This window comes from Physella acuta, unplaced genomic scaffold, assembly GCF_028476545.2.
Source record: "Physella acuta isolate Inbredline_101_S28 unplaced genomic scaffold, ASM2847654v3 ptg000322l, whole genome shotgun sequence".
Classification (NCBI taxonomy): domain Eukaryota; kingdom Metazoa; phylum Mollusca; class Gastropoda; family Physidae; genus Physella; species Physella acuta.
The window spans coordinates 141639-213727 of NW_026731841.1; the positions used below are offsets into that span (position 1 = coordinate 141639).

Sequence of the window (72089 nt, forward strand, 5' to 3'; positions counted from 1 at the left end):
ATAAATGTGTGAGTAAAACGATATCCTTTAAAAAAATTGCCCATTTGGTCGTGAAAGAGATATTCTACTCACAAAGTTAGGAGCCTGGACCTGAGGCAGGCCAAACCGTAACATGACGTCACCAGCAGCAGATGTTGCTGTGACGTGTATAGACGTTGGTCGTGGTGTGGGGAACTAGACCAGGCCCTAACGGTCGCTGGAATCAGCCCCCACCTCCACCCACAATTTAATAAATCCGACGTTGAATACACCCAGAGAAAAATTAATTTGAATAAATGACGTTCAGTTTGTACTTAATTGTAATAATTTTTCACGCATGATTGATCGCACCAAATAGGCTTGAAATTAAAATCGGATTACATGGCTAGACATACACAAATTATACTTGATCCCCCCCCCCTCCCGCCCGCGACCGTGCCCTACATTATCAACCACTCCCAAATCTGTTAATTCCAGCCTCTCTACCCCCCCCCCCGCACAAAAATCATCCAACAGTCCGTTTGGTGTTAAATTAGTCATAATTTGACATTTTAGCATCACGCTGTAACTGTTGTCGCCAATTGATACCCCCCCCCCCCCCACCCCACCCCAGCACACCACCAGAAAGAAATTCGAGCAAACATGTGTGTGTGTGAGTGTTGACAGACGATTGTCTGTGTGTCGTGAGTGTTTAGCAGACGATTGTGTAGTGAGTTAGCAGACGATTGATCAAGTTACTGACCTGTATGGAATGTTGGATGGGCTTTCATCCATGAATGGGTTTGATTTAGATCATCATTTGATCTTGACCTACGTGCATGTTGACATTTTATTTGACCTTGACCAACAGACAACACCCGTCGACCATCAAGGTTGGTTAGTGACGTCTCTTGCCCCATCCGCAAGGTCAAGATTATACAAAAAAACTTTGAGGACCGCATTTAAAAGTATTACTCAGCTTCACTTGAACGAAGTGTGAACTGTGAATTCGGACAACGTGAACTTTGAACTCAGACAACGTGAACTGTGAACTCAGACAACGTGAACTGTCAACTCAGACGCGAACTATGAACTCAGACGTGAACTATGCACTCAGACAACGTGAACTATGAACTCAGACAACGTGAACTGTGAACTGTGAACTCAGAACTGTGAACTCGAACAACGTGAACTTTGAACTCGTGAACTGTGAACTCAAGACAACGTGAGATTTGAACTCGTGAACTCAGACAAGGTGAACTGTCAACTCAGAACTGTGAACTCAAGACAACGTGAACTGCGAACTCGTGAACTGTGAAATCAGACAACGTGAACTGTGAACTCGTGAACTTTGAACTTAGACGACGTGAACTTTGAATCAACAGACTTGAGAAGCAGGTACAACTACAGTTAGAACATGCTACACTTAACTGCAACATTTAATTACCCAACCATAATTAACGACCAAACATAAACCAGCGCTGTCGTATGACGTCATGCCAAATTTTTGTCGCAACCGGATCTTGAGGTTTACTTTGGTTAAATGTACGTGTTTTTTTAATTAACCTGAATGTTTATTAACGTGTTTTTAATTAACCTGCGTGTTATTTCTATACATACTCTTGTGTTTTTAAATTGTCCACATGCATATTCTCTAAGCTGTGTCTGGCAAATGGGAGATTTTTGTTAGATGACAGCCCAGTCCCATGATTAGAAAAACAAACAGCTTGCTGTACCCGTAGGCTGTACATTGTCCATTTACTGCTCTAATCAAGAATGGACTGTTTTCGAAGTTTTTAAATGACAAATAAATCCCACTCACACACATTTAGATAAAGTCACGCCTCCCCCACCCCTTAAACCTGTTTGCTATATGTCTCAACACAGACTACTGTGTTTTATTGAATACCAGGATTATCAGATCACTAGAGCCATCATGAGGCATTATATATAAGAGCCATCATAAATAGGGCCATCACAAATATGAGACAACATAAATATGAGACAACATAAATATACAGAACTTGCAGTCATCTTGACTCTCGCCGTCTGACTTTCGCCGTCTGACTTTCGCCGGATGACTTAAGCGGGTGTAGACCTTGATGAGACGTTTCTGCACTGCACCATTCAATCAGTGCACTTCCATGATCGACCCCCCCCCCCCTCCCCCCACCTGACATGACAATCAGATTGTGGATGTGGTGCCGCACCTACACGCTACGGTGTGAAAAGTGGCCGGATGTACCAGGGGACTACGTCGCTGTAATACGTCGCCACGTCTAGTGTAGAGGTCCGTACCACAGGAGGGGGGAGGGGAAGAAATGGGACTTATCTATTAAGGATGGGTCGCCTTACGATTTTTAAAAAGATTTTTCCCCAAGTCAGCATTAGAATTTACTGGTAGGTCATGCAAACAACAGTGTATGAATGAAATTATTAAAGGTGGTGGGTGGGGGGGGGGGGGGTATGTGAGGTCGTAGTTTCTCCGTTTGGTGTGGGCCCCCGATACCTTTTGATGCTATGTAAATCTTGGCGATTTAGTGGAGCGGTACATTTTTTAAAATGGGGAGGGTGTATGGATGGCCGTTTTTAACGTGCTAATTATTTCATAATCTGTAATGATTAATATGGGGGAAAAACGTAAATTCAAGAAAAATTAGTTTAAAATATTGCAGTTATGGTGTCCTCGCATTTCTTATAGGTGTGTCTATGTGGGTCTATGTGGGTCTTTGTGTGTCTATATGTGTCCTAATCAATAGTTTAATATTGTTTACTGCTCATTTCTACTGGACGTGATACAGAAGTACACATTTTTTATGCATACAGGTAGTTTCAGTAACTGTCACACATACAGGTAGTTTCAGTAACTGTCACACATACAGATAGTTTCAGTAACTGTCACACATACAGGTAGTTTCAGTAACTGTCACACATACAGGTAGTTTCAGTAACTGTCACACATACAGGTAGTTTCAGTAACTGTCACACATACAGGTATATGTAACCGTCACACATACAGGTAGTTCTAGCGACTGTCACACATACAGGTAGTTTCAGTAACTGTCACACATACAGGTAGTTTCAGTAACTGTCACACATACAGGTAGTTTCAGTAACAGTCACACATACAGGTAGTTTCTGTGACTGTCACACATACAGGTAGTTCCAGTACCTGTCACACATACAGGTAGTTCTAGCGACTGTCACACATACAGGTAGTTCTAGCGACTGTCACACATACAGGTAGTTTCAGTAACTGTCACACATACAGGTGTAGTAACCGTCACACATACAGGTATAGTAACTGTCACACATACAGGTAGTTTCAGTAACTGTCACACATACATGTAGTTTCAGTAACTGTCACACATACAGGTAGTTTCAGTAACTGTCACACATAGTTTCAGTAACTGTCACACATACAGGTTAGTAAGTAACCGTCACACATACAGGTATAGTAACTGTCACACATACAGGTAGTTTCAGTAACTGTCACACATACAGGTAGTTTCAGTAACTGTCACACATACAGGTAGTTTCAGTAACAATCACACATACAGGTAGTTTCTGCGACTGTCACACATACAGGTAGTTCCAGTAACTGTCACACATACAGGTAGTTTCAGTAACAAAGGCAGGTGACACCCTTGCAGGTAAATCCAGTGAAGAAGATGACAGCGTAGCATTTAACCAAGTTACTGAAGGTCATTCTGTAAGTACCTGATACTGGTAACCTACATAGGGAAAATCTGATGAAAGAGTTGATAAAAGAGTTGATGAAAGAGTTGATGAAAGAGTTGATGAAAGTATTTGTGGGTGATGGAATAGACGAGGACGGTAATTTTAATTTGTGAGGATGGTGGTAAAATGTTTTTAATTATCCCTTTAACTTTAATAACATTATGCGCTAATTACAAACACAATGTCTTGTCATGTAAACAACTAGTCAGTTTTTTGTTATGTAAAAAACAACTAGACAATCCCCAGTAAAAGAACAACTAGATAATTCGCTGTCAAATTTTCTCCTAGCCAGCCCTCAACAATATGTTGTCCTGTCTTAAAAATCATGTTCCCCATTAATTTCACAAGGAAGTAGAAGTTACATAACACAGGATCTAAACAACTCTACCTTATCACATAATAAGACTACTTTGTTCAAGTTGAAAGCCTGTAGTCTGATATTATCCGGCCGGACAATCCGACCGATAACATATGTTGTCGACTGATTTAAAATTGATATCCTGTTAAGTAGCTTGATGCATGTTTTGTACAAGAATAGCCGATCAATTAACAGAAACTAACGTCCGAATGCGCAAAAATGTAATTTAGAATAAAGAGCATGTATATTAAACAGAGAGGGGCTAAAAAATGTAGTGGGGAGAGAAATACACTTGGTTGTGCAATGCCCTACATGCTATTTCTGCAGACTGACTAACAGTGACACAGCAACGTCCCCGACCTTTTGCCACGCATCCATTTACCGGCTTATTAACATAATTTATGTCACGGGACTACTTTTTCTGTCTGCGAGGCCATTGATCGCGGTGTAAAAATAGCCTCGATAAGAGAATTACACGTGTCGTAAGCCAGCGTGTATGACATGGCCATTGTTCGACACGCTACCATCACCATCACAAGTTTGGGCTCACAAACAACTTCAACGGTAAAAATAAGTATCTTGTTCAGTTTAACTGTACAATTTAAACGGTTTTAAGTCGTGTACTTTCATGGGAATACGTCTGCTTGAAATTTAGGTCAAACTGCCGGTATGCAACAGGCTAACACGCCTTCTTGTAGGCCGCTACACAGGAGCGGGTCGGCTTAATCGTTAGCAGACGAGAGAGGAGTCGAGACGCCCGGACAGGCAGACAGTGGCACAATACAAAAGGGTGGGGGTGGGGAAGGGCGCAGCACAAGAATGTACATAATACGGTAAGTCGGGGATCTACTAATATATAAATTCTGATGTAACGTTTGACTTGGGGCACCCTCCGACACTGTCTGTCCTGCGATGCGCCAGTTGTAAGAGCAAGTGTACCGCCTCTCAGCCACTCGTTGGTCCCATCGTCTGCTCCAATGTCATGTTTAAGGGCTTTGATCAAACAGCTGTTTTGTGTGTTGAGTGTTTGGTGTGACTGTTGGTAGAAAAATATCGCAAGTAACATCGTACATCTAGGTGTAAGAACACTTTGAAAACCTCTATGAATTGTCTAGTGGAGCCAATTTTTTTTTCCTTGAAGTTCTGACGATGAGTTCACGTCTAGAATGTTCTTCACCTTGATTGTAGGGAAATTTTTGGCATAGTGATCTATGTGGAAACTTTTGGCGTAAAACTCACGATACGATTACGTCACTAGCTGAGCTAGCTAGTGATATAAGAATGCTATGACGCTGTGTGATGTGTGAATGCTAGGATACTGTGATGTGTGAATGCAATGACGTTGTGTGGTGTGTGAATCCTACGACGCTGAATGGTGTGTGAATGCTTGGACACTGATGTGTGAATGCTATGACGCTGTGATGGTCAGTGCTACCGTGGAGAGGGAGAGAGTCCCTTCAGCCCATGAGACAAGGGACGGAGGATCTAAACCTACCTCTGTCCCCGCTCTGTGAAAAGATAAAAAGATCCAGCATAATTTGACCTCTAAAGCTGTTTACTTTCTAAAACCATTTAAAAAAATCACTTAGCATTTTTTATGTTCACGAACAAGACACTTATTCACGTCTGATGACATGAATTTCACGGTGAACATTTTTACGTCTCAGAGGTCACGGTGAAACAAAAACTTGCCGCGCACAACTGTTAGTCACGTGACCTTACTTAGTGTCCACCCCCCCCCCCCAATCGTGACGTGGTACGTAGGACATATTGAGGTGGTACACGCATTTCCCTCGTCTGCCGTTTCATTCATTCCCTGCGTCTGTCACGCCTCTCACCTTATGCTAGAAGCAGACGATCAAAGACCTACTACATACGACCTGGTAGGTTTACCTTCAGGGACCAGATATCAAACTTACTTCAGTGACTTAGTGCAGGTACCAGTGACTTACTGCGGGTACCTGTGACTTACTGCGGGTACCTGTGACTTACTGCAGGTACTAATGACTTACTTCAGGTACCTGTGGCTTACTGCGGGTACCAGCGAGTTACTACAGGGACGCGAACTCTGGGCTAACACCCGAGCCTTTTGTCTATGTTAGCCCGGAGGAAAGTAAATATGAGAATGTCGGAGTGTATAAGATATACGAGAATGTGGGCAAACACTGTGGTCACGTGGTTCTCATTCAGGTTCGGCCAACTCACGACAACGAGTTCCGGTTTCGGGTTACGGACTGAAAAGTAAAATGTATTGTTTTGTTTGTTGGTAGATCAAACTTTGTTGGCGAGTTGGTTGTTGGCGAGTTGGTAGATCAAAGTTTGTTGGCGAGTCGGTAGATCAAACTTTGTTGGCGAGTCAGTAGATCAAACTTTGTTGGCGAGTCGGTAGATCAAACTTTGTTGGCGAGTCGGTAGATCAAACTTTGTTGGCGAGTCGGTAGATCAAACTTTGTTGGCGAGTCGGTAGATCAAACTTTGTTGGCGAGTCGGTAGATCAAACTTTGTTGGCGAGTCGGTAGATCAAACTTTGTTGGCGAGTCGGTAGATCAAACTTTGTTGGCGAGTCGGTAGATCAAACTTTGTTGGCGAGTCGGTAGATCAAACTTTGTTGGCGAGTCGGTAGATCAAACTTTGTTGGCGAGTCGGTAGATCAAACTTTGTTGGCGAGTCGGTAGATCAAACTTTGTTGGCGAGTCGGTAGATCAAACTTTGTTGGCGAGTCGGTTATCAAACTTTGTTGGCGAGTTGGTTGTTGGCGAGTTGGTACATCAAACTTTGTTGGCGAGTCGGTAGATCAAACTTTGTTGGCGAGTCGGTTGTTGGGCAGGCTGAACTGGGCTGAGGGCGATATAACAAGAAGGGAGGGGTGGTCGTGGTGTGTCCTTGCCTTGCTGTCCCAGCTATATGCTGACCATCAGAGGGACTTGTGTACCAGCTGTCATGTCCTAGCCAGCTGTCATGTTCTAGCTAGCTGTCATGTACTAGCTAGCTGTCATGATCTAGCTAGCTGTCATGTTCTAGCTAGCTGTCATGTCCTAGCTAGCTGTCCTGTTCTAGCCAGCTGTCATGTTCTAGCTAGCTGTCATGTCCTAGCTAGCTGTCAATGTTTAAATGTCCACAATAGATGTAAAACAAAGATATGTGTGTACCGTTGTTTAAAATGTCCACAATAGATGTAAAACAAAGATATGTGTATTGTAGATTAAAAACGTCCTTGTTCTCCTGACCGAGAACACGGAAGATGTTCCTCCTCTTGAGATTTCCATCAAAACTTGAGAGGGTCAACATCGTCATGGTACAGCAAGACTGGTTGGGTTGCCCTGGGTCTCATCCGATGGTTGGTACAACCAGGTTGGTACAACCAGACTGGTTGGGTTGTCTCATTTGATGGTTGGTACAGCAATACAGGTTGGGTTGTGTGTCCTCTGTACGCTAAAACAGGTTGGGCTGTCCTGCAGATCCATGTCTTATCATACAGTTGTCACTGCTGGTGTTTTATCTCTCATCAACAACATCTTCACGTAAGTGACAAGACAAAAGGACAGACAAATAGTTCAGGAAATGATTTATGTATTTTACTTCTCGGTCCTATAACAATTTGTCATACCCCAAATTTACCTGTATCAACATATCTCAAACAACATCCTGCAGTAACCGACAACACACCAGCAACATCCTGCAGTAACCCAACAACACACCAGCAACATCCTGCAGTAACCCGACAACACACCAGCAACATCCTGTTACGGCCATCTTGAGGCCAGTCAACAAATTTCCTATCATCTAAGATCGAACAAAGACAGCTTTACGGCTCCCGAGGCTTGCCGAGAGCCGTGTGGGAGCCGTCGATACATCAATACCTACAGCTGCCACCAGTTGTGGGGCATCACGTGACAGCTGCCACGTCAATATGTGTCACGTGGTCCCCCAACAGAGATACGCCCGTGTGAGAAGTGTAACAGCAGGCCCGCATCGAGTGACTTCTGATCACCAAACGACACCTACCTTCACTCGACCCGCTAACTTAGCCTGAATAGCTCAACTCATTAAACCACCCATCCAGGTTAGCCAGAGCTCAACTCATTAAACGACCCATCCAGGTTAGCCAGAGCTCAACTCATTAAACCACCCATCCAGGTTAGCCAGAGCTCAACTCATTAAACCACCCATCCAGGTTAGCCAGAGCTCAACTCATTAAACCACCCATCCAAGTTAGCCAGAGCTAAACTCATTAAACCACCCATCCAGGTTAGCCAGAGCTCAACTCATTAAACCACCCATCCAGGTTAGCCAGAGCTCAACTCATTAAACCACCCATCCAAGTTAGCCAGAGCATTAAACCACCCATCCAGGTTAGCCAGAGCTCAACTCATTAAACCACCCATCCAGGCTAGCCAGAGCATTAAACCACCCATCCAGGCTAGCCAGAGCTCAACTCATTAAACCACCCATCCAGGTTAGCCAGAGCTCAACTCATTAAACCACCCATCCAAGTTAGCCAGAGCATTAAACCACCCATCCAGGTTAGCCAGAGCTCAACTCATTAAACCACCCATCCAGGTTAGCCAGAGCATTAAACCACCCATCCAGGCTAGCCAGAGCTCAACTCATTAAACCACCCATCCAGGCTAGCCAGAGCTCAACTCATTAAACCAACCATCCAGGTTAGCCAGAGCTCAACTCATTAAACCACCCATCCAAGTTAGCCAGAGCTCAACTCATTAAACCACCCATCCAAGTTAGCCAGAGCTCAACTCATTAAACCACCCATCCAGGTTAGCCAGAGCATTAAACCACCCATCCAGGTTAGCCAGAGCATTAAACCACCCATCCAGGTTAGCCAGAGCATTAAACCACCCATCCAGGTTAGCCAGAGCTCAACCCATTAAACCACCCATCCAGGCTAGCCAGAGCTCAACTCATTAAACCACCCATCCAAGTTAGCCAGAGCATTAAACCACCCATCCAGGTTAGCCAGAGCTCAACTCATTAAACCACCCATCCAGGTTAGCCAGATCTCAACCCATTAAACCACCCATCCAGGTTAGCCAGAGCTCAACTCATTAAACCACCCATCCAGGTTAGCCAGAGCATTAAACCACCCATCCAGGTTAGCCAGAGCTCAACTCATTAAACCACCCATCCAGGTTAGCCATAGCTCAACTCATTAAACCACCCATCCAGGTTAGCCAGAGCATTAAACCACCCATCCAGGTTAGCCAGAGCTCAACTCATTAAACCACCCATCCAGGCTAGCCAGAACTCAACCCATTAAACCACCCATCCAGGTTAGCCAGAGCTCAACTCATTAAACCACCCATCCAAGTTAGCCAGAGCTCAACTCATTAAACCACCCATCCAGGTTAGCCAGAGCTCAACTCATTAAACCACCCATCCAGGTTAGCCAGAGCTAAACTCATTAAACCACCCATCCAGGCTAGCCAGAGCTCAACTCATTAAACCACCCATCCAGGTTAGCCAGAGCTCAACTCATTAAACCACCCATCCAAGTTAGCCAGAGCTCAACTCATTAAACCACCCATCCAGGTTAGCCAGAGCTCAACTCATTAAACCACCCATCCAGGTTAGCCAGAGCTCAACTCATTAAACCACCCATCCAGGTTAGCCAGAGCTCAACCCATTAAACCACCCATCCAAGGCTTCCAGCTCTACACCTACATGGACTCAGGTCGAGAAATTTTTGTCGAGAGAGGCGGAGATTGTGTTATGGTTGAAATATGTGTTCATACAAACAGCCGCCATTTTATTACGTAGTTCAAAGGTCACGGGGAATGCCGCAATCAGATGAAAAAATAAACTGCGTGGATTCCCCTGTGACGTCAGACTACCAGAAACCTGGCCAGTCTTTGTCCACACGTACATCAGCCATTCCTTGTTTCCACTCACACGACAAAGAACCCCTGGTAGCAAACACCCCCCACCCCCGTAGTGTCACCTTTAAACACCTCGCAATGGGGCAGCCTCAACACCTTCCGATCGTTTGATTGAAGCACGGAAGCCCGGGGCGGGGCCGGTGTTGATAGATTTCATTAGCAGCTCGTTACCTGGACTGTTGGTCATCCTTGTCCACTGTATGCTGGACGTGGAGCTGACCAGGTATCCGGGATCTGACTAAATGGAAGATTTGACTTCTGATCATGTCCATCTCGTTATGTGGCCGGGCCGCTTTGTTGTAGTTGGTCATCTGGCTGTTTAGTGGGCTGTCTTTTGCAGTTGGTCATCCAGCTGTTTACTTTTGTAGTTGGTCATCCAGCTGTTTACTTTTGTAGTTGGTCATCTGGCTGTTTACTTTTGTAGTTGGTCATCTGGCTGTTTTCGTGTGTATCAATACAAACTTTCAAACATGTTTGCCTCTGTGAGTGACCCTCCTCTCATTCATTTAACAACTGTCTTTATGAAGTCTCTGACTATATTCCTCCAACCTGATGGTCAAAGTTTGACCATCTTCCTCCAACATGATGGTCAAAGTTTGACCATCTTCCTCCAACCAAGTTTGACTCACACTTGATTTCTGGCCACGACGTTGACGGATCGTCCCGTCCCCCCATACACGCACACAATCAAGGTCTGACCAACCGTGTTGATAGCTGACCACTCACCGTTGTACTCGTGGCCAGGGAAGATGTGCCATTCGATGCGCCGCGCCAGTTAACCTGTAGGTAGCAGGTTCGCCACCAGTCTAGAGGGACTACAACCTCCTGGCTGGACAACCGTAGGGCGTGTCACGCACGTGCCACACTGACCTTTGGTCATGTCAGGTGCCAATCACGATCTTCACAATGAGATGGCGCATTGAAATATGACCCCATACAACGAAACATCACAATGAAACATGGCCACATCATAATGAAACATGGCCACATTACAATGAAACATGGCCACATCATAATGAAACATGACCACATACAACGAAACATAACAATGAAACATGACCACATACAACGAAACATCACAATGAAACATGGTCACATTATAATGAAACATGGCCACATCTACACGTCATGTAACATGGCCACATTATAATGAAACATGGCCACATCTGCACGTCATAATGAACCATGGCCACATTATAATGAAACATGGCCACACTGTAACGAAACATGGCTAGTTTTGGACAGTACAGTCAAGAGGTGACCTAATTGACCTGACAGTCAAGAGCTGACCTAGTTGACCGGGTCACTGATATGTGTCACTGTTTAAATGCTGGGAGAAAACAGTTTGACAAACAAAAACGAGTTTATCCGAGTTTTTTAATAGGTCACTGACCTTCGAAGCTGGGGGGCGCGTCAGAAAAGGCATGCGCATAAGAAGATTTATTAGCAGGTCTCAGGAAGATCCCTGTTAGATAACGGGAGGGGCGGGGCTGGGGGGGGGGGGGGTGAGCTAATGAAGAATGTACAAAAGGATGGGCGATGTGGTAGAGAAAATATGTTTAATTACCACTCGATCTACCCCACCAAACTGATCTAGATGAATTCTTTAATGGGAAGATTTTTTCCCATTTGTAATCCTCTTTGTTTCATGTTTTCCATGTCCCATACCGCTTTCTGTTGGGAATTCCCGGATAAAAAAACCGGCACACGTCTGTGTATTGCCGTCATTCCAAGGATGGGGGAACATGTTTTTTATCGTGTGGGGGAGGGGGGATGGGGAACATGTTTTTTATCGTGTGGGGGGGGGGGGGCATGTTTTTTATCGTGTTGGGGATGGGGGCAGGGTGGTAGATGGTAGGGCATTGTTTTCTCGATGGTACTTGCTGTCAGGTGTAATCAAGGACAAGACGACTAAACTAACCAGAAACTGATGTTGTTAGCTGCCGTTTGACCCTTTGGTTGGTGATGTTGTTGACCCTTTGGTTGGTGATGCTGTTTGTTTGACCCTTTGGTTGGTGATGCTGTTGACCCTTTGGTTGGTGATGCTGTTTGTTTGACCCTTTGGTTGGTGATGCTGTTTGACCCTTTGGTTGGTGATGCTGTTGACCCTTTGGTTGGTGATGCTGTTTGACCCTTTGGTTGGTGATGCTGTTTGTTTGACCCTTTGGTTGGTGATGCTGTTTGAACCTTTGGTTGGTGATGCTGTTTGACCCTTTGGTTGGTGATGCTGTTTGTTTGACCCTTTGGTTGGTGATGCTGTTTGACCCTTTGGTTGGTGATGCTGTTTGTTTGACCCTTTGGTTGGTGATGCTGTTTGAACCTTTGGTTGGTGATGCTGTTTGAACCTTTGGTTGGTGATGCTGTTTGAACCTTTGGTTGGTGATGCTGTTTGACCCTTTTGTGGTGATGTTGTTTGACCTTTTGGTTGGTGATGTTGTTTGACCCTTTGGTTGGTGATGCTGTTTGACCCTTTGGTTGGTGATGCTGTTTGTTTGACCCTTTGGTTGGTGATGCTGTTTGAACCTTTGGTTGGTGATGCTGTTTGAACCTTTGGTTGGTGATGCTGTTTGACCCTTTGGTTGGTGATGCTGTTTGTTTGACCCTTTGGTTGGTGATGCTGTTTGAACCTTTGGTTGGTGATGCTGTTTGAACCTTTGGTTGGTGATGCTGTTTGAACCTTTGGTTGGTGATGCTGTTTGACCCTTTTGTGGTGATGTTGTTTGACCTTTTGGTTGGTGATGTTGTTTGACCCTTTGGTTGGTGATGCTGTTTGAACCTTTGGTTGGTGATGCTGTTTGACCCTTTGGTTGGTGATGCTGTTTGTTTGACCCTTTGGTTGGTGATGCTGTTTGAACCTTTGGTTGGTGATGCTGTTTGAACCTTTGGTTGGTGATGCTGTTTGAACCTTTGGTTGGTGATGCTGTTTGACCCTTTTGTGGTGATGTTGTTTGACCTTTTGGTTGGTGATGTTGTTTGACCCTTTGGTTGGTGATGCTGTTTGACCCTTTGGTTGGTGATGCTGTTTGTTTGACCCTTTGGTTGGTGATGCTGTTTGACCCTTTGGTTGGTGATGCTGTTTGACCCTTTGGTTGGTGATGCTGTTTGACCCTTTGGTTGGTGATGCTGTTTGACATTTTGGTTGGTGATGCTGTTTGACCCTTTGGTTGGTGGTGCTGTTTGACTGTTTGACTCTTTGGTTGGTGATGCTGTTTGACCCTTTGGTTGGTGATGCTGTTTGTTTGACCCTTTGGTTGGTGATGCTGTTTGACCCTTTGGTTGGTGATGCTGTTTGTTTGACCCTTTGGTTGGTGATGCTGTTTGAACCTTTGGTTGGTGATGCTGTTTGAACCTTTGGTTGGTGATGCTGTTTGAACCTTTGGTTGGTGATGCTGTTTGACCCTTTGGTTGGTGATGTTGTTTGACCTTTTGGTTGGTGATGTTGTTTGACCCTTTGGTTGGTGATGCTGTTTGACCCTTTGGTTGGTGATGCTGTTTGAACCTTTGGTTGGTGATGCTGTTTGAACCTTTGGTTGGTGATGCTGTTTGACCCTTTTGTGGTGATGCTGTTTGTTTGACCCTTTGGTTGGTGATGCTGTTTGACCCTTTGGTTGGTGCTGTTTGACCCTTTGGTTGGTGATGCTGTTTGACCCTTTGGTTGGTGCTGTTTGACCTTTTGGTTGGTGATGCTGTTTGACCCTTTGGTTGGTGATGCTGTTTGAACCTTTGGTTGGTGATGCTGTTTGACCTTTGGTTGGTGATGCTGTTTGACTGTTTCACCCTTTGGTTGGTGATGCTGTTTGAACCTTTGGTTGGTGATGCTGTTTGACCTTTGGTTGGTGATGCTGTTTGACCCTTTGGTTGGTGATGCTGTAGATCTGGACACAACGTAATAATATCGTATGCGTCTGTTTTGGTGGTTAGTGGCAGGATTTCGGATTAGATCAAGATTAGAATTATCGATGCCAAAATAGTATCGAATACGCCCTCCCTTCTATGACATCGGTAGGTGAACTGGATTGTTTTAAAAACCTTGATTAGAAAACACGTTCATTATAGATGAGTACTATCTCAAACAGTAAAACTATTTTCAAACGTTTACGGTATTGGTAACTAATCTGGGAATGTTCTCGATAAGTGGTGCGGCAACTGCAGCGTGCACCAAACCGCACATGGGGTGCGGCCACTGGGTCCATGTAAATGTGAGCGTTGTGCTACGCCCACTCCTGTCGGCCTAATCTATTTATAGACTTTAAATGACGTCAAAATGAATTTCACTTTCTGGGAAGTAGGCGCAAGGAAACCGACTTGACAAGAACTTCGATTTTTTTTAGAAGTTTCCAAATCTTCTTCCCCTTCCCCTACCCGCTGTATAAGCTGACGCAGTTGCCCCCCCCCCCCCACCCCCCTTTAAGTCTGGCACAGGAAAGAACGCAAATCTTGGTCTGGATTTATCAAGATGCTCAGAAACTCGTTATATCTTTGTTTCTGGTTCTTTGTCTTCGCGAGTAGTTTCCCTTGAGTTATTTATAGCATGAGTCCCGTCTAATATTTCCCCGAGTCGCAGGATGGATGGTATCAGAATGTCGGGGGGGGGGGGGGGCTACTTTGGGGTGGTTAGGGGGTGGTTAGGGGTGGTGGGGGGATGTCAGGGGTGACTTAATTAAATACGAGGTTAATTCTTTTCGCGCGGGGGTAAAGGGGTAGGAATGAGCAGGTAATTGTTGCTGTTTTCATCATCAGCCATCTTCGTGCTGTTTGGTAGGGAAAAGATCTTCTACAGTATACCTAGCTGTGATAAAGGAGATTTAGGAAGATCTTCTAGAATATTCCTCGTTCTGTCGGAAGGCATGAGGGGGGGGGGGCGGACTCTTGTTATTAAAGTATACAATTTTCATATAAATTAGGCCCATTTATTTTCTTTTTTTCTTTCGGGTGGGTTTCAGCAGTGACCCCCCCCCCCCCCCCCCCCATCCAAAGAGATACCCGAAAGAAACTCCCAATAGACCTATTTTGTCGAAGAGTATGACGTTAAAATAGATGTAGATCTAGTAGTTATTTTATCATGGGTTAGTTCTTTCGTTGCGTAATTTCTGATTAACATTCGCGTATGCTGACCTGGATGTAGAAGTTTATATTCAAGTTTTTGTAGGTTAGTCAAGTTTTTGTAGGTAGGTCTAAGTCGAGTTTTTGTAGGTAAGTCACATTCTGTACTTTAGACAGGTTGAATTGAAGCAACGAAAAATATGACCAAGATGGATGACCTTGGTAACTACAATGGATTGGTGGGTTACTTGCCCTTGGATTCTTCTGTAGCTCATAGTTTACCCTCTCTTTCCCCCCCTCCCCCCTCTCCTATAATTGAAACCGTGTGCGCCTTACTATATTCGCTACGTACATTTGGGTGTCACTCACTCACATATCATTAATCCTCGCGCGTGCTTTGTAAAGTGAGCACTAGGTATGATTGTTATGATACTTGTTCTAGCCACTCACGTTAGCTGTCGTCGTGGGTAGCATTTCGCTACATCGGTGGCTAAACTGGTTCGTTTTGGCTACATCGGTGGCTAAACTGGTTCGTTTTGGCTACATCGGTGGCTAAATTGAGATTTTGGCTACATCGGTGGCTAAATTGAGATTTTGGCTACATCTGTGGCTATACTGATAGTATTTGATTACATCTCACGTTTGTCTGCCTACATCATGGCTACACGTGTCTTGTCCAAAGTTGTGGTAACAGTTAAGTTCAGCTTAATTACTATTTTGATTGCTACACTGTGTCTAGTGTGGCTACTATCGTGCTACACTGTGTCTAGTGTGGCTACTATCGTGCTACACTGTGTCTAGTGTGGCTACTATCGTGCTACACTGTGTCTAGTGTGGCTACTATCGTGCTACACTGTGTCTAGTGTGGCTACTATCGTGCTACACTGTGTCTAGTGTGGCTACCCTATCGTTCTACACTGTGTCTAGTGTGGCTACTATCGTGCTACACTGTGTCTAGTGTGGCTACTATCGTGCTACACTGTGTCTAGTGTGGCTACTATCGTGCTACACTGTGTCTAGTGTGGCTACTATCGTGCTACACTGTGTCTAGTGTGGCTACTATCGTGCTACACTGTGTCTAGTGTGGCTACTATCGTGCTACACTGTGTCTAGTGTGGCTACTATCGTGCTACAGTCTGTCTAGTGTGGCTACTATCGTGCTACACTGTGTCTAGTGTGGCTACCCTATCGTTCTACACTGTGTCTAGTGTGGCTACTATCGTGCTACACTGTGTCTAGTGTGGCTACTATCGTGCTACACTGTGTCTAGTGTGGCTACCCTATCGTGCTACACTGTGTCTAGTGTGGCTACTATCGTGCTACAGTCTGTCTAGTGTGGCTACTATCGTGCTACAGTCTGTCTAGTGTGGCTACTATCGTGCTACAGTCTGTCTAGTGTGGCTACTATCGTGCTACACTGTGTCTAGTGTGGCTACTATCATGCTACACTGTGTCTGGCTACCTTACGTCTCTAGTAACTCCATTATCGTGTGTCTATCTAACCAGATCTTGTCACTATCCTGCTGTTACCCTACAATGTGGCACGCGCTCTACCATGCGTCTCACTCTTTCTTCCCCCCCCCCCCCGCCACACAAACAATTATGTACCTGCACGAGCTGCAGTATCGAGCACCTGTCTAATCACATGACTTCACCTTGGTTAACTCGAGCATTCTTTAAGTTTAAATAGCTTACTTTTCCGTCTACCTGTGCACCCTCCACCCCTACCTTTACCAACTCCTCCCCCCAACTCCCCGTTTAACCCCTCTCTCCCCCCCCCCCCCCACCAGTGTGAGTGCTACAACTCAGCTCACCTATCCTACCACCTCCGTCGCGATTACTGGCCATGTAACATTCCGAGTCTCCCGGTCACTGCGACCTGGGCATCGGACGCCGTGAACTTTTGGAGGCCAGATTTCTCAAGTAGGTCATCCATTTCTGGGGTCTTTGCCAGGAGTGAGTGACACGAGCTCATTTAAATATATCGGAACTTTTTTTTTCTAGCAACGGTTGCAGGGGTAGATTCAAATCTACATTTTATAGTTCAGCTAAATGTCTGGTGTAACCAAATGTCTTCTGTAACCAAATGTCTGGTGTAACCAAATGTCTGGTGTAACCAAATGTCTTCTGTAACCAAATGTCTTCTGTAACCAAATGTCTGGTGTAACCAAATGTCTGGTGTAACCAAATGTCTTCTGTAACCAAATGTCTGGTGTAACCAAATGTCTGGTGTAACCAAATGTCTTCTGTAACCAAATGTCTTCTGTAACCAAATGTCTGGTGTAACCAAATGTCTTCTGTAACCAAATGTCTGGTGTAACCAAATGTCTGGTGTAACCAAATGTCTTCTGTAACCAAATGTCTTCTGTAACCAAATGTCTGGTGTAACCAAATGTCTGGTGTAACCAAATGTCTGGTGTAACCAAATGTCTGGTGTAACCAAATGTCTTCTGTAACCAAATGTCTTCTGTAACCAAATGTCTGGTGTAACCAAATGTCTTCTGTAACCAAATGTCTGGTGTAACCAAATCTCTTCTGTAACCAAATGTCTTCTGTAACCAAATGTCTTCTGTAACCAAATGTCTGGTGTAACCAAATGTCTGGTGTAACCAAATGTCTTCTGTAACCAAATGTCTTCTGTAACCAAATGTCTGGTGTAACCAAATGTCTGGTGTAACCAAATGTCTTCTGTAACCAAATGTCTTCTGTAACCAAATGTCTGGTGTAACCAAATGTCTTCTGTAACCAAATGTCTGGTGTAACCAAATCTCTTCTGTAACCAAATGTCTTCTGTAACCAAATGTCTTCTGTAACCAAATGTCTGGTGTAACCAAATGTCTGGTGTAACCAAATGTCTTCTGTAACCAAATGTCTTCTGTAACCAAATGTCTGGTGTAACCAAATGTCTTCTGTAACCAAATGTCTGGTGTAACCAAATGTCTTCTGTAACCAAATGTCTGGTGTAACCAAATGTCTGGTGTAACCAAATGTCTGGTGTAACCAAATGTCTTCTGTAACCAAATGTCTGGTGTAACCAAATCTCTTCTGTAACCAAATGTCTTCTGTAACCAAATGTCTGGTGTAACCAAATGTCTGGTGTAACCAAATGTCTGGTGTAACCAAATGTCTGGTGTAACCAAATGTCTTCTGTAACCAAATGTCTGGTGTAACCAAATGTCTGGTGTAACCAAATGTCTGGTGTAACCAAATGTCTTCTGTAACCAAATGTCTGGTGTAACCAAATGTCTTCTGTAACCAAATGACTGGTGTAACCAAATGTCTGGTGTAACCAAATGTCTTCTGTAACCAAATGTCTTCTGTAACCAAATGACTGGTGTAACCAAATGTCTGGAGTAACCAAATGTCTTCTGTAACCAAATGTCTGGTGTAACCAAATGTCTTCTGTAACCAAATGTCTTCTGTAACCAAATGTCTTCTGTAACCAAATGTCTGGTGTAACCAAATGTCTGGTGTAACCAAATGTCTGGTGTAACCAAATGTCTGGTGTAATCAAATGTCTTCTGTAACCAAATGTCTTCTGTAACCAAATGTCTTCTGTAACCAAATGTCTTCTGTAACCAAATGTCTGGTGTAACCAAATGATTGGTGTAACCAAATGTCTGGTGTAACCAAATGTCTTCTGTAACCAAATGTCTGGTGTAACCAAATGTCTTCTGTAACCAAATGTCTTCTGTAACCAAATGTCTGGTGTAACCAAATGTCTGGTGTAACCAAATGTCTGGTGTAACCAAATGTCTGGTGTAACCAAATGTCTTCTGTAACCAAATGTCTTCTGTAACTAAATGTCTTCTGTAACCAAATGTCTGGTGTAACCAAATGTCTGGTGTAACCAATTGTCTGGTGTAACCAAATGTCTTCTGTAACCAAATGTCTTTTGTAACCAAATGTCTTCTGTAACCAAATGTCTGGTGTAACCAAATGTCTGGTGTAACCAAATGTCTGGTGTAACCAAATGTCTTCTGTAACCAAATGTCTTCTGTAACCAAATGTCTGGTGTAACCAAATGTCTGGTGTAACCAAATGTCTTCTGTAACCAAATGTCTTCTGTAACCAAATGTCTGGTGTAACCAAATGTCTGGTGTAACCAAATGTCTGGTGTAACCAAATGTCTGGTGTAACCAAATGTCTTCTGTAACCAAATGTCTTCTGTAACCAAATGTCTGGTGTAACCAAATGTCTGGTGTAACCAAATGTCTTCTGTAACCAAATGTCTTCTGTAACCAAATGTCTGGTGTAACCAAATGTCTGGTGTAACCAAATGTCTGGTGTAACCAAATGTCTGGTGTAACCAAATGTCTTCTGTAACCAAATGTCTTCTGTAACCAAATGTCTGGTGTAACCAAATGTCTTCTGTAACCAAATGTCTGGTGTAACCAAATGTCTGGTGTAACCAAATGTCTGGTGTAACCAAATGTCTGGCGTAACCAAATGTCTGGTGTAACCAAATGTCTTCTGTAACCAAATGTCTGATATGATACATTTTTCTAACAGTCACATTCAGTATAACTGAAGTCATGTATACTGAGTGTAAAGGCAGTTTTATTTCTTAAAGGATTAAATATATGGTAGTCTAATTTTTCAGGCTAAATTTCACCTTAGCCATAAATAGGACTTAGGATTTCATTTCAGTCATAAATGTGACTTCTGATTTCAGTTCAGTCATCATAACTGTGACTCATGATTTCAGCTCAGTCATAAATGTGACTTCTGATTTCAGTTCAGTCATAAATGTGACTTATGATTTCAGTTCAGTCACCATAACCATGACTCATGATTTCACCTCAGTCATAAATGTGACTTATGATTTCAGCTCAGTCATAACTCTGAAGCGGAAGTGGACCAAGTCGAGTGTTCGCTACCTGACTGGAGGAGAAGGCGGGAGAGGCGGGGGCCGTAGGTAGGTTTGTTGTTTACGTTTGGTCCAGGTCTGGTGTTTAGGCCGCCAGCGCTGGGAACTTGTTAATTGCTGTAATTTAATTTGTTTACACAACCAGTGATTAGGTGGGGGTGGGGAGAGGGTGTGTGTGGGGGGGGGGGGGGGCGCCACTCTAAACCAGCCTGTGGATCTTCAGACGCTTGTTTTTGTTCAATAGGAAATTATTCACACGCCATGTTGATGGTTAAATAATGCTGGGGTTGTTGTTTTCTGTCGTGTCAAGTGATGTTGTTGGGGGGGGGGGGGGGCATTTTCAAGTGGTAGGGCTGTCTAAGCAAATTATACTGTGTGTCTCAAGTGTGGGGTGGGGGGGGGGGGTCGTGATGATGTTTGGTGTGAGCACGCTAGTGGTACCTGGGATTTACTTCCGTGTGGCGCGTCTTGTGTAGGGCTGTCACCACTTTGTACTGGCTACACGCTACAGGATGCTGTACAGGATGCTGTCACTTGCTGTATCGTACAGCCATCAGTTAGGTACCAGCTGGACGGCCAGTCAGTATCTGGAATCTTCCGGACGGCCAGTATGTGTGGTACTATCTAGACGGCCATTGTGAGTGTGATATCATCAAGACGGCCACTACGAATCTGCTACCATCTGGACGGCCAGTTTCTACAGCTGTGGAACTAACTGGCCGTCTAACACGTCAACGTCCTTGAACCTATTGTCAGTACTCGCTTCTAAAACAACAAGGTCATCACCAGGCTCGCGCTTGTTTGTCCATTGAGGCATAACGTTACTGGACAAAGGTGCACAGCCTCAGTGGCGTGGTCTACAGAATATTCTAGACACCCTTAGAGTCAAACAACGCCAATGGTAGGTGTTTGAGTGAGGTGAGACTGGGTTCTCCGCCCCTGGTGACCCGGTACACTTGGAGCCCACTGAGACTGGGTTCTCCGCCCCTGGTGACCCGGTACACTTGGAGCCCACTGAGACTGGGTTCTCCGCCCCTGGTGACCCGGTACACTTGGAGTCCACTGAGACTGGGTTCTCCGCCCCTGGTGACCCGGTACACTTGGAGCCCACTGAGACTGGGTTCTCCGCCCCTGGTGACCCGGTACACTTGGAGCCCACTGAGACTGGGTTCTCCGCCCCTGGTGACCCGGTACACTTGGTGCCCACTGAGACTTGGTTCTCCGCCCCTGGTGACCCGGTACACTTGGAGCCCACTGAGACTGGGTTCTCCGCCCCTGGTGACCCGGTACACTTGGAGCCCACTGAGACTGGGTTCTCCGCCCCTGGTGACCCGATACACTTGGGGCCCACTGAGACTGGGTTCTCCGCCCCTGATGACCCGGTACACTTGGAGCCCACTGAGACTGGGTTCTCCGCCCCTGGTGACCCGATACACTTGGGGCCCACTGAGACTGGGTTCTCCGCCCCTGGTGACCCGGTACACTTGGAGCCCACTGAGACTGGGTTCTCCGCCCCTGGTGACCCGGTACACTTGGGGCCCACTGAGACTGGGTTCTCCGCCCCTGGTGACCCGGTACACTTGGAGCCCACTGAGACTGGGTTCTCCGCCCCTGGTGAGCCGGTACACTTGGAGCCCACTGAGACTTGGTTCTCCGCCCCTGGTGACCCGGTACACTTGGGGCCCACTGAGACTAGGTTCTCCGCCCCTGTGACCCAGTACACTTGGAGCCCACTGAGACTGGGTTCTCCGCCCCTGGTGACCCGATACACTTGGGGCCCACTGAGACTGGGTTCTCCGCCCCTGGTGACCCGGTACACTTGGAGCCCACTGAGACTGGGTTCTCCGCCCCTGGTGACCCGGTACACTTGGGGCCCACTGAGACTGGGTTCTCCGCCCCTGGTGACCCGGTACACTTGGAGCCCACTGAGACTGGGTTCTCCGCCCCTGGTGAGCCGGTACACTTGGAGCCCACTGAGATAGAACAGGCACATCCGGTCGTCCCGACCCGGATGTAAGCCGGCCTATTTGTTTTATTACGTCGTCTTGGGATGCACGGTGGTTCTCAAACAGCTGTTGTTGATGGAACCTGCTCATGTTGATGCTGTTGGTCCTGCGTGTCCTGTCGGTCCTGCTAAAGTTGGTCATGTCGGTCCTTCAGAAGTGGGTCCTACTAAAGCTTTGCCAGAATCATTCTCCCTCACTTACTCGCAATTCCTCTCTCTCTCACACACATTCCTCCACACTCCATATCTCTCCCACACACAAACACCACACACACTCCCCCACACACACTCTCGTCCGCATCTCACATTAGCTCCCACACAAAAGCAGACAACACCGACCTCTCAAAACATTTCAGAAAAGTCTCCCTCCTACCAATATTGTCGTGTGTTCGAAACTTACTGAGCCAATCCGGTGTCGTCTGATTAACAACCACCCATCGCGTATTAACGAACCGCTCGCGGCTGATAAAATACTTATGCTTGGTTGCCATGATGTTTTCAATATGACTTTTTCAAATATGCAAATAATGCCTAAGAATGCTTCACAAATAGAGAGATATCTTTACATCTAGCTTTTTTTTGTTATGATTAATTGATGACATTCTGTGACCATAAATTTATGACATTCTGTATTGTTGTGTTATGTTAACCATAATGTTTTGTCTAACGAATATAGGGTTCAACTTCTGCCCAGAACTCACGCACATAGAAAGGGGGGGGGGGGGGGGGCGGGGTGAAATTTGTATTTGGTGTTGTTGTGTTGCTCACATTTGCCGGTCGCCGCAGCTGTGACTATTTGAATACATCAAGATTGTGGCCAGATAAACTTGATAGGGGAGCAGGGGCGCGGGCGTGAAAGGATGGAGGTGCTGGAAAATTGAGGTGTCACCTGGCGATGGGGATGATTGGTTTGTTCTGTTTGCTGCCGTGGTGGCAGCTACGGCGATTCTGATTGGCTGAAAGGTCTAGGCCCAGGTCACGTGACTAGCGTCTCGTGACCGAGGGTGTGAATGGGGTAGGTGAGTCGCCGGGGCCTGCATAGTGTGAGCCACCTCAATAAGGCGGCCCGCTGAATGCCGACAATTTTATTTTTTTTGTAATTAGAATGCAATTAGAATTTTATCAATTTTTAAAATCAAATATAAAATATCCCATGATGAAAAGATGTGTTAAATTGACGGGCATCGACCTACAACATTTGTTGTAGAGGTGGGGGGTGGGGTGGGGCTACAAGTTTGTTGTAGAGGTGGGGGACCTACAACATTTCTTGTAGAGGTGGGGTGGGGCTACAGTGTTTGTTGTAGATGCGGCAGTTTGTGGGGGAGTAGTGGCGTCACTCTGGCGTCATGCTAGAGTTGGTCACATGCGGTCAATAGCTGGTCTTCAGATGTGGTCACTTTTGTATCTACAGATATAGTCAATATTTTATCTACCGATGGGGTCAGACATCAGATGAACGTGTCAAGTTTAATACCCCCCCTCCCCACTGGCCTAACTTAAAACAAGATGACTGGCCACGTCTTAGACAACCCCCCTCCCCCCTCCTTCTATTCATATCGAAACAATAAAACCAATTCATCGGGCCCCACTAAAACATCGGGCCCCACTAAAACATCGGCCCGCCAGTCTCGTACGGCCATCGTCTTGTGCCCTCACGCCCCAGACTTCACGTGCATTTCTTCCGCTGCCAAAATCCTCACCCCACCCGCCAAACCCACTCGGACCCAGCCAATTTTAAGTGAACCACGTAAAAAATGTCAAACCATTCTGTCTTAGGTCCGAAATATCGACCAGGCCCCACAGAGGAGGGGAGGGAGGGGTGCAACACTTGTCTAGACAAAATGGCGTCGTATCCATGGAGACGTGAAGTTTATTGTGTTGTCTGCTACACTGGCTGCTGTAAGTTCTTGTCCGTTACATAGGTGAGAGGTCATACATGATCCCTAGGTCAGAGATCATGTTCTCTAGGTCAGAGGTCATACATGTCCGACAAGTACGATGACCCCCCCCCCCCCAACCGGCCATGTACGATGACCCCCCCCCTCCCTACGTACGATGACCTCCCCCCCCCCCACTACGTACGATGACCTTGTTGTCTGCTGAGCGTGACCAATCCAGACGTGGATTATCAACCTGGATATTTGCGTCGTGGGTTGCACACGGCTGGATTAATCCAATCCCAGTTAATCCAGCCCCCCTAATCCAGCCGCAGACACACCCGTATCCCCGTGTCTGTGTGAGATGAGGACTAATTAATATGCAGACAAGTTCCCCACCCCACATCTCCAGGATCCGTCTCCTCCATGTCGTGTCAATCAACCACCCCCACCCCCGCCCCCCACAGGAGTAATTATTCAAACGTTTGGGCCACATAACAGCATGCACATATTTTTATGGAGCTTCCCCGCCCCTCCCAACAAGAAACACGGCAATTATTTCAGACAATACAAGGTTTTTCTTGACATGATCTGGGGGGATCCGTCTTTATTGGCGGTGTCTTTTTACTGTTGGTTCAGTTTGTGTAGGGCGGGGTGGGGCGGGGTGGACAAGGGATCAAAACCCTTTGGATGCTGGTGGATTGGGGTTGATAATTGGGGCTTGTACATGTATGTTGTAGTACGTGTGTGGTGGGGGGGAGGGGCAAGGAGGGAAGGCGCAAAGTTCAACATCCTATTAATTAAAGTGGCAAAAAATAAATTAATTTATAAAGTCTGGACGACGTTTTAGTGTATATTTTTAATTAGATATAGGGGGGGGGGGGTGTTTTTAATGGTGACATGTAGGTCATCTCGCCCCACAGACTGATCAGACTTAACCTAATTAAACCTCAGTCCACACAGACAGTACAAAGGGCGCAGTTGTCTGCTTGAAGCTGTCAGCCGTCGTGTGCATTTTGTGGCAGGCTGGTCAAACCTTCGGACAAACTTTAGCCCTGGTCAAACCTCTGGGCAGACTTCATCGTAGGATCAAAAACAGACTCGTACATGCTATACTGCAGCTATACTATCTTTGGCTGACCACTGTGTAGTTCTGGTAGATGTAACTGGTATATCTTGTAGAAACCTAAAATAAATATGGTCAGGGTGGTGTGTGTTGGTTGAGGGGGGGGGGGGGGGTGCTCCTACTTTTTATACCCGTGAAATATTTCTGTCATGTTTTAATCCAAAAAAATAACTTAAAATGTAATCGAGAAGCTATAACAAAATTGCTTCCCGTACATTGATACATGTTCTGACATCCGTCACGAATTTAACTTCCTTAGACCAGAAACTAACCCTAACTCTAAACCTTATCCTATTCCTAAATATATATACTTGTGTTTTTAAATGTATGTTTAAAAAGCTGAGTAGTAGCAGGCAACCAACATTTTAAGTGTAGTCTTCTAGCACAGCCGCGACCCCATTCATGTCCCCTGCTTGTGTACATGCCAAACGACAAAACTCTGATTCTACTGCTACTTTCATTGATATTTTTTATAGCCTGCAACTCTTCGCGGTTTACGCTATGCTAATCATAGTAAGTATTGGACAAGTTGTTCTGTCGCCACAGATACACCCCCTCCCCACACCCACCCAGCCCGTTAACCCAGAAGTCAGCGACCAAAAACCCAAGGTCTACACGATCGTGGCTTTGCATTGGAGGAGGAAAAAAAAGCGAACGATTACGTCACAAGCGCGGGCTGACCTACTGACACACTGAGCGGCTGCCGGGGTTCAAGCTCCTGACTGGTCCTGTACCGCCTCTAGCCGATTGTTACATTTTTTTTTTTACAGCCGATCAGTGCTACATTCCTGGCTAGTTTAGGTCCTAAACATGGCTCAATTCTTCTTTCACAAATCCTTGACCGGTGAGCTGTTTTATGTGAGGAAATTATTTCTAATTTATTCGTTTTTATCGACGGAAACACGCGACTGTGTGTGTAAGGGGGGGGGGCTGAACTGGTTTCAGGACAGGACAGTAACTCGGTCGTGAATAAAGTGAAATGGAACGTGTAGAGGGAGTTAAGTGTGTAAATGTGTGAGGGAGTGAGTGTGTGAGGGAGGGAGTGTGTGAGGGAGGGAGTGTGTGAGTTCTACTGGACGGGTCGCTGGGATGACATTTTCTGGTTCTGGTCAGACGGAGCAGACGATCAACCGCTCACACACCCGGCACACAGGGGCGGGGGGAGAGAGGCCTGGTCGTTGACCTCGCTCAGCTCACCGCTGACGTCACTGGTCTTAAAATAGCCACGTGTTAACTCGCTCGACCTTGAACGTTTTTTTAGCTGCACGATAGTAGTGCATCAGTACCACGTCGTGTGATGAGTTGGTTACAAGTGCACCTTTAGCATAGTATGGAGAAAACTAGGGTCGCACCAAACATACATTTCACATCTAGCAGCCTCTGTTTAGTTCCTCACCGGCCTTTATAGTTGATGTAGGCTGTGAATTAAAAAATTAACAGCGTTTCCAACCTTTTAGTTTGTTTTCGTTGTTTTTTTTTTAAATACTAGTTTTGAACTTTCGTGAAATGAGTTTTCTTGAAATGAGAAGAAGGCATAGCCAATAAGATTTGCTGTCCCCATATCAGGGTAACAATAGTTGAACCACGTTCACTGCCCACGTTTATCATGCTGTTTACATAATATAACAAAATCATGGCAAAAAACCGACACGGTACAAAGGCTATCGCCATTCCCGCAGAACGCCAACAACACACAGTGTTGAAGAAGGCCTACAGCAAAAGATATATAAGACACAATGATGTGCCCACAATTAATTTTTCTAACAGATATTCACATAATTATATAACAAAATGTCAGTTTTCTTCATTGATAAGATGGAAGTCGGATTACAATTGTAAAGCCACAATGCCTTTAAAGTTTATAGATATCGTAAAAGCGTAATAATTTACGATTCTCATCAAATGGAAATATTTCTTAGACCATTTTTGTGACTGTGTTTGTGAGTTTTCCGTTAACTTTTTTCCAGTGTTACTTTTCTATGTGACTTTTCCGCTCATCAAAACAGCCAGTATAGTTCCCTATAAACATCTATAGTCCCCACTAGATCGTTCAGATCCACTCACTGGAGGCCTACACCGTGATGGCCAACACTGTGATGGCCAACGGTGATGGCCTACACTAAGATGGCCTACACTGTGATGGCCAACACTGATGGCCTACACTCTGGTGGCCAGTTTCTGTCGCCAACATTCTGATGTAGGTGAATGAACACCTGACGACGTTACACTCACGTCACGTCTTATCAATTGTCTATTTTAATATATTTTACTATTTGAAGATACACCAAATACAAACTTTAACCCTAACCCTTATCAATTGTCCATGTTAATATGTTTTACTATTTGAAGACACACCAAATACAAACTTTAACCCTAACCCTTATCAATTGTCCATGTTAATATATTTTACCATTTGAAGACACACCAAATACAAACATTAACTTTAACCCTAACCCTTATCAATTACTTCCTGACAAAGTGTGTACGACAAGAAAATAACAGAGCACAGTTTCTTTGAACCCTTACTTCTTTACACTGGTAGGTTGAAGTAGGTTTAAGTTTTATTGGCTTTACAGTTAAGTGGGGACAGTTTACAGCTAGTCAGTACACTGTTCTACTGGGGGTTAAGATAGGGGGCGCTAGATGACCTAACCGTTAGGTCAGAGGTCACGTCAAGTGTAGGTACGGAAATAGAAACTGTGCCGTTACCCTTACACAGCGAAGGACTGCTCGGTTACAACGTTCGGAAAGTTGATCGGCCTCGGCCGTATGACGTAACAGCAGGTACCGCACTCGCGGGGTTCCCCCTCGCCACACACCTCGTGCCGCGCCGCGACTGGCTAAAAAATCGGTGACTCGCGCCCGTACAGGCGTGCCGAGTGAATCAGTTGCCGTGTCGTTGCGTAACACACATCCGGGGCCCGGCGTGCCCGACACAGGTCGCGGGCCCTGTGACGTTGTAACCGGTGGGCTGACCTCTAGCAGGCCACGCTGACACGTAGTAGTATGTTAGGTGTAATCAAACTTCATTGATTAGGCTGATCGTCTGAGGCCCAGTCAGCTTAATTCAGTACTCGGCTCTTGTCGAGGACTTTGGCTTTGTTACAGATACACAGTTGTGCTGATAGGGATAAAGTTGCCTGATCATTTCTATTGACTTTTTTATTTTTAGCATTAGATCGATTGGACTTTGTCAGATTTGCTAACCATGATAGCTATACAATGACAAACTATTCAATCGTTGTTGGTGGCCATGATATAAGGGAGAAAAGAAGGGAAACAGCCGGTATTTCTTTCCCATAGCCGGCACTTCTTTGCCATAGCCGGCACTTCTTTGCCATAGCCGGCACTTCTTTGCCATAACCGGCACATCTTTGCCATACCCGGCACTTCTTTGCCTTAACCGGCACATCTTTAACGTAAAGTAAAAAAGTTTCCCTTTCAAACCTGACGGTCTATGGGGCAAGTGAAGTAGCCGGCACTTTTTTTTTCCACAGCCGGCACATACAAGAACTGCATGTATTACACTCAAACGATATTATATTTTTAAAAAAAAGGACCGGTCGATGGGCATTATGTAAAACAACCGACAAGCATTCGACCAGACCGGGATTTATAAGGTGGCTAAACCGGCTCATGTAAGATAAAACCGGCACAGACAGGACCGGCACTTATAGTACAAGACCGGCTCATGCAAGAAAGACCGGCGTGAAAAATGACTGGCATTATTCAAACGGCCTCCACAAGCTGTGGCAGTCTAACCAGCTGTGACCTAAGCCGTGACCCACATGTGGATCTCCCCCACACACAATCAGCCACCCCCACCCCACACCCACACCTTTACCCACCCGTCGTGAGAGGAGTAATGAAATTTCGACCGAATTATAAGCTTGTCCTCACCCACTCATGGGAATATACAGACATACAGAGAGACATACATACATACATATAGACAGAGATATACAGACATACAGAGAGACATACATACATACATACATACAGACATAGATATACAGACATACAAACATAGAAACATACATACATACATATAGACAGAGATATACAGACATACAAACATAGAGACATACATACATACATACATATAGACAGAGATATACAGACATACAAACATAGAGACATACAGACATAGAAATAGACTGTGATATACAGACATAGAGATATACAGACTTAATTGACGACAGATGTTTAGATATACGATACAGACATACACATATTAAATATGGCATATATATATATATATATATATATATATATATATATATATATATATATATATATATATATATATATATATATATATATATATATATATATATATATATATATATATATAAACTTACATATAGACAGAGATACCAGAATACAGATATATATACATAGACATACAACCATGCGTATATAATACGCTACATACATAAAGATATTATTGATATAGACATACAGAGATACAGACATACATACACCATCACACACAGTGTCTGAATACTGACTAAAACAGACCTTGAAACCTAATTAAGATATGTGTTGATGAGAAGTTTTTTGCACCACGATTTGTCTTGCTCTACTGACCCACTAGATAGCGCAGGGGCGGAAACTGTGTGACAGTATAGCAGGGGGACAACTGTGTGGCTTAGTATAGCAGGGGGACAACTGTGTGACTTAGTATAGCAGGGGGACAACTGTGTGACTTAGCAGGGGGACAACTGTGTGACTTAGCAGGGGGACAACAACTGTGTGACTTAGTATAGCAGGGGGGAAAACTGTGTGACTTAGTATAGCAGGGGGACAACTGTGTGACTTAGTATAGCAGGGGGACAACTGTGTGACTTAGTATAGCAGGGGCAACAACTTTTTGACTTAGTATAGCAGGGGGACAACTGTGTGACTTAGTATAGCAGGGGGACAACTGTGTGACTTAGTATAGCAGGGGTGACAAGTGTGTAAGTTTATTTAGGATTAGTCTGGGTTTAGGACTGGCTCAGTGTGGGTTAGGGGTTTCACTGGTAGTAATTAACACCTACGTTTCAATAACAACATCTCACCACATAAACATCTGACCACACACACACAACAGACCACACACATCTGACCACACACATCTGACCACACAAACATCTGACCACACAAACATCTGACCTAACATAATCGCTCTATTTATAATCCAATAACAGATTAGCAGTCCATCTGCAATCCAAAGCCCCAAGGTCAGCTCAATACTTAACATAGTTTATGATGAAACCTTTTGATATATGGGGCATATGAGACGTGTCCGAAAGCTAGACCACATCTGACGACCACACGTGACTCCCATAATCTAATCTCGTGCTCTCTCGTGCCATCTCGGTCGGCCGAGATCTACTCACAAGCGTGGCGGGCGCTGGAATGGGGGCGTGGAATGGGGGAGTGGAAAACCCCCGGCAGGCCTGACGTCACGACACGACGACATTGAGGTGCGGGGTCGTGGTATATAGGAAGCCTGGGGTGGGAGGGGGGAGCAATTGTGGAACTTGCGGTAGGTTTCTCTTTCTCTTGGGGCATGCGCAATAAGGCATCAGGTTACGCTCTTTACACATCTTGTGCTGTCTTCCCTCATGCCATTGTAGCCTCTTACAGTACATTGCCCTGTAGCCCTATAGTGCATTCCCTAATAGCCATTCCCTTGTAGCCTCACAGTACATTCCCTTTGTAGCCCCCCCCCACCCCATAGAGCTTGTGCTGTCATATCTGTAATGTCTGTAAGTCCATGTAAGTCCATGTTTGGGAACTACAACAGGAGTCTTGGTGTGTGTGAGATTCGTGGTGTGTGGGAGACCTTTAGTGTGTAGATTTGTGTGGAGATTCGTGTTGTGAGGAAGACATGCGCGGAGATTTGTGTTGTGGGAGACGTGTTGTGTGGGAGACGTGTTGTGTGGGAGACGTGTTGTGTGGGAGACGTGTTGTGTGGGAGACGTTTTGTGTGGGAGACGGTTGTGTGGGAGACGTGTTGTGTGTTGTGTGGGAGACGTGTTGTGTGGAAGACGTGTTATGTGGCAGACGTTTTGTGTGGGAGACGTTTTGTGTGGGAGACGGTTGTGTGGGAGACGTGTTGTGTGTTGTGTGGGAGACGTGTTGTGTGGGAGACGTGTTGTGTGGGAGACGTTTTGTGTGGGAGACGGTTGTGTGGGAGACGTGTTGTGTGTTGTGTGGGAGACGTGTTGTGTGGGAGACGTGTTGTGTGGGAGACGTGTTGTGTGGGAGACGTGTTGTGTAGGAGACGTGTTGTGTGGGAGACGTGTTGTGTGGGAGACGTGTTGTGTGGGAGACGTGTTGTGTAGGAGACGTGTTGTGTGGGAGACGTGTTGTGTGGGAGACGTGTTGTGTGGGAGACGTGTTGTGTAGGAGACGTGTTGTGTGGGAGACGTGTTGTGTGGGAGACGTGTTGTGTGGGAGACGTGTTGTGTGGGAGACGTGTTGTGTAGGAGACGTGTTGTGTGGGAGACGTGTTGTGTAGGAGACGTGTTGTGTGGGAGACGTGTTGTGTGGGAGACGTGTTGTGTGGGAGTCGTGTTGTGTGGGAGACGTGTTGTGTGTTGTGTGGGAGACGTGTTGTGTGGGAGACGTGTTGTGTGGAAGACGTGTTATGTGTAGGAGACTTATTGCGAGGGAGACATGGTGTGTGGGACTTGGTTGAACATCAGCACTGTGACGTCATACAACCCTTGCTACACTTTCCCCTCCCAAACTTTTGTGCTCAAGTTGTCAGTCTTACACACTCATCTGCACATCCTACATTAGTGGCATAAATCTTCGAACTTCTTTCAATATGCACATACATCTACTATCGTGTTCATGCAAATAAAGACTCCCCCCTTCCCCCCCCCCCCACCCCCCACGGTTTTAGCTCATCCAATGTAAGTGTATCCTGCCATTTCGACAGAGAGCGCATTAAAGCTTCTGGTTGTTTACGATATAACCAATCATACTGGGCCTACCAACCAATCATACTTGGCCAACCAATCATACTGGGCCAACCAATCATACTTGGCCTACCAATCATACTGGGCCTAACAATCATACTGGGCCTACCAATCATACAGGGCCAACCAATCATACGGGGCCTACCAACCAATCATACTTGGCCTACCAATCATACTTGGCCTACCAATCATACTGGGCCAACCAATCATACTGGGCCTAACAATCATACTGGGCCTACCAACCAATCATACTGGGCCTACCAATCATACTGGGCCTACCAATCATACTGGGCCTACCAATCATACTGGGCCAACCAATCATACTGGGCCTCCCAATCCGTTCGCGCCATCAAAACTAGGGCAGGCCAGTGGTCATCTGTGCAGGGGTCAGCGGTTTTTTCCACCACATCCTACAAGTGTTTCCAGCTTACCTGTTGCGTCACGTACTAAATTTAGACCAAAATGGCCGCCCGCGCTGAATGAAAAGAAAATAAAGCTTTACAGAACACAAGGAAGCCGAGTGGTGAGGTGGGGTGGGGGGGGGGGGGGTCTGCTTCATCTCTCATGTGAAAACAATCTTTATTATTTCCGCCTCAGTGCTCAACTTACTAGGAAGCGTTAACCGTTTTCAAGGTCACGATTTTCCCGCCACGAATTGTTGATTACGCCATTTTTATATACAACTTAGCGAAATTGGGTCAAGGCTACAACAGCGTCAGCATCTGGTAGATCGGTCAGCGTCTCGTGTAATGTCCATTCGCGCTGGCCTGTTTATTATCTGACCTCTTTGAAGGTAGTTTAAGTGGTCGGGCGTGTCCGGGCCATAGGTTCCAAGAGTGGCCGTAATCGTCCGGCCATTGGGCCATAACGTCCGGCCATTGGGCCATAAACCACATGTGGTTTGAGTCCCGTTATGACCACCGACGCTAGAGATGTTCGAGGTCTCGACAAGTCTTACAGGCCCATTTTTGTATCAGAATCTTTTGGGGTATTGATGGTCAGCGGTATAAAAAGGCACAGGAATAAAAGTCATGGAAATAAAGTCACAGATGTATGTCAGAAAATTAAGTCACAAAATCGTAACAAAAAACTTACCAGGAAAACAAGTCACAGAAATAAAGTCACTTTAAATTACTAGTTCCTAATGATAACTGATTAACAATGCGCTAAAACGTCTATGCGCATACAAAAATAAAAAAAAAACACAACACGTAAACAACGCTTGTAATGTTTCATATACAGGAAAACGTTTTTGCTTACTTCAGTAATTTAAAAGCTTGTTAATATAACAATTAGGTTTTTGTAGCTATTGTAAAATATAACTCGAAACCGAGTTTTCAAAAACAGCACCACGATTGTTCTTTTCATTCCGATTGTTATGAATGGAGTCGATCTCCCCTCCCCCACCCGCGACTCCAAAAGTTTGTTATAAAACCCGGTCAGCAGATTGGGAAATATGAACTCTAATAGACCGTTATCTGCCCATTGTAAAGGCTAACCGATAGTTATCATCCCCTTGTTATGTAAAGACACTCTTGGCTTTTAGATTTGTACTCAACATTAGCTCACCTGACTGATTTGGTTTTTGGCGGAAGCGTAAACTTGATGGCCCTCTCCTGAAATTTTTATTTCCAGTCAAATGATTTTTTGTTTGGTTATTCTGTCAGATCTAGCGTGATCCAACAACAACAGATCTAGCGTGATCCAACAACAACAGATCTAGCGTGATCCAACAACAACAGATCTAGCGTGATCCAACAACAACAGATCTAGCGTGATCCAACAACAACAACAACAGATCTAGCGTGATCCAACAACAACAGATCTAGCGTGATCCAACAACAACAACAACAGATCTAGCGTGGTCCGAGTAACCTATTTTCGCGTGATCCCATCTATGTGGTCAACAAATATCGAGGGAAAATGTTGCTGGTGTTAATGAATGTATTTGTCCACATGTCCAACTATGTACTCAGCCAATATTTGGTCCACCAAGTTTCCTACTCGTGCTGTGCATGTTTTCTGTGAGTTGGTAGTCTTCTTTTATTGTACTGTTTTTTTTATAACACTTTCAACTGTATGTGTGCAACCCCCTCCCAATAATATCCCCCCCCTCCCTTCCCTAAACGACCCCCTTTCTTCAACCCCGTTTTATTACAACACAGTTCCTCGGTTAAACAAAGCGCGGCTAAACCACTTTTAGCCGGCTATTATTTTAATCTGTGAAAACCACGCGAAACACGACACCATCCGACTTAAATTTTATCTCGTTCGCTGAATCGTAGTCCCATTAACCTTTGCCCTTTCGACGGTTAAAAAATCCTTTCTAGGAAACAACTGACCCACCATTTTGTTTCTCGGACTTCCGGTCTTGTTCGCTCGCCACGCGACAGTCACTTGTTCATGGCGACACCAGGGGGAGTAACCTGATCAGATGGGTGGCTCATGGGGACATTACTCACACAAACAAGGGCGGTTAGGCCTACTTTTGTTTATTGTTTTCTGATTGGCTGGGGATGCTTGGGTGATTTTTTTTTTAACTCGGATAAAAAATTATCTTCACAAAGACGGCCAACAAATAAAAGCAAATAAACAGCCCAAAGACATTAATAAAAGGCGGACGACAAACTTGTATGTTGCAATCATGGCTAAATATAGAGCCACTGGTCTTCACTGTTAGATGTTAGAAGACTTAGGGACTATAAGACAATGAGACAGACAAACCATTAGACAGACAAACCATCAGACAGACAAACCATCAGACAGACAAACCATCACACAGACAAACCATCACACAGACAGACTTGCAGACAATGAGACAAGCCATCAGACAGAAAACCATCAGAGTACCAGCCCATCGCGATTAATGTAGAAACATGATCCGCCCATGACCAACTCGATATGCGATCAGACGCCCATCCCCTTACTCATTCAATCATTGACCTAGTCACGAACTTGGGTCCCATCCGTCACGTCAACCCCTCACCCATCCAACCCCTCACACATCCAACCCCACCCATCCAACCCCTCACCCATCCAACCCCACCCATCCAACCCCTCACCCATCCAACCCCACCCATCCAACCCCTCACCCATCCAACCCCACCCATCCAACCCCTCACCCCCATCCAATCCCTCACCCATCCAACCCCTCACCCATCCAACCCCTCACCCATCCAACCCCTCACCCATCCAACCCCTCACCCATCCAACCCCACCCATCTAATTCCTCACCCATCCAACCCCTCACCCATCCAACCCCTCACCCATCTAATTCCTCACCCATCCAACCCCTCACCCATCTAACCCCACCCATCCAACCCCTCACCCATCCAACCCCACCCATCTAATTCCTCACCCATCCAACCCCTCACCCATCCAACCCCTCACCCATCCAACCCCACCCATCCAACCCCTCACCAATCTCACCCCATACATCCAACCCCTCACCCATCCAACCCCTCACCCATCCAACCCCTCACCCATCCAACCCCTCACCCATCCAACCCCTCACCCATCCAACCCCTCACCCATCCAACCCTACCCATCCAACCCCTCACCCATCCAACCCCACCCATCTAATTCCTCACCCATCCAACCCCTCACCCATCCAACCCCTCACCCATCCAACCCCACCCATCCAAACCCTCACCAATCTCACCCCATACATCCAACCCCTCACCCATCCAACCCCTCACCCATCCAACCCCTCACCCATCCAACCCCTCACCCATCCAACCCCACCCATCCAACCCCTCACCAATCTCACCCCATACATCCAACCCCTCACCCATCCAACCCCTCACCCATCCAACCCCTCACCCATCCAACCCCTCACCAATCTCACCCCATATATCCAACCTCACACATCCAACCCCTCACCCATCCAACCCCTCATCCACCCAACCCCTCACCCATCCAATCCCTCACCCATCCAACCCCTCACCCATCCAACCCCTCACCCATCCAACCCCACACATCCAACCCGTCACCCATCCAACCCCACCCATCCAACCTCACCCATCCAACCCCACCCATCCAACCTCACCCATACAATGCCCTGTCATGCAACGCCCTGTCTTACAATGTCCTGTTAGAGCTGATTAAAGATGACATATAAAGTTGTTTAAGTCTAGACTTACAATATCAGGTCGACCCTTCTAACCAACAGGACCCGAACCCTAACCTCTCAGTTGTTGTAGCTTAAGCTAGGAGTCACCCGACCAGTCGACCCCTCCCAGATAACGCCCCACCCACCACGGCCGTCTCTCTATTGATTTCAAGTGTGCAATTTGTGCTCATTCGTAGCTAACACGCACCAGCATGCATGACTGATGTCGTATAAAGCACGCCCATCATCCGACGACAGGGCTGCTGGCTTGTCAGACAGACAATCGTGACGTAGATAACTTTGTTGGACCGTGTCTGAACCTGGGACGTAATTCAAAAGCTGGGGGAAAATCCGATTTTCTCGGCAATCTACGTCGAGCTTAGACAAATTAGATTCAACGACGCTATTGCTGAAACAACGGCGCAAGGGTCGAACCTACGACGCTAGAGTTGAAGCAACGACGCTAGGTTTGAGACAACGACGCTAGGTTTGAGACAACGACGCTAGAGTTGAAGCAACGACGTTAGCGTTAAAACAAGGACGCTAGCGATGATACAACAGAGTTGGAACATTATCTCCTACACAAAGTGATGCATATTGCGTTTTTCATGACTGACCGACTTGACTCCCCCCTCCCCCCCCCCCCTCCCCCAATACAGGCCTGGGATGGAATGTTCGAGACACAAGTACACTTGAAATAAAAAGCTGAGGCCGTCGACGGACCTACATGTGGTTCCTGTTTGTGTCAGCTTCCTGTGGGGGAGGGGACGTGCGCGGTGGGAATTTGATGAAACTTTACAAACGTGAGAAGCCAGCTGAGATGAAACTGGGTCATGCGTGAACTCACGATTTATCCTCGTTTTCAAGGTCACTCGGTGAGTGGGATCCTCGAGTTTAAAAACTTCCATTCATAACTATCAGACGGCGCATGCGCCGGTTCAGTGGTCGGTTTCATCATGGTAACTCGGTGGTCGAACACGCATCAACAGCCGTTAAACCAGCAGTTAAACAAACAGTTAAACCAGCAGTTAAACGGCAATCAACAGCAGTAAAATAACTTTCTCGCAAACATAAACTTTGACTAGAAATAGAAAGTGGAGAAAATGTTCTCAAAACATTTTATAACAACATCCGAGTTGATGTTATCTTACAGCTGAGAACAGGAAGCTTTTCTATGTGTTAATGTGTGACATTGTGTTTTGATATAGGGCATATGCCTTAATGCTGCCACTTGTTAGCAGACTACGTTTTAATTAACAAAATACATCGCACATTAAAGGCCGTCACTCACACAGCAAATCACATCATACAGCAACCTCTGTCACTCTCACAACAAAACACACCACACAACACAACACATGACATCACAAAACACACCACAAAACACAACACATCACACATAAAAGGCAGTTACTCACTCAACCAAACAAACCACACAACATATGACATCACACAACAAAACACATCACATAAGACATCACAAAACACACCACACAACACAGCGGACATCTCCACTAAACTCCCGAGCCGACTCAGCTCGCTAAAAAAACTTACCGGGGCGTGAAACAAACCCCAGACATTTGTATCCCCCCACCCCCAGTTGTAAGCCGCCGTGGTGGCCATGTATGATTTATATCCCCACCCCCACCCCAGGCTTCCCTAGCCCACCAACCACATCAACATTTTATTTTCCCCGCCAGTGTACACACATTCCATCACCCCACGGGGAGCGGCCGGAAAACATCCCCTGTCGTCTGTTGCACTTCAAGGTCGGTTTCTTCAGATATATGCACATTTACAGGCCAACTTCTTAGTCATACAACCAGCCATATATATATATATATATATATATATATATATATATATATATATATATATATATATATATATATATATATATATATATATACCTAAACACATATAATATGCATATATACGAATATGTTAACACGTTTTTCAACAAAAATAGGCCCTACTAAAATACTATACGATGGCCAGTATTCGACATCTTTATCGATATGTTTATTATAACACCAGTATAACATTGTTTTCTAAAATCTGATGGATACAATATAAATAAAAAATAGCATACATAAATCAGTCATTTAGAACAAGCGCGGGTCGTTAAATGAGTTGATACTATCAGATCTAGAGCTAACGAAACAAAACAGTTTTATTTCACAAGGATCTCTCCCCCCCCCTCCCCCCCCCCCCCCCTCGGCTGTTGCATTAGTCAACGTTCGTCCACAACATCTCACGAGTTTTTGTTTTTGGGTACAACAATCTTTTTAATCGTTTTTAAACATTCAATTAATATCTAGTAATTAAATTAACACAAATATATTTCTTGGGTGCAAACTGACATACAACCGACAGACAAAAGACAGACATACAGACACGCAGGCTAAAATAGCTTGTAACAAATAAAAAGTGTATAAATTATGATTTGGTTTTTCAGATATCAGGGGTATTTTGTCAGCGTGGGATTAAGTTAGCCTATAACCCCTCCCCCACCCCCACCCGCACGTTTAGCTTGATATTTTAATCTGCACGCGAACCCCGCCATTTTAGATAGGGGAGGTAAGTGAGCGTGTCAGAGTACACAGAGAGAAACCAGAGGTGTCTTGTAGAGTCTTGGTGATCTTTGGGGAGGTAATCCGATTACAGATTACACTGTGGTACTCAACTTACAGATTACACTGTGGTACTCAACTTACAGATTACACTGTGGTACTCAACTTACAGATTACACTGTGGTACTTAACTTACATATTACACTGTGGTACTCAACTTACAGATTACACTGTGGTACTTAACTTACAGATTACACTGTGGTACTCAACTTACAGATTACACTGTGGCACTCAACTTACAGATTACACTGGGGTACTCAACTTACAGATTACACTGTGGTACTCAACTTACAGATTACACTGTGGTACTCAACTTACAGATTACACTGTGGTACTTAACTTACAGATTACACTGTGGTACTCAACTTACAGATTACACTGTGGCACTCAACTTACAGATTGCACTGGGGTACTCAACTTACAGATGTACACTGGTGTAATCAGCTTACAGAATACATAGGGGTAATCAACTCAAACAGTTCATTGACGTACTCAGCTTTTAGAATACATTGAAAGAAGAGCACATTGAATGACTTAACTTATGGATGTTGCGTGAGGTATTCAACTTACAGAAGGCACTCACATTTAACCGTTTAAAAGCTCTCACAAAAGACTCGGAATTCAACGTAAATACGTCCCCTGTATGACCTAACCCGTCCCTTGTATGACCTACCCGTCCCTTGTATGACCTAACGTGTCCCTTGTATGACCTAACGTGCCCCCTGTATGACCTAACCCTTCCCTTGTATGACTTAACGTGTCCCCTCTATGACCTAACCCTTCCCTTGTATGACCTAACGTATCCCCTGTATGACCTAACTCGTCCCTTGTATGACCTAACGTGTCCCCTGTATGACCTAACGTGTCCCCTGTATGACCTAACCCTTCCCTTGTATGACCTAACGTGTCCCTTGTATGACCTAACGTGTCCCCTGTATGACCTAACCCTTCCCTTGTATGACTTAACGTGTCCCCTGTATGACCTAACGTGTCCCCTGTATGACCTAACGTGTCCCCTGTATGACCTAACCCTTCCCTTGTATGACCTAACGTGTCCACTTGTATAACCTAACGTGTCCCTGTATGACCTAACGTGTCCCTTGTATGACCTAACGTGTCCCCTGTATGACCTAACCCTTCCCTTGTATGACCTAACCCTTCCCTTGTATGACCTAACGTATCCCCTGTATGACATAACGTTTCCCTGGTATGACCTAACGTGTCCCTTGAGTGACCTAACCCGTCCCTGTGTGACCTAACGCGTGCCTTGTGTGACCTAACGTGTCCCCTGTATGACCTAACGTGTCCCCTGTATGACCTAACTTGTCCCCTGTATGACCTAACGTGTCCCCTGTATGACCTAACTTGTCCCCTGTATGACCTAACTTGTCCCCTGTATGACCTAACGTGTCCCTTGTATGACCTATCGTGCCCCTTGTATGACCTAACCCTTCCCTTGTGTAACCTAATGCTACTTGTGTACGAGTCTGGTGGCACCATACATAAAGAACTTTCTTCAGATGACATTCACATTTTGTGTCTGGACGACATTAAGTTCAATTGAAAATTTGTGTTTTTAACTCCGCGACCTACCCTCCATCCCCCCCCCCCTACACCGCTCCCACCCCTGCTATTATGTCAGTTGTCGGGATGATCCCAAGTTACCCAAGAAACTGACGGGGTCACCCCGTGCACACCAAACCCAGCCACGGAGAACAAAAACTACAACGCCTCTAAAAAAATGAAAGCGTCGCACATTTAGTTCTGTACCCGGGGAGTGACGCTGGCAGGGGGAGTAACTCCGGCAGGGGGAGTAACTCCGGCAGAGCTGGAGTAACGACCCCTGCTGACATCCACACACGAAAGTTTGTATAGAAGAACATCCAAACACCAACTGGCAACGGGAGACTACTGCGTCTCGTCAGGGCTGGGATGGGCGTCACATTTGGTTATGATGGGCGGCACCGCGTGTGGGCGTCAGGGGAGACTAGTGAAACAAAGGGAGGTTATTTGATGGAGAATGTCAAAATCCTCAAAATCTAATTAATTGGTTCATACTCTCCTGCTAATTAAGACAAATTTTGTATTTGAAAAGTCCACACGAGATTAGATTTTAATGTGTAAAAATTGTTGAATATCAGCTTACGCCATTGGATTACTGACATTAGAACTATTGACAGAGACGTCATTTGTTGGCCTTGACCTACAATGTCTTGATGGCTTTTATGGCTATTCTGTGTTTTACCTGTTATTTAATAGTGCGTTAATTGCGCGGCTTTTAATTGTTGACATTTGATGTGGAGAAACTAAATAATTGGTAGAATTTCATTTGTTGATATTTGATGGAGAAACTAAATAATTGGTAGAATTTCATTTGTTGATATTTGATGGAGAAACTAAATAATTGGTAGAATTTCATTTGTTGATATTTGATGGAGAAACTAAATAATTGGTAGAATTTCATTTGTTGATATTTGATGGAGAAACTAAATAATTGGTAGAATTTCATTTGTTGATATTTGATGGAGAAACTAAATAATTGGTAGAATTTCATTTGTTGATATTTGATGGAGAAACTAAACACAGGTGTCATCGAGTGTTGAGTTCGGTCACTCATTTAATTCACGAAAACACATCACACACATTTAATTCACGAAAACACATCACACACAATTCACGTCACACTAACATCGTAGCAATCAAGCCTAAATCATCACAATGTGCATTAAATGTCTTTTTCCATACCATCACAATGTGCATTAAATATATAACACATAACATCACAATGTGCATTAAATGTATGTCACACAAACATCACAATGTGCATTAAATGTATGCCACATAAAAATTACAATGTGCATTAAATGTATGCCACATAAACATTACAATGTGCATTAAATGTATGTCACATAAACATTACAATGTGCATTAAATGTATGTCACATAAACATCACAACGTGCATTAAATGTATGCCACATAAACATCACTATACACATCTAAGTTAATCGAAATAAGTTTGCTACAAAGATTAACCTATATAATCTGTCTACGTCCTTGTCCAACCCGGCCTACATATTAAAATGCACTTTTCACCTCTTTCAACTTCCCCAGTTTTTAAATGTATTTTAAAACAAATATAGCTGTGTGGAGTTTCGGTCTCTGTGTTTGTTAGTAGGGTGTAGAATATCTTTTCTTCTCTAATTATGATGTGCACTATTTAAGTGTGAATCCATTCCCCGACTTTTTCTCGTACTTTAGGCAGCCGACTTTCTATGTCTGCTCCACTGGTGTAATTTAGGTCAAGGCTGTTCAGCTGGTGTTCATTAAAGAACGAGTTAGTCAATTTTGTCTGTCTTTGACCTGGTAAAATTATGTACTTTCTTGAGGTCAGATTGGTATACTTTCCTGAGGATAGATTGGTATACTTTCCTGGTGTCAGATTGGTATACTTTCCTGAGGTAAGATTGGTATACTTTCCTGAGGTCAGATTGGTATACTTTCCTGAGGATAGATTGGTATACTTTCCTGGTGTCAGATTGGTATACTTTCCTGAGGTAAGATTGGTATACTTTCCTGAGGTCAGATTGGTATACTTTCCTGAGGTAAGATTGGTATTCTTTCCTGAGGTCAAATTGGTAGACTTTCCTGATGTCAGATTTGTATACTTCCTTTGATTCAGCAGACTACTACACCACTGTAAACATTTCTTTTCTCTCTGTTTAGAAGCCCCCCCCCCCCCACCTGATTACCACCCGCCCCACCCTTCCCTAAATTTCTCTAGAACTCACCACATCCTGACCAGACCTTGACCTTGACCACTGTTCCCGCTGACTTCCGGTCTCTGGCACCGGACCAGACGACGTCATAATCCAAGGATTCCTCTCTCCCCCACCCCTACACACCATAACCTCGACACCCTTTATCTTAATTCAAGCATTACAAAGCGTCAGGCCGAAATGTTTTAAATTTAAATTGTGAAGGTTTGTTTAAAAAATCTGGCATTCCTCTGTGTGAGACTGGCTCAGCCCCGGGGACACAGAATGTTTGACCCTCTGTTGGCCGTCATTTTCTGTCTCACCACACCCAGCTAGCCACCCACGCGATTTCCAGCCCCCCCCCCCCCCTAGTGACGCAACTGTAAACATATACATATACCATATACACCAGAGGTCCTTCACCCTACACGATTCCCAGCACCCCCTAGTGACGCCACTGTCACCATATACACAAGAGGTCCTTCACCCCACACGATTCCCAGCACCCCCTAGTGACGCCACTGTCACCATATACACCAGAGGTCCTTCACCCCACACGATTCCCAGCACCCCCCCCTAGTGACGCCACTGTCACCATATACACCAGAGGTCCTTCACCCTACACGATTCCCCCCCCTAGTGACGCCACTGTCACCATATACACCAGAGGTCCTTCACCCTACACGATTCCCCCCCCCTAGTTACGCCACTTTCACCATATACACCAGAGGTCCTTCACCCCACACGATTCCCAGCACCCCCTAGTGACGCCACTGTCACCCCCTAGTGACGCCACTGTCACCATATACACCAGAGGTCCTTCACCCCACACGATTCCCAGCACCCCCTAGCGACGCCACTGTCACCATATACACCAGAGGTCCTTCACCCCACACGATTCCCTGCACCCCCTAGCGACGCCACTGTCACCCCCTAGCGACGCCACTGTCACCATATACACCAGAAATCCTTCACCCCACACGATTCCTTGTGCGACCCGACAAATCCTTGTGACCTAGTCTTGGCTGGGTTAACATTTTCGTTTCAAGGATAGGGTGGGGTAGGGGTGGAGTGGGGGTGGGAGTGGGGTGCGTCATCTTCTTCCACCCAGATATTAGTGGGTGTAACAGCTGTCTCTCCGTGTACACGTGTGTGTGTGTGCGTGCGTGTGTGTGCGCGTGTGTAGTTTGATCAACATATTTTTCTGAGATTAATTCTTCTAGACGAGATTTTCGTCATTTTCTTCGACCTTACTTGTAATGTAGGACGGTATATCCTCCAACACAATTAATATAATAATAATTACGTGTCAAACTTGAGCAGAGATCGGGTTTGATCCTCTAGGCTGGATACATTTTTTTGCAGTTAAAGACTAAACGACATTCCTGCTGGTCATTTCGTGGTGCCACCCCCCCCCCCTCCCCCTCAATATTTTTCCCTACGCAATAAGTCGTGACGTCAACCACATGTTTAACACTGACATCTAATTGTGAGTCATGATTGGCAGATAGACGCGCCATCTTTGTTACAGAACAAGCTAGGGCATGACACAAACAATGCCGGTGACGCCGAGTCACTCAAAGACTCCAGAAATGTCTCACTCACACAACTCACCCAAAGACTCCAAAAATGTCTCACTCACACAACTCACCCAAAGACTCCAAAAATGTCTCACTCACACAACTCACCCAAAGGCTCCACACATTTCTCCCACACATTGATTATCCTCATTATCCACTCTATATAAGATAAGACATTCGTCAAATCTGCTGGCCTGCAAGCCACTATATAACATATAAATACAGTCAGGAAACTCCCACACAATATCAACTAGGCCACTGGACGTCACGACCATCGTCAGCACACACGAGTTTCGGCTACAACAAAAACCCACATCATGTTTGTATGCAGTAGATAACTTGGGCCTCACATCCATTGTGCTTTTAAATATCAATACTGTTTTACTACGCTATACTCCGTTATACCACGATATACTCCGTTATACCACGCTATACTCCGTTATACCACGCTATACTCCGTTATACCACGCTATACTCCGTTACACCACGCTATACTCCGTTATACCACGATATACTCTTTACCTGGAAAGTTGGCGACCGAATACTCTCACCGCAGGTTTTAATGTACGAACAAAGGTGCACATCGCTGTTCCAGGATTCGGTCAAACTCCAACCCAATTAATGTTTGATGTAGAGCTGATAGTGTAGGCCGATGCCTCAACCAACTACCTTAGCCATGGACCCCCCCTTTTCTTCCCTCCTCCCCCCCCCCCCCCCCCCCACACACACACTGACTGACGGAGAGACTTTATAAATACACAATATCTTGTGCAGAAATCTCTCCCAAAAGATGAAGAAAAATGAAGTAGTTAAAATCTCCGCAACTGTCAGAGTTGAAGACTTCTCTCAGGGCTAGGAATGTCATTATTTGGATGGTCGTATTGTCGCCGCCCGCCCCTTGATACCCTGCTACCTGTGGCTACATTTGGCTACCTGTGGCTACATTTGGCTACCTGTGGCTACATTTGGCTATCTGGGGTGTACCGTGTTTATCTCCCCGTTTATCAGATTTTAATGCCGGCTCATTGGCTGCCATATCTGTGCTGACGGAGACCTTTGGTCGAGACTTAGCGAATATTTGAGGGGTTTTTGTGGTACCTCACACATCTTGGGGTGTAGAGTGTCTACAGCCCACATTGGGGTGTAGAGTGTCTACATTGGGCAATGACCACTCTGGGATGTAGAGTGACCACATTGGGGTGTAGAGTGTCTACAGCCCACATTGGGGTGTAGAGTGTCTACATTGGGGAATGACCACTCTGGGATGTAGAGTGACCACATTGAATGAAGAGTGTCGGTAACTTGATGTTTGCTAATTTAAAATTAGTATTTAGCTAACACAGTGAAAAAGTGAAGGTTGAAACATTTTATTTAATTCTATTAAATAATATGTATATTTGTGACTTTTTTTCCTGTGACTTTTTTCTGCATTTTTTTTCCTGTGACTTTTTTTCCCTACAATCGACTAGGTATGGAGATGTGAGAGGGGTGTGTGTGTGTGACTAGGTATGGAGATGTGAGGGTGTGTGTGTGTGTGACTAGGTATGGAGATGTGAGAGGGTTGTGTGTGTGTGTGTGTGACTAGGTATGGAGATGTGAGAGTGTGTGTGTGTGTGTGTGTGACTAGGTATGGAGATGTGAGAGTGTGTGTGTCTAGGTATGGAAATGTGAGAGGTGTGTGTGTGTGTGTGTGACTAGGTATGAAGATTTATATTCCCGTTGAGCCGTGACTAATGTGGTCGGACACCCCGCTGGCCCTTGTCCCCGCGTGTAATGACCACCGCGACATATACCTGCTATAAAACGACGGACTTAATGCGGGATCAACTTTTCACGTCTTGACCTTGACATTGTCCTTGACCGCTCATAAAAAGTTTGGTGGCTATGGGTTAATTAATACCGCATGGTTAACCTATACGGCGTGGTTAACTTTCTCATATGGCTCAGAGTGGTGTATGGGTGTATGTGGTGTGTGGGTGTATGTGGTGTGTGGGTGTATGTGGTGTGTGGGTGTATGTGGTGTGTGGGTGTATGTGGTGTATGTGGTGTGTGGGTGTATGTGGTTGGTGGGTGTATGTGGTGTGTGGATGTATGTGGTGTGTGGGTGTATGTGGTGTGTGGGTGTATGTGGTGTGTGGATGTATGTGGTGTGTGTGGTGGTGAGTGTATGTGGTGGGTGGGTGTATGTGGTCTATGGATGTATGTGGTGTGTGGGTGTCTGTGGTGTGTGGGTGTATGTGGTGTGTGGGTGTATGTGGTGTGTGGGTGTATGTGGTGTGTGGGTGTATGTGGTGTGTGGGTGTATGTGGTGTGTGGGTGTATGTGGTGTGTGGGTGTATGTGGTGTGTGGGTGTATGTGGTGTGTGGGTGTATGTGGTGTGTGGGTGTATGTGGTGTGTGGGTGTATGTGGTGGTGAGTGTATGTGGTGTGTGGGTGTGGGTGTATGTGGTGGTGAGTGTATGTGGTGTGTGGGTGTATGTGGTGGTGAGTGTATGTGGTGGTGAGTGTATGTGGTGTGGGTGTATGTGGTGTGTGGGTGTATGTGGTGTGTGGGTGTATGTGGTGTGTGAGTGTATGTGGTGTGTGGGTGTGTGGGTGTATGTGGTGTGTGGGTGTATATGGTGTGTGGGAGTATGTGGTGTGTGGCTGTATGTGGTTATCTGGTGATATTCAGATTGTAGGGGGAAAAGTCACTGGAAAAAGTTTCATGAAATAAATTCACAAGGAAAAAAGTCACAAATGTTAAGTCTATATTTGCGTGGAGTTTGTTAATACTTGTATGTATTAAGTAATCACACAGTTCAAGATGTTAATTCAATACAATGTTAACATTTTAGATATTTGAATTCGTATGGTAATATTTAGAACACCTAAAAATATTTGTCTCAAGTATGTGGGTTTTATTCTGTTATACATATAACAATTAATATAATTATATTAAGTAGAATTTAATGGAGTGTTCCAGCGTGCTCAGTTTGTATCTTTTTTTCTCACTACTAACTGAATTAGCGTGAAATCTGTACTTCCCCAATTTATCAAGCTCATTACATAACAAAGCATAGGATCAAGACAAAAAGCCGACACAGTACAAAGGCTGTCATTGACGCAATCGTCAACAATAAACATTGTGTACCGACAAGACTGACGGATTCAAGGGTTACGATAAAAACCTTACATAACACAGTAATGTGCCGAAATTTATTTATAAGTACATTTATTTAAATAAATATTTAACAAAATTTGAGGTTGCAGACAGTGTTCCCTCTAAGCTGCGCGGCTGCGCGGCCGCGCAGTACTTTCAAATGTGCCGCGCAGACATTTTCTGACCCCGCGCACAGATTACCAGAACGTCGGGCGAGCCTGATTCACAAGGAAAATTGTGGCCAGTGATTTGAATTAAGCGACATTTTTAGTTCCTATTTTGTTAAACGAACAGTCTTTGTGTTTTGGGGTATAAACAGAAACTACGGTTATCACTGACGGGGGGGGGGGGGGGAGGGGGTGACCTCGGTTGTCATAGCACAGGTCTAGTTTATGACTTAACTCTCACCTGAGCGGGGCTGTGTGACACTCCCATTGCTTGATTTAATGGTTTACCCTGAAAACTGACCGGAGCTGACATCTAATACCTGCATTGTATTGTGAATTGAAGCTGACCCTGCAAGTTTTTTAAATCGTCGCTTGACCCCGCCCCCTCTCCCCCTCCACCCCATCTTGAAACTTTGACGATTAAGCCAAGTCAGATGCAAGTTTTACGTTACTTAAGGTGGATGTTTTTGCTCTGTTTGGTTTAAAGATTTATATATTATATATCTGATTCTTGGGATTATTACGTGCATGTGGATCGAAATGTTTTAGTATGCACACACTGCTTAGGTAAATCAGGAATAAATGTCCACTATTGTGTGCTATTTGAAAATGTTGAGAAAAAAGTGTGTGTAAAAAGCAGTACAACAACGTGGCACACAAAAAAGGGATAGATTCGTTTAAACTGGAATGACTCAAAGTTAAAGTAACAACCAATATGCCAGATCTAAGAATGTTTCGGTTGAATTAGAAAGCACCTTAGAATACTCAGATGAGATTGGACAAGTGTAAGTTCTGTGCTGCTACTACTTGTAACAAAACCAACAAGAGCAACGAATTGGTCACAGGAAAGCTCTGGGAATCATGGGCGCTTGACTACTGAAAACGTCATTTATTGTCTCGTGTTTATGTAGGAAATGTTGCGATTTCGTACAACCGCTCAAATGGGACTGGTCTTAAACGTCTGCTGGTTGAAACTTACATTGAGCGAGGAAAACTAATTGAGCAAAACGAGCGCCAGCCGTCAAACAAGGATCAAGTTCGAATCCTAACGGATAATGTTCTTCTTACCATAAGGATGAACGCCTCGATGCTGTCGGTACAACTGATTCATAACCACATGGGGAAGTATGTTTCTATACCAGACAGTTGGCGAAGTAAGAAGTACGCCTTTGAGTTTGTTCAAGTAATCAACGATGTTGTTGTAAAGAACATACTGACAGAACTTGCGAGCAGCATCATTCCACACGCTTATAGTAGATGGCATAACAGTACATAAAATGCTAATCCTTTATTTTAAATTTCGTCCAGTCAATTCTGTATTCTACAAAACCGTTTTTAGTGGAATAACTCAGCCTGCTGTAAGTGATGCCTTAGCTCTGGAGACAGCCGTAACACATCACTACACTGAACATTAAAGTCAAGAAAAGTGTGAGTTAAACGAAAGAACATACAATCAGTCTGCGACCATTTAAATGTTTGGTTTCCAGGAGATGAACTGCAGTTTTGGTCATCTTTTTTTATTCTACAGGTTTAAAAAAAAATGTGCATTTGAGTTTGGCGTCAAAGATATCAAAGAACTGTGCGTAAAGTACAAAGACGGGTTACGTACAACAAATGATCAGTTAATTACCATCCAATACAATGACTTCAAATTTCGATAAAGTGAAAAACTCAGATCTGTGTCTGTAAATTATATGTCTGAATATGCAAGATTTGTCAAAACAAAGAACAATTTAGCTCACTGGCAAAGTTAAGTGACATTATTGTACCTTCCAAGCATGCAGTGCTGATTACGAACAAGGTTTTAGCCTTATTAACATAATAAAAGTGCAAGCACGAAATATACTTGAAGCCACACATTTGGAGAAGCTAAAGCAAATTAAGTTATATCTAAATGCTGGAGAGGATGTGGATTTAAACAAAGCATATAAGGTGTGGAAGCAATGCAAGGTTAGACGCGAGAAATTGCAATAAATGCCCCTGAAAGGTTAGCTAATATTTGTTTTTAAGTCAGCTTTATTAAATGTTGCATATGTTAAACTATTGTGTTTGTATTACCGTTATGGTATTAGCATTATTACCATATGACTGTCTTACTTTAACATAGTAAGTCTACCATATAACTTGTTGTCTAAGTATAAATCTGAAAATTTTTATAAGTTTTTTATTTATTTTGATGGTATTCGTGTCTCCATTTAATTGCATACGTTTCATTAGTCACACACATTATACTATTAATTTATCAAAATGCATGCCTTCATTATTATGCTTAATTGCAAGACTAAAAATACGTATTATTTTGCCCAAGTCATTTTTAGCACCGCGCACACTACATATTTTTTGCACACACACTCTTGGTCCTTAGAGGGAACATTGGTTGCAGAGTAAATTATCTTATAGTATCTCTACTTATTAACAAGATGAAAATCGAATTAATAGTATAAATCATAATGCTTTTACAGTAACTAAACAAACTCCAGCCATAAAACTAAACCAAATCCAAACCGACTAACGGGCATATATTTTGACGTACTTCACCATACGGCTGATTTGTTTTGCCGGCGCCGGCTGGGTAGGGAAGCCGGTCGACAAGATGTCAAGGATGTTGAGAGTGTGATGTTCAACAACCAAAGGGCGTCAGACGAGCAATAAAACTCGTGAATTATCACACATCTAGGTCAACAAGGTGTACTTGTCTCGCTGATGGTACTTTCACATGAACAGAAGGACTCTACTTCACCTGATATACAAGACACGGGGAATTATTATACAAGACACCAGCACGTTTGCGTACGTCACACTGTCCGTGGACCTAACAAAGTTGACCTTGACCTTTGCAGCGCGCTAAAAACTGGTGAGTTCAAAAGGTCACGGTTGATGAAAACTCGCATTACACTTGCATCAGCCAGGGCCATAGCGAAATATAGGAAACATATCGCCCGCCATGTTCGATAACTCCGATAAAATATAGGAAACATACCTCCCGTCATGTTCGATAACTCTGATAAAATATAGGAAACATACCTCCCGCCATGTTCGATAACTCTGTGTAGACCAGTAGACCTAGACTAGACCAAAACTTGACCAATAGACTTAGACTAGATCAAGACAAGACCAGCAAACCTAGACTAGACCAAGACTTGACCAGTAGACCTAACCTAGACCAAAACTTGACCAGCAGACCTAGACTAGACCAAAACTTGACCAGCAAAGCTAGACTAGACCATTTCTCACACATCCTCCCTATTCAAAGATAGACGAAATTATTTATCTAAGATTTTCCCCTTCTTCAGACAGGCCTATGTGTTTGATGTAATGATTCACTGATTTAAGCATGTGGGGTGGATTGTGGGATGGTGTGTGTGTGTGTGTGGGGGGGGGGGGGGGTTAGGGTGCTGTCAGTAAAAGTCCGGCTTGTTGCCTGCACGACAAGACACCGGACAGAAGAAGCCGTGTGCAGCATCGACCCGTCAGGCCGGCCATCTGTGTGGGGATTCCCGATGTATCGGCCACTGATTGGATATCTGGCCACGATAGTCAGGTCGGCGTGACCTGTCACACAGATATGTTGAGCAGGATGTTACCGCGCGTACATGCTCACTCACATTTTCTGACAGGGTGTTTACATCGTCAACGTGGCATTTGTAGCCCCGGGGGGGGGGGGGTCATCTGACATGACATTTACCGAAATGACATTTATTGATGATTGGTTTTTCTTAATGTTAAAATATTACAATTTCCGTTGACCTAGTTGTTTGGTAACCTTGACCCTTTACGGGGTCGACAACCTTTGGTAAAGAGTAAGATAAGAAATGTCCCCATAGCGGTTCTCCCAGTATGTTGTCTGTGTCCCCACCCCAGCACATGAACTTGCGGGGCGATCACACATATCAGATGGACAATTTTAACACAAGTTTCTTATGGACAATTCATGGATGGATGACTAACATTTCTTGTAGCCCCAGGTCCAACGCAGGCTCTTTAGCCCCAGCCCACCAACAATTCTTGTAGCCCCAGCCCACCAACAATTCTTGTAGCCCAGCCCACCAACAATTCTTGTAGCCCAGCCCACCAACAATTCTTGTAGCCCCAGCCCACCAACAATTCTTGTAGCCCAGCCCACCAACAAAATTTGTATAACCCAGCCCACCAACAATTCTTGTAGCCCCAGCCCACCAACAATTCTTGTAGCCCAGCCCACCAACAATTCTTGTAGCCCCAGCCCACCAACAATTCTTGTAGCCCAGCCCACCTACAATTCTTGTAGCCCAGCCCACCAACAATTCTTGTAGCCCAGCCCACCAACAATTCTTGTAGCCCAGCCCACCAACAATTCTTGTAGCCCAGCCCACCAACAATTCTTGTAGCCCAGCCCACCAACAATTCTTGTAGCCCAGCCCACCAACAAAATTTGTATAACCCAGCCCACCAACAATTCTTGTAGCCCAGCCCACCAACAAAATTTGTATAACCCAGCCAACCAACAATTCTTATAGCCCAGCCCACCAACAATTCTTGTAGCCCAGCCCACCAACAATTCTTGTAGCCCCAGCCCACCAACAATTCTTGTAGCCCAGACCACCAACAATTCTTGTAGCCCAGCCCACCAACAATTCTTGTAGCCCAGCCCACCAACAATTCTTGTAGCCCCAGCCCACCAACAATTCTTGTAGCCCCAGCCCACCAACAATTCTTGTAGCCCAGCCCACCAACAATTCTTGTAGCCCAGCCCACCAACAATTCTTGTAGCCCCAGCCCACCAACAATTCTTGTAGCCCAGCCCACCAACAATTCTTGTAGCCCAGCCCACCAACAATTCTTGTAGCCCAGCCCACCAACAATTCTTGTAGCCCCAGCCCACCAACAATTCTTGTAGCCCAGCCCACCTACAATTCTTGTAGCCCAGCCCACCAACAATTCTTGTAGCCCAGCCCACCAACAATTCTTGTAGCCCCAGCCCACCAACTTTTCTCCCATGATCTAATAATGTTAATTCGAGCACAAAGAACATTGACCACAACTACTAGGTTGAACTAGAAAAACAAATTTATATCTTCCTTCCATAAGTCTAGTTTGTATTCATCGACTTTTTCTGTCTGGCTCCTCTCTCATTAGCATAGACCTACTGTTTTGTGACCGTGTTTCACGAAGTTACTGCCCCTGGTAAAACCCAGCCGCCACCCCCCCCCCCCCCCTCCATCATGTCACAAACAAACCATCTTTGACTTGCAAGCAAAGGTTAATTCAGTTCTTATCTTCCCCAACCCCCCCCCCCTCCTCCTTACCTCCCATACCGGCGTCGTGTGCTAAAACAGACCCAGCGCATGACTCCCAGCGCATGACTCCCAGCGCAAGACTCCCTAGCGACACCTTTGTCCTGCTGCATGCCCTATATAACCCAACCTCTGCAGAACTTTGAACCAGTTACCTGCTAGGTACGGCTCCTAATATAACCCAACCTCTGCAGAACTTTGAACCAGTTACCTGCTAGGTACGGCTCCTAATGCACCAAAGTTTTCTCGGCTCAACATATCCCGGTATGTAGGAGATGGCTTGGCCAGCCAAGTGAAAGAGAAATTGGTTGATTCACTTTATGAATGGGGACTTACTGGGGCGTGAACGGGACCAATACAGCACGATCTGCTAGGCTGGTCTGACGTATTCGTTGGTCTTTCACAGGAGGTTACACAGGTTTATAGACAGGAAGTTACAGGCCTGTAGGCAGGAGGTTACACAGGTTTATAGGCCGGAAGTTATAGGCCTGTAGACAGGTTATAGACCTGTAGGCAGGAGGTTATAGGCCTGTAGGCAGGAGGTTACACAAGACATCACAGCAAATAGTGTGAGCATTTCCAGTGAGTGCTCACACCATGACTCTAGCCAGGGCAGGTCACCAACACCCTTCATAACACCCCTAGCCTGTGATAGCACCCCGAACCTTTGGTGACACCCCTATGTTTTAGATAATTGAGAGCAGTCTCCCGGTTACTATGGCAACATGAACAAATTCCAGTTTTTCTTCGTGTCTGTAACCCATCCTAAAAGTTGGCCGTTCGGGGCAGGACAGATCCACCTGTAAGACCAAAAGGCAATAAAACATTGTCGTCTGCTCAACTGTTGTCGTCTGCTACGTTTTTAAACTTGACTTCGGCTGTCGTCGTCCCCCCCCCCCCCCCCACCCTACGTAGGGGAGTTCCCCACCCTCCCGCTGTGCCCAGTCCGTGTGAAGTTTAACAAGAGGGTGTGCGGCAAACAGTTTTGGGGACATTTCAGGCCTGACGGGGAGCAGACGGCGGCGGCTACCTGTCAGGGGTCAAAGATCACGACGAGAAGTCACAGAGCAGCAGACGACAAACGAGCGAATGTGACATCCGTAAGCCGAGCCAACGTCCAAGAGAGCCACGGTCGCGAGAGGTAGAGTTGAGTTGTTTGCTAATGGTCACGTGACCAACAATGTTGAGCAAATGACCAGGCGACCTCTGACCCTTGACATGTCAACCAACAAAAAGCAATAGTGTAAACATCGATACTACAGGCCCGTTATATTGACCTATCGTAGAGCACGGTGTACATCAGTTTATTTAGTTAACCAATCACACCATTTGTTATATCAGTTTTAGCTGACCCGTGGCTGCATTTGTTAGGCCTATAAGATCAGTTTATTTAGCTGACTAATGGTGTCCCCCCCCCCCCCCATATCTTACATCAACCAATTACCGCCGCTGGATCCAGTAGCTGAGAGGTCACTGACCTTAATTATAATGTAGTCGTTACTGACATACGGTTTTAATTAAGCTGGACTACAGATAGGTTTACACGAGAGATGGACTACAGGTAGGTTTACACGAGAGCTGGACTACAGGTAGGTTTACACGAGAGCTGGACTACAGGTAAGTTTACACGAGAGCTGGACTACAGGTAAGTTTACACTAGAGCTGGACTAGGTTTACACGAGAGATGGACTACTGGTAGGTTTACACGAGAGCTGGACTACAGGTAAGTTTACACTAGAGCTGGACTAGGTTTACACGAGAGATGGACTACAGGTAGGTTTACAGTTTACATTATAATTTTACATGTTGCCCAGATTTGAAGAGATAAATCAGCACATACGTGTAAGTCACTGTTTTAAAATGGCCTTTTCTTGTCCCAAAACTATCTGGACCATAGGCTCCCTACTGACCCATTAACCTAATTAATTATCACCTACAAAACCAGCGTTATCAGCTAACAACAGGATGTTTAGGGAGTTGGTTCAACCGATCAAAGTCAAGGTCATCTCTACACATGCTAACCAAATACGCAAGAGGGATGCAACATACCTTTCAACGCTGACCTTTCAACTAAAAAACAAACACTCGCAGTTTCAGCCATATGTATATATTTGTATGTACAGGGGAATTCTCTGTAGGGACCGACCTATCCCTAGCCCGACCCCACCAGATAACTTTACCCAAGCCGCCACTGAAGCCCAACGAAGTCCTGTTTGGGGTCAATCCCCCCCCCCCCAATTCGTTAAGAAAAGTCACGTGATCCGGCACCAGCTATGTGAGGACGTGTTGCGCGATCTTGTGAAAGGTGAACTCACCTTGTGCCAGCCGAGGAATGTAGGTCATCGTCTGATTGATCTCACCCCCAGATCGTCTGTGACCTAGTTCCGCGGTTTGATAAGTTTCTAAAAATAGGATTCTAAGAGATCTGACCTTTAAAATAGACGCGGTTGGGTGTTTGCGCTTTTCTCCGTCACGTGGTGTAGCTGACCAATCATAGCCTGGCATCTTCTTTAAGAAACTTTATTTCAACTCTGCTAACTTGACTAATCCCACGCGATGCCATGATTAATTAAGTTAATTAATTACGTGGCTGACTAATTCCATTACAATGTATTCTGATTCATCTGACTTTCGCGTTAAAGCTACTTTAAAACAAATAGTGTTATTTTTGTACTTTCCTATTAGCATTAACGTGGACCTCGCTGGGATGTTACCAAACAATTTTTCTACCGAACAAGTAACCCTAACGTTAAACTCGCAGACTGACTCCAAATTAAACGATTGCAGTATCGTTTTCTTCTATATTAATGGTATCGTTACCTTCAATACCGGTAGTATCGTTACCTTCAATACCGGTGGTATCGTTATCTGCGATACATGAGACATAATAGAGCCCAGGGCTAGAATCCCCTGGAATTCGACCATCAAGCTAGGATTCAAGCAGACGTTTCTAGAAAAACCAGTCATCTTTTACATCAAACACATTTTCCTTCTAGAACTTTAAAAAATTCTGAAAACCCAAAAAAAAAAAAAAAAAAAAAAAATGACATGTGTGAAGCTGCTTTCAAGTCCCGTTCACACAACTTTTTGCGTGATCTCACATTGTCTGTTCCTGAAATTACTGAGTAAACGATTTACTGAAGTGAAGTTTGAAAACATTTGACCACCCTTTTTGTCTAGTCTTTGCCTGGTCAACGTACCCGGACACTTACCATTTAGGGGAGGGTCAGGTGGCTCATCGGAAAAGGGTGATGGGTCTCACTAATATTGGGTCTCACTTTCGATTGGTTGGGTCTCACTTTTGATTGGTTGTGTCTCACTTTTGATTGGGTCTCACTTTGATCGGGTCGCCGTATGGATGCGCCTCACTGATGACAAGTCTTTGAATGCCTGTGAACTTAATTTACCAGGTAACATCCATCATAAAGCAGCGTACCAACAGTGTGGGGGGGGGGGGGGATGCATCTGCCCCGAGCCCGCCCCTAACGAGCAGACAATAGACCGCTTGACCAAGCTAGGATAGACCACCATTAGCTGGACAGACAGCAGACGAGATAAGGTCACCGCGGTGAATGCCTGGGTCCAAGTGCGAGCAAATGGTCAGTTTCACTGTTGATTTCTCTGGTCAGATGGACTGGTCATTCCGCTGCTCGGCGTGACTAGGCGGTACTGCGCGTGGCCAGCGGACAGAGTCCAGTCGTTGCCTGCACGAGCATCAGGTCAAGTGGTCAGTGTCGTCCCGACACGGCTCACCCCCTGACCTTGTTGCTGTTGGTCAGTTGTACGGCCAGGTGCCGGGGATGCTGGGGCTGAATGCCAGCACTTGATCACCCCTACACCACTCACCTCCCCTACACCACTCACCTCCCCCCCCCCCCCCCCCATTGTACCATACAAAAATATGACCATCGAATGTCACATCTAATGAAAAATAAGACACCCCGCCTTCTCATCCAACCCGTTCCCTCCCCCATCAAACCCAGGATATAAATGACTTGATTTAACCATTACAATGAAACACGTCCAAACCTTTAATTAACGACAATCAAACCCCAGCCCCCCACCCCCCACGCCCCCCCCCACCCCGTCTTGGCTGGTGAGTGCAGGTAACGCCTGTCTGTTCAGTCCTCACACGTGTAGATCAAAGCTAGTTTTACCTGTCTGAGTTGTCAAATATTTGTTTTTATGTTCGGACCAGCAACAAACAGTTGTTGTAGACAAACAGTTGTACACGTGAAGTTTTGTCTCGATGGTCTGTCTGCTGGTGGTGGTGGGGGGTGGGAGGATGTGCTGAGGGGTGGGGAGGGGAGGGTGTTGGGAAGGGGTGGAGACGGCGGGGAGGGTGTCTACATTCTGCCGAGCATTTATTGAACGCGTTCTGCTCGTCTTGACCTTGACGTCACGCGCAGACACTTGTCTGCTGCAAGCCACGTCGTGGACGTCTGCCCACTTCTCGTGGCCGTCCACTTACCCTGGCCGTCCACTTATTGTGGCCGTCCACTTACCGTGACCGTCCATTCGTTGTGCCCGCAAGTCCTGTGTAATACACACACTCAAAGTTCAACTGTTTATTAATACCCTAATTAACATTTCCACCTCTATTAGCGCCCCCAACACACCATTAATGACCACCGCCATCCCACCATTAATGACCGCCGCCATCACACCTCTAATGACCGGCCCAAACACCTGTCTGGCGTCCTCCTAGTGTGGTCACAGCTTGTACCAGCGCCCTTTGACCCTCCTCCCTCTGCGCAAATGTCGATACTGCGGTCAAGGTTGAGCTGGCGTGAGGGAGTTCAAAGAGAGCTCATTAGCATAATTTCAATGTTTTCCTACTCGCGAGCATAGATCTACGTAGTTTTCATATTTTAAACCGATTAGCCGTACACAAAGACCGTTTCGTCACGTGATAAGGTGGTTAAAACACCAGGACCTTTAACTAAATTAGAACACCATTTTGGTGGGAGCCTTTTTGTTGGGAGCCATTTTGGTGGGAGCCATATTGCGTGACAATTTCATATGACAAAAGAAGTCAAAGAAAGCCAGCGTGTAATATTTACAATGTTGCTTCCATTTTGATCAACACAAAATCTAAGTTACCTTTTACAAAGAGAAAAATAATAAGTTGAGTATTATTTGTTTTGGTTATAACTCAACCAGTGAACTACATCACAGATAGCCAAACCATCTGGTATTAACTGAAATAAAAATTGTCAGAGAACAAATATATTGAACATCTTATTTTTGGATTAATTTAAATATGGAAATTTGTTGGTGAAATACATTTATTTTTTAAATAAAAAGTAATTAAATGTTTTTGGCAATAAAAATAATAAACATTTTATGTCTTTTAAAATAACATAACAAATGCGTATCATCAAATCAGCGCAGTTTCAAGTGCAACCGACAAAAACTTTTCTCAGTCAAATACAGTATCAACATTAGTTGTCATCACTTGCTGTCCAACTATTGTTTCCCTCAGTAGTAGGCCCTAATAAATTACTTGCATTACTAAAACTTGCTAATGATTGGCTGTATAACATAGACAACAAACCGTATCTCACCAACAAATAGACATATTTAAATTTTCACTTTACTATATAGCTATTAGCTTTTACTAGACCAAATTATTTAGTTATTAGCTTTTACAACAACACATTATTTTAATGTTTAAATCACAAGCTTATATCGTTTTTTCATATAAACTTGATACTTGAACCTAACGTACTCACGTATGAGCTAGATGAAAGCGGATTTTCTATTGCCGACCCTTTATCTGCGACGGCATGAAGATGGAGGTTCGCATGTTTATATGTGCTCACACGTTTGAGTACGTTAGGTTAAAGTGTCATGTTTTTATGTGTTCACATGTCCACTGTACCGGAAATTTGTTCGCTCGGCCGTAGAGACTCGTGTACGTTAATGACCCTTGTCCCTGCTTGGTGGCCCATGTACTGTGGTGGCCCATGTATTGTGGTGGGCCATGTACTGGGTGGCCCGTGTACTGTGGTGGCCCGTGTACTGTGGTGGCCCATGTACTGTGGTGGCCCATGTACTGTGGTGGCCCATGTACTGTGGTGGCCCATGTATTGTGGTGGCCCATGTATTGTGGTGGCCCATGTACTGTGGTGGCCCATGTACTGTGGTGGCCCATGTACTGTGGTGGCCCATGTACTGTGGTGGCCCATGTACTGTGGTGTGGCCCATGTACTGTGGTGGCCCATGTACTGTGGTGGAGTGGTGGCCCATGTACTGTGGTGGCCCATGTACTGTGGTGGCCCATGTATTGTGGTGGCCCATGTACTGTGGTGGCCCATGTACTGTGGTGGCCCATGTAATGTGGTGGCCCATGTACTGGGTGGCCCGTGTACTGTGGTGGCCCATGTGCTGTGGTGGCCCATGTACTGTGGTGGTCCATGTACTGTGGTGGCCCATGTACTGTGGTGGTCCATGTGCTGTGGTGGTCCATGTACTGTGGTGGTCCATGTGCTGTAGTGGTCCATGTACTGTGGTGGCCCATGTACTGTGGTGGTCCATGTACTGTGGTGGCCCATGTACTGTGGTGGTCCATGTACTGTGGTGGCCCATGTACTGTGGTGGCCCGAAATGGCGCCTGGCGAGGGTTCCGCTTTATCCTAGCATGTCCAATTTGTTGTCTAGACGAGTCGTCAGTCCACATGGGGGGGGGGAGCTATCGGTCAATCTTCACGCCGTCTGCTCAGTTGGGTGACGTAGATCAAAGAATTTCACGGCACGGCCTTTACGTGGGGTGGGGGGGGGCACATCAAGGTCACGTGCTCACCAGTCAAGACACCGGGGTCGTCTGGTCACCTGGGTCAGACTGTTACATGGGTCACCTGGGTCAGAAGTACTCACACTCTGCTGGGTCGGGTTGTTACATGGGCTAGTAGGGTCAGAAATACAAGGTGCTGAGTTAGTCCCGATTGTAATGTATGCTGGTCAGAATTTAATTAAACGTCACCGTGTCAGGGGCGGGGACCAATGGGGGGTCATGTTTCTTAATTGGAAGGTCAACTTGGCATGCGACGTGACCTTTACTATCCCAACAGGTCAGTTGTAAGGTCACCACGCCCTCTCCTGTAGATGACCTTAAGAGGTCACAACAGGGGCGGTAAGGCAATTATTTCCAGAAAGTTCCGGCGCCTTAAAGTTTTGACACGAGAACGTCCAGCGGTCAGTGGTCAGCGATTGGACTAGACTGAAATATCAGGGCTTGTAATGGTCAGGCTTCAGTAGAGCCTGAGATTTATTTAAATTATACCCTCTCACAGGGCATATGTCTTATGTTATCCCAAATCTAGTAAACATAGGACCCTCTCACAGGGCATATGTCTTATGTTATCCCTAATCTAGTAAACATAGGACCCTCTCACAGGGCATATGTCTTATGTTACATGAATTGATCTCATGCTCTCTCTGTAAAATAACTATGGTGCCTAGCTATAACATGTTGCCTAGCTATAACATAGTGCATAGGTATAACATGGTGCCTAGCTATAACATGGTGCCTAGCTATAAAATGGTGCCTAGCTATAAAATAGTGCCTAGCTATTAAATGGTGAATGGCTATAAATGGTGCCCAACTAAAAACATGGTACCCAACTATAAAATAGTGCCTAGCTATAAAATGGTGTTACGAAGTTTTCTCAGATATACCGAGTTTTTTTTTTTTATGACACCCCTAGGCGTTCCTCTACCACATCACAAAATATCAAGGGGGGGGGGGGGGTCGTTCGGCAAAAAAAAGTTCGTTTTATATCTCAAATAAGGAGAATTTCACTCACGGTTATATTTTAGCCCTTGTCGAGGGCTTTGAGTCAAACCGACAGTTTTCCCAAATGGCCTAGCCATTTGCGGAAGTGCATGCAAAAAATTAGCCAGAACTAAAATCTCTGTTAAGATTTCCCTCTGTTTTTCCCGTAAAATACAAAGATTATATAGGGAAATACGACTGGTCAGTTTTGACCACTTTACGAAGTTTTCCCAGATATGCCGAGTTTTTTATGACACCCTTAGTCGTTCTCCTACCACCTCACAAAATATCAAGGGAGGTCGTTCGGCAATTTATTTTTTTCGTTATATAGCCCATACAAGGCGCCGATCAGCCGAGGTCAGTGTTGACCCCCTCATCGTCGACTTTCGGCCAACCGGCACCGGCCCCCGTGTTCTATTGCCCCAAGGCAGGATCCTACCAAATTTGAAGCACCTGCGGCGTCTGGAGAACTTTGCTTTATATATATATAGATTACAGATGCCAGGGTAGGAGGTGATGACAGGTGGTATTTATACCTACGTGTGTGCAAGTATTTGAGGTTTTGAAAAAAATTGAAGCTTGTGATGCAAACGTTAAAACTTAAGTTTGTATAGTGAAAACAATTAGGTGGTAAATTTGGGGGCCCCTAGCTGCAGCCCTTTCAGCACCCCCCTTAATCCGCCACTGATGGTGAGTAGAAAATGAAAATGCTTAGTTTGAGAGAAAGAGTAAAGTGGTATGAGCAAGTATTTTGTGTGCGTGATGCTGTGATCTACAAGTGGTGACTAGCCTACAATAGGTGACTAGCCAACAAGTGGTGACCAGCCTACAATAGGTGACTAGCCAACAAGTGATGACCAGTCAACAAGTGGTGACCAGCTAACAAGTGGTGACCAGCCAACAAGTGGTGACTAGCCTACAATAGGTGACTAGCCAACAAGTGGTGACCTGTCAACAAGTGGTGACTAGCTAACAAGTGGTGACCAGCCAACAAGTGGTGACCAGCCAACAAGTGGTGACTAGCCAACAAGTGGTGACCAGCCTACAATAGGTGACCAGCCAACAAGTGGTGACCAACTAAACAACCACCAATAAATCAAACGAAGAAGATTAACCCAGAACCCACTGTGAGAAATTCGAGTTTTTTCCCTTCCATCACGTGGCCGGAAGTGCCATTCCGGAAGTTGGTTTAAGGTAAAGTCTAACGGTCAGGTCACACTCACATAACCTATAAACCGTTAATGGTAAATCATTTTTAAATATACCAACTTTGGAACAGAACAAAACTAAACACAACACAAACGAACAAACGCAAAAAAAAAAAAACAACGAAAAAACGAACACAACACTCATAACATAAACACAATTTAAATGCAATCATAAAGGCATATTGCTCACAGTCTAGCCCGTAGCGCCAAATCGCGCCCTTTCCGAGTCCCGGCGGACGCGTCTGACACAGTGAATGACTACAAAACAGAGGCGTTGCGACCCTTTCCGGCGCCCGGGGACAAACTTTCGATTTGACCCTCCCTCAAACTTACGATTTGCACCCCCTCCCCTCAAAATTTCAATTTCCACCCATCCCCTCAGACTTTCGATTTGCACCACTTTTGATTTGAAATTCCCCCCGCTCAAACTTTTGATTTGCATCCCCTCAAACTTTCGATTTGCACCCTACCCCCCTCCCCCTCCCTAAAACTTTCGATTTCCACCCCCCCCCCCCCTAGCTACGCCTCTCTTATAAAACCCCAGCTTGTCCGCAAACCGAAAGATAGAATAATAATAAATAATATACAATAAAAAATAGGCAATATCTATAATATCCGTGTTTACCTACCAAACCATATATCACTTTATCAATTCACGCATTTTTTTCCCAGTATTTTAATTTTAAAAATTTACAATTGAGTTTCATAACTAAAACCATTGCGCACCCAATGTCTATAATGGTGCGGAATAGTTGATTAAAAATTATAATTAGTAAACAGTACATTCAGTGAATAAAAAGAAATAAAAGATAGCCTTTTATCAATCAATGTGCTAATAATAATATTCCAACAATAATGTACTCTTACACGTCAGCATAATTTGCATTCACATTTTGCTAATTATATTATTCCAACAATTATTCCGTCTTGCAGATTTTGCATTCACATTTTTAGCGTGAGTTCAATTTATCTTTGAATTACCTCCATTGGCAAAATTACTAAGCAGTTTAATTAGATTTTTCTACCCTACTGTTATTATGTTAATAAAATGTATCCACTTTTTCTGGGAATATTAAAGAAAACTATATTTGACATTGATCCTTTTAATATGTTTTAGCAATGTGCGTGTATTTAATATTCTCTTTACGTTATGCAAAATTGTACAAACAGTGGAAATTATAAAATAGCTCTATGCCGCTATATAAACAAACCCTACTCTAATACTTATAATAAGACACTGCGGTGCACTGAAAAGCACAGCATGGTGCGTAGTTTACTTTTATAGTCCCAAAATCTATAGCGATGACGGAAGGAAGGAAGGACTGACACACTACTTGCCCGCTTATATTATAGTGGTGACCATCCAACAAGTGGTGACCAGCCAACAAGTGGTGACCAGCCAACAGCCACCTATAAATCAAACGAAGAAGATTAACCCAGAACCCACTGTGAGAAATTCGAGTTTTTTCCCTTCCATCACGTGGCCGGAAGTGCCATTCCGGAAGTTGGTTTAAGGTAAAGTCTAACGGTTAACCCGATCTTCATCTCCCCCACCCGGGGTGCTATGTGATAGGGTTTATGTCGGTCTTTAAACGTCAGGGGTGTGTGTGGGGGAGGGAGGAGGGTGGTTGGAGTATACGTCGCAAACACCTGAACAGAGATTTATCTTCTGCTGTGGGAGGCAACTGCTATTTCAGGGGCACTCACTCTTGGCCGTTTGATAATGTCTATTTTAGTCAGGAGAAATTCTTCGATAACTTTTAGACGTTTGTAAAGATAGGCAGCTCATTACAGCAGGTTTAATCAGGACATTAAAACAGCTTTCGTTATTTAGTCACGATGTTAAATCAGCTTTAGTCGGCGAACAGGATGTAAAGCTGTACACCAAATAAAGAAATGGGCTGTTTCGGGTACACACACACACACACACACATATATATATATATATATATATATATATCAAGGGTAGGATATATATATATATATATATATATATATATATATATATCTATATATATATATATATATATATATATATATCAAGGGTAGGATGTGTTCTAGAACTAGTCAGGGTTAAGGTTAGGGTTATTGACCTGGGTGGGGAAACCCAACGTCAGCTGAAACTAGAACATCGGACAAGTGAAAATAACATCTTTGTTTTTAACTAGAGACCCTCACATAACATCTTTGTTTACAAGTAGACCCACCTCTCCCCTCATAACCTTTGTTTACACTAGCCTCCCCCCCCCCCTCAACCTTGACTAAGAAGCCTCCTTAAATATGTATTTCCGTTGGACGTGTTATGCTGGAGGTCGCCATCTTTGTTGTTGTTGTAAGTTAAAGTGCAGGGGAGAGCCGTGACCTTGGGACCTGACCTTGATGGGACCTGGAACCTCTTTGTTGTCAAACATGCACTGCAGCCTAGTGCAGTCACGTGGTCTACTCACCCCCATCGACCAGACCTGTCATAAACTTGGTTTGTTTACAACTGTGTCCTACTTGTATGTGGGTCAAGTTCGTGTTGACAACTAAAGATCTGGAGCATCCAAGTATTAAACTAAAATCCGGTCAATCGATGGACGGCAGGCTCGGAGCTCCGAGGGTTTGATCCCACGTCATGGGGCACACGTCTGATCCACTACCGTCTTTACCACATCCGCTCCGTGAACCGCTCAGCTTACAAGTGTAATAGGTGAACAGGTAGGCTACACTCCGGCTGATACCTGGCTGGCTGCACCACATGCACACACACACATACACACACACACACACAACTGGTTGCGGTTATCATTTGTCATTGGAAGGTCAGAATGGTAAACACTTTTTGGTACGCGTTGGTCACACTACTGACCTATTTCAGACAGTCAGATGTGTCAGTGATGTTTTCAGGTGTGTCGGTGATATTGTCAGGTGTGTCAGTGATGTTGTCAGTGTTAGTGTCAGGTGTGTCAGTGATGTTGTTAGGTGTGTCAGTGATATTGCCAGGTGTGTCAGTGATATTGTCAGGTGTGTCAGTGAACTGATGCACGAAAGCACGATAAACTGTCGAACATGGACAGCTGCAGGCCTAAAAAAAAACAAAGTGTATTGAGGCCGAGTAATGAGTGCCAGATTAATAAATTCATAGGTTGCCAAACTAATCATTTATTCTATTGAAGTCTTGGCCACGGGAAATAAATTGGCCCGCGAGCTGGCAATATGGCAACCCTTTGAACAACATGCTACTGTTTATTGGACACAGCGTAGACAGCTAGAAAATTACGTCCTGTCTCCCTTCCCCTCCCCTCCCCTATCCTTGAGACCCTGTAGACTTTTTAACGCTGTTTTCAACGGTTTTGTTTTCGACCCCCCCCCCTCAACCTTTACATGCGGCGTACGTTAACCCCAGCGGTCACGTGACTAATTCATTAGGAAATAAATCGCTAAAATATACCTGTGGAGAACTAGGTCACGGTGAGGTAGCTCCCTGATCACGTGACGCGATACAATGAGTACACCAATTATGAAGGTGAGGATTAGCTCCAGGTGAATTGTTCGAGATGTTTCCGTCTTGCCTGGACCCCACCCCCTCACACCCCTCCACCGACCAGCTGCACCCTCACCTCACCCTAACCCCTACCTTCACCTAACTCTTCCACCCACCCCACCCCCATCAGTTATGCGCAGCGTTTGTTGGAAACATCATTAATGTTGAATACAGCACAAATCCTTATTGCGCCACTCACCGAAAAAGGTTACAAAAAAAAATAAAAAAAATAAAAGCATATGTTATGCCAGACAAAACATACATGTGTATGTATAAATATCTGACATATAAACACATGCAATGACATGCTTAAATATTTAACATATAACCACATAATATATGAGCATGGGTGGGCAGTTTATTTAAACACATCACCTTCTAGTTACCTGCTAGTTACCTTCTAGTTACCTGTGCTATTTATTTCAATATGTTGCTTGCAGACCTGTACCTACATCTGTTTCTTTAAGGCAGCTTCACGGGGGACATGGAGGGGGGGGGCAGTTCAACAAAAATGTTCGAAATAAACCCTGCTTAGACCAAACATTATTAGATTTGTCTGGCATATTTTCATTCAGCGGCCAACATTTGACGTGCAAAGTGTAACAAAGTTTACAACATTTGGCACACATAGTGTAACAACGTTACATAAAGCACACAGTATGACATTTTTACAATTTTACACAAATCATACATTGTAAGATTATAACAAAGTTACACAAAATACACAGTGTAATATTATAACAAAGTTACACAAAACACACAATGTAAGACAAAGTTACACAAAACACACAGTGTAAGACAAAGCTACAAAATGTCCCCACCTTGTGAAGCCACACAAGTTCATTTAATGACATAAACAGTCGTGCCATAAAAGTTGCAGAGACTTTATCCCATCCGACAGTAACTTCAGAAAAATCGGCCATCGGTGTTTGAATATATTTGCATAATTCGTCGACTAGGAATTTTTAAAATAGTGTAACGAAACATATTTCTGTACACAAATCTAAAGTGGCGTAAGCTGTTAAACTACTCATCAAATTAGCATTTTATTGCAAGAATCAGTCGGTCAGGTACGGGGCGTGGTCACGTCTGTCAACACTTCAGTTAGAAAGTGTGGACAAATCTCTGGACAAAGTCACACAGGAAAGGTCGGACAAGTCAGTTTTCGCTTAGATAGAGAAAACAAATAAATAAAGCGGGAGTGATCTCCCTTTAACTTTCACGAATAAACTTTTATAACACTACTGGGCATGGCCACTCGGGATATAGACATACTTTTTGATCATTTACCTACTAAACTTTTTAAAATAGAATAGAATCTCGTTGAAAAAAGAATTGCGCACCATTCGTCACTATTTTAACTCGGTTCTTGGTCAACTTCCTCATTAATTGCCCCCCCCCCCCCAACCACTGTCGCATCTCTCCCTCCCCCACTTCCCCACTCTCCGCCATTTTGTCCTTTAGCTACCCCACCACTGCCCCCCCTCCCTAATTTCATTCTACGTCCACCTTCACTACCTCGTCCCCCCCCCCAATCACCCCACCCCTCCCTCTATAGGCGAACTTGAGACTAATTACTTGAAGTTTCTCTCGCTAATTAAAAATATCCATCGATTTTCGCATTAGCCGACCGTCGAGACTTCTCGCATCTCCTAATCTACGCCTAATTAGCATATGCTAATGGGTCACTGATCTTTGCCGTTTAAACTGTTCCCATCGTTTGACTGGGCGCCATTACTACGGAAATTCCCGGTCACAATGCGCCCCGGGCCACAGTCACACCAGGCCCCCCACCGCCCACCACCCCACAGGGGCGTCTCCTGCGAGCACTAGGCAGAAAACCGATCAATAATCACACCGTGGATACCATGCAATCCCCAGTTAATCCCTCCACTAATCTCAACAGGTGAAAGCCCCTTAATCCATCGGTTAAAGGCAAGTCATCTGATGTATGCGATCAGACGGGGGGGGGGGGGGGGGGGGGGGGGGGAGCTAGACCGAGAGGGGTTGGGGTAGTTTTTTTTGGGTTTATATGAACTTTGGAGTCGGACATGGAAACTGGGGAGGGGGTGGGGGGAAGGGGCAGCACGATTTTAGACATCTAGTATTTATAGGGGGGGGGGGATGGGGGAGGGAGAAGATTACTAGACAGTGGTGTGTACAGGGAAGATGGTGGCGGGCAAGCTGATAGATATTTAATATTTATGTGCATCACAAGTGGGTCTGTCGTTGTTATTTGAAGATCGAGTGTTAAGAATGGAATATCCCTTCCATGTGTCATGACCATGTAATGTCATGTCACTCCCATCTGTCATGTCCATGTCACTCCCATCTGTCATGTCCATGTCACTCCCATCTGTCATGTCCATGTCGCGCCCATGTCATGGAAGCCATATTTGCTGGACACAACGTTACACATGAACATGAGTTCACGGAAATAGTTTAGGAAATAGTTTATATCTGAACAAAACAAATTGATTTGTGTTTGGTTTGATGGCAGACAGCTGTTGTAGACAGTTGTTAAAGTACCTGTCTCAAACTTACCTGACTCTCACCTATCTATCTCACACCTACCTGTCTTAGCTCCACCTGTCTCAAACTTACCTGTCTCTCACCTACCTGTCTCGAACTTACCTGTCTCTCACCTATCTCACACCTACCTGTCTTAGCTCCACCCGTCTCACCGAACATGTAGACAACACTCAGGACAATAACCTGTGCAAGCTGTTGTCTTGTAACAAGTAGGTCAAGATGACCTCAATTTAGCAAATCAGCTGACGATATACTGCTCATCTTGATCAATAACTCGACCCCCCCCCCCCCTCTCACCCACCGATTTCACCCTCTAGACTTAGGCTGACAATCACGATGATAATGATGTTGAAGATATTGATGTCGTTGATAAAATGTAAAACTAATGAGAATTTGTCTTGAATTTGCGTGACCATTAACGGTTTATAGGTTATGTGAGTGTGACCCGGCCTTGACCTCACCAGCTGACCAATAGAACAACAGACGCCGTTCAAAGATTTGATGACAGTTATTAATTCACAGCAGCCACTCTTTAACCTGTACATTTTGGTGACAGTGATTTATGTATGTCCAGCTACTCTTCACGATTAAGTTAAATTATTATATTATGTATTATTCACTCACTTAATATTTATATCTAGAAAAGTAAAAACCACAAGATTAACTGTATACCATTTTTTTTCTGTACTACACTCTTGCCGTAGGTCACGAATAGAGTAATTAACCTTTGTTGAAAATCCGATCTAAATTATTAGCTGCTATAATTACAATAATCACAGAGGAATTCGTGTTAATAGCCCCACTATACCGTACCGATATGGTTCTAGCAGTACCCCCCCCCAGCCCATGCCCCGGCGCTGTGGGCGTGGCTTGCGAGACGATTGAAGGCCAAACTATCTCAGACACGGGGCAGACAATTAAGGTCAGACAACTTTAGTTACACGAACATTAATTACTGAGGTCATGACCTCCCAGTTTAAAATACATCAATACAAGACTATACCGAGCAGATAGCACTTTAATCACCGGCAAAATCAATTCTAGGTCGGAAAGGAAAGGTTAATTTTAATTAATTGGCTAATGACACCCGTTAGCCAAGATGTGAGGGGGGGGGGGGTGTTATGTAGGGGGTAGATCAGCTCCAACCCAAACCCATGTCTCGTGGGATTGTAAAATAATTGATCTTGGTTTAAAGGACTTCATCAACACAACGATAATGATTGTACTTGTTGGTACATACAAACGTACATACAAATATAACATGTAACAAATATAACATGTAACAGCCGCCTTTAATTTCCCTAACGTGAGTCAGGTACCCATCAGAGCTGAATGGACTCAGGGGCGTCCTACGGACTTGAACCCGGACTCTCTGGTTAGCAGTCGTATGTTCTACTATTCGACTACGCCATGTATGTATATATCTAATCATATATGTATAGGTGAGTGTGCGTATGTGTGTGTGTGTGTGTGTTTGCGCGCGTGTGTATGTGTGAAAAAGCCAAACCATTTCCTTTAAAATTATCCTAAAGTATGATAGAGTGTGAAGATAAAAACGACAAATGTAGCAGTGGTCACCTCAAGCTGACCATCTGAAACCGTTCTGCGTGGTAAGAAATGGACGTCACACCGCCCGACCTTGACCTGTCCATGTAGCCTCTGGTTGTATGACTACAAGATAGATAGGTCAAGGTCTAAAGGTCAGACTGGACCTCCAGCTGTCACTGATACCTTCCTTGTGAGATAACCAACGCGGGATGACCGGCCGGGCACCTTGACGTGTGTCATCCCAGGCACCTCGGTGTGTGTCACCCCGGGCACCTTGATGTGTGTCACCACCAGACCTTGATTTGTGTCACCCGGGGCACCTTGATGTGTGTCACCACCAGACCTTGATGTGTGTCACCACCAGACCTTGATGTGTGTCACCACCAGACCTTGATGTGTGTCACCACCAGACCTTGATGTGTGTCACCACCAGACCTTGATGTGTGTCACCACCAGACCTTGATGTGTGTCACCCCGGGCACCTTGATGTGTGTCACCACCAGACCTTGATGTGTGTCACCACCAGACCTTGATGTGTGTCACCCCGGGCACCTTGATGTGTGTCACCCCGGGCACCTTGATGTGTGTCACCACCAGACCTTGATGTGTGTCACCCCGGGCACATTGATGTGTGTCACCACCAGACCTTGATGTGTGTCACCACCAGACCTTGATATGTGTCACCACCAGACCTTGATGTGTGTCACCACCAGACCTTGATGTGTGTCACCACCAGACCTTGATGTGTGTCACCACCAGACCTTGATGTGTGTCACCCCGGGCACCTTGATGTGTGTCACCCCGGGCACCTTGATGTGTGTCACCACCAGACCTTGATGTGTGTCACCCCGGGCACATTGATGTGTGTCACCACCAGACCTTGATGTGTGTCGACCAGGGCACCTTGATGTGTGTCACCACCAGACCTTGATGTGTGTCACCACCAGACCTTGATGTGTGTCGACCAGGGCACCTTGATGTGTGTCACCACCAGACATTGATGTGTGTCACCACCAGACCTTGATGTGTGTCACCACCAGACCTTGATGTGTGTCACCCCAGACCTTGATGTGTGTCACCCCAGGCACCTCGGTGTGTATCACCCCAGGCACCTTGATGTGTGTCACCCAAACCTTGATGTGTGTCACCCCAGGCACCTCGGTGTGTATCACCCCAGGCACCTTGATGTGTGTCACCACCAGACCTTGATGTGTGTCACCCCCAGACCTTGATGTGTGTCACCCCAGGCACCTCGGTGTGTATCACCCCAGGCACCTTGATGTGTGTCACCCAAACCTTGATGTGTGTCACCACCAGACCTTGATGTGTGTCACCACCAGACCTTGATGTGTGTCACCACCAGACCTTGATGTGTGTCACCACCAGACCTTGATGTGTGTCACCACCAGACCTTGATGTGTGTCACCACCAGACCTTGATGTGTGTCACCACCAGACCTTGATGTGTGTCACCACCAGACCTTGATGTGTGTCACCACCAGACCTTGATGTGTGTCACCCCCAGACCTTGATGTGTGTCACCCCGGGCACCTTGATGTGTGTCACCCCGGGCACCTTGATGTGTGTCACCACCAGACCTTGATGTGTGTCACCCCGGGCACATTGATGTGTGTCACCACCAGACCTTGATGTGTGTCGACCAGGGCACCTTGATGTGTGTCACCACCAGACCTTGATGTGTGTCACCACCAGACCTTGATGTGTGTCGACCAGGGCACCTTGATGTGTGTCACCACCAGACATTGATGTGTGTCACCACCAGACCTTGATGTGTGTCACCACCAGACCTTGATGTGTGTCACCCCAGGCACCTCCATTTGTGTCACCCCGGGCACCTTGATGTGTGTCACCACCAGACCTTGATGTGTGTCACCACCAGACCTTGATGTGTGTCACCCCGGGCACATTGATGTGTGTCACCCAAACCTTGATTTGTGTCACCACCAGACCTTGATGTGTGTCACCACCAGACCTTGATGTGTGTCACCACCAGACCTTGATGTGTGTCACCACCAGACCTTGATGTGTGTCACCACCAGACCTTGATGTGTGTCACCCCAGGCACCTCCATTTGTGTCACCCCGGGCACCTTGATGTGTGTCACCCCGGGCACCTTGATGTGTGTCACCACCAGACCTTGATGTGTGTCACCCCGGGCACATTGATGTGTGTCACCCAAACCTTGATTTGTGTCACCACCAGACCTTGATGTGTGTCACCCCGGGCACATTGATGTGTGTCACCCAAACCTTGATGTGTGTCACCACCAGACCTTGATGTGTGTCACCACCAGACCTTGATGTGTGTCACCACCAGACCTTGATGTGTGTCACCACCAGACCTTGATGTGTGTCACCACCAGACCTTGATGTGTGTCACCACCAGACATTGATGTGTGTCACCACCAGACCTTGATGTGTGTCACCACCAGACCTTGATGTGTGTCACCACCAGACATTGATGTGTGTCACCACCAGACCTTGATGTGTGTCACCACCAGACCTTGATGTGTGTCACCACCAGACCTTGATGTGTGTCACCACCAGACATTGATGTGTGCCACCACCAGACCTTGATGTGTGTCACCACCAGACCTTGATGTGTGTCACCACCAGACCTTGATGTGTGTCACCACCAGACCTTGATGTGTGTCGACCAGGGCACCTTGATGTGTGTCACCACCAGACCTTGATGTGTGTCACCACCAGACCTTGATGTGTGTCGACCAGGGCACCTTGATGTGTGTCACCACCAGACATTGATGTGTGTCACCACCAGACCTTGGTGTGTCACCACCAGACCTTGATGTGTGTCACCCAAACCTTGATGTGTGTCACCACCAGACCTTGATGTGTGTCACCACCAGACCTTGATGTGTGTCACCCAAACCTTGATGTGTGTCACCACCAGACCTTGATGTGTGTCACCACCAGACCTTGATGTGTGTCACCACCAGACCTTGATGT

General features: G+C 45.2%; 3 protein-coding genes across 3 annotated transcripts; all 3 read right to left on the bottom strand.

Moving 5' to 3' along the window:
* Window positions 1-11887: 11887 nt before the first annotated feature.
* Window positions 11888-16930, bottom strand: LOC131940559 (putative uncharacterized protein ENSP00000383309). Its single transcript, XM_059299246.1, has 2 exons — window positions 16836-16930; window positions 11888-13826 (listed from the first exon to the last, which is right to left on the bottom strand). Exons 1-2 carry the CDS (start codon window positions 16928-16930, stop codon window positions 11888-11890), a joined length of 2034 nt encoding a protein of 677 aa, XP_059155229.1.
* A 3778-nt stretch (window positions 16931-20708) lies between these two features.
* Window positions 20709-21857, bottom strand: LOC131940560 (S-antigen protein-like). Its single transcript, XM_059299247.1, has one exon. The coding sequence runs from the start codon at window positions 21855-21857 to the stop codon at window positions 20709-20711; it is 1149 nt and encodes a 382-aa protein (XP_059155230.1).
* A 36577-nt stretch (window positions 21858-58434) lies between these two features.
* LOC131940561 (histidine-rich glycoprotein-like) lies at window positions 58435-59103 on the bottom strand. The gene has a single exon (XM_059299248.1). The coding sequence runs from the start codon at window positions 59101-59103 to the stop codon at window positions 58435-58437; it is 669 nt and encodes a 222-aa protein (XP_059155231.1).
* Between the last annotated feature and the right edge of the window lie 12986 nt (window positions 59104-72089).

What these genes read in the sequence shown, in the direction of transcription:
- LOC131940561 (XM_059299248.1), bottom strand. Translation starts at nt 59,103, where the DNA reads ATGGGCCACCACAGTACATGGACCACCACAGTACATGGGCCACCACAG.
- LOC131940559 (XM_059299246.1), bottom strand. Translation starts at nt 16,930, where the DNA reads ATGGATGACCTACTTGAGAAATCTGGCCTCCAAAAGTTCACGGCGTCC. An exon ending in CTCGGAATGTTACATGGCCA is followed by an intron (nt 13,827 to 16,835) that starts GTAATCGCGACG and finishes CGTTGTGTCCAG; the next exon opens with ATCTACAGCATCACCAACCA.
- LOC131940560 (XM_059299247.1), bottom strand. Translation starts at nt 21,857, where the DNA reads ATGTGCCTGTTCTATCTCAGTGGGCTCCAAGTGTACCGGCTCACCAGG.